At 35.8% G+C, this 72,089-nt stretch overlaps 2 protein-coding genes across 2 annotated transcripts in view; one reads left to right on the top strand and one right to left on the bottom strand.

The window, feature by feature from the left end:
• The first annotated feature begins 15,606 nt into the window (after positions 1-15,606).
• LOC134839597 (voltage-dependent calcium channel subunit alpha-2/delta-2-like) lies at positions 15,607-43,952 on the top strand. Its single transcript, XM_063855205.1, has 3 exons — positions 15,607-15,670; positions 36,802-40,043; positions 43,525-43,952. Exons 2-3 carry the CDS (start codon positions 37,265-37,267, stop codon positions 43,950-43,952), a joined length of 3,207 nt encoding a protein of 1,068 aa, XP_063711275.1. The 5' UTR covers positions 15,607-15,670; positions 36,802-37,264.
• Positions 43,953-69,788: 25,836 nt separating this feature from the next.
• LOC134856962 (uncharacterized) overlaps positions 69,789-72,089 on the bottom strand; it is a 3,689-nt gene continuing 1,388 nt past the window's right edge. The window contains exon 2 of the mRNA XM_063873273.1: positions 69,789-72,089. This exon is cut by the window's right edge and continues 328 nt beyond it. Within this exon, the coding sequence (XP_063729343.1) occupies positions 69,878-72,089 (2,212 nt within the window). The 3' untranslated portion in view covers positions 69,789-69,877.

Genomic DNA, 72,089 nt, shown 5'->3' with positions numbered 1-72,089 from the left:
ATATAGCTAGTTGTTCTGGATTCCGCAAAAAGTAAGTGGAATCCGCAAAAAATAAGCAGAAGCCGCAAATGTAAGCCGATTCTGCAAATTGTAAATGAAATCAGAATTTTGTTTATTACTGAAATTGCATATGAACAATTAAAAGCTAGAGCTGAAGTTCTTATTTATAGCAATGAAAAATTTAAAGGCAAGGACTTAACCATTGTCAGCGGAATCCACGGACAAATCTCAAAAAATTTGTTAAGTAAATCGGTGGATGTCACCTTTTATTATTTTGGAAACACAATACCGAATAAGTTCAATATTTGGAGTCATTGGCTTGAGAGTGTATGGAAACACAACAAACAGCATATAGCCAATTTAGGTCAATCCCAAATACTGATTTTGGAAGCTTAACGCCAAATAAAATCAATGTTTGTAGCAATTGGCTTGAGATTGCTTGGAAATCGTCGAATTAGGTCAGTATTTGGGATTGTATCAGTATTTGGTTTTGAGGTTCAGATCAAATTAGGTCAGTATTTGGGATGGGTATGTCAGCATTTGGGATCGAAGTTCAGTAGGTCAGTATTTGGGATCGAAGTTGAGATTGAAGTAGACAGGACTTGAGGTCGAAGTTGGATTGACAGGAATTGAGACCAAACGTTTGCTATTTCAACTCTTAGTTGATTAATGTAGTATTTGAGATTGTTTTTTCTTGCGACGAATAATTAAAAGGTAAAACTTTAAACGCTATACTACACATGTACATATATGTAAACGAAATCCGCAAACAAAGTGCGGACTCCACCAACAATTTGCGGATTCCACTTACACGTTGCGGTTTCCGCTTACAGTTGCGGAATCCGCAACAACTCAATTGAGCTATACAAATGTCTTTTAATTTGATTGTGGATTCCACAAATTGTTCTGGATTCCGCAATTACGCTCGCAGATTCCGCAAAATCGCCTTTTTTGGAGCGATTTTGAGCGGTACAGTGTTTTAGGTATTTGTTTGTGGAATCCAAAACAGCGAAGAAGATCAAGGAAAAGTAGCAAAGTTGCCGATTTTGGTATGTTGCGGAATCCGCCTACAATGCACAGAATGCACAGTTTGGCCTCGTAATCAATTTAAATGTAAAAAAAAAATAAAACATTTTTTTTTGAAATTAAGATTTTTTTTTTGTAAAAAACACCCCCCACATATTAAGTACAAAGTGATAAATTTCGCTCCTATTAACAAATCAATTATGGCACATAAGCTTCCCTGAACCAATTTGGAACGATTTCTAAGACGGATTAACTCTCCACTGACGCGTAAATAGCGCGAAAAATATCGCGCGTTAATTGTCCCAAACCGGCCAAAATGGCAATTTTTAAACCCCCATAACTTTACGAAAAATGATCACGGGTTTCAAGTTTAAGCTCAGGACAACAATAGCTGTCGCATCTAAAAAATCCTTAAAAAAGGGCTAGTTAAAAAGTCGAAACTTGTCTGATGAACAAAAAACCCACACAGAGCACAAATATTCCGTTAGTTTCGTTACGAAAGTCGGAGTGTAATAAGCAAGGTTGAAATTTACCATAATTAAAATTTCTAAGTCAGAATCAGTACGCTCAGTGACTAAAAAAATAACAAATTTCAAAACTTTTCAAGCATCAATTTTCAAGAACCAAAAAGCAAACAATTTTTTGGATACATGTACAGTCGAGGTAAAAATTTTAATTTTAAAGTTAAAGTTAGGACCGGGCAGATTAGTTAAGCTTAAGTCCGAGCAGACTGTCTTTTCAAGTTTTGGCCATAATTTACGTGGCCATTGAAATTAAGTTTGGAAATGCTGATCTCAATGCCAGTCATCCTTTGCTCTACTTTATTTGCTCTACATTACTTTTGTTCCATTTTTTAAAGAAGAAGGAACACAATTGGTTTGATCAGGCTGAGTAATTTTGTTATGAGAGAAGGTATGAACAACCTGAGCTACATAATGAAATAGAGATTCTCTCTGCGCTCGCTTTTGATAAAAACTATGGGGCATTGGAAAACTGTCTATTTAGAATACATTTTGCGCGCTTTGAAGAAAAAATCGAACATGCTCAACGCGCAACCGCAAAATACGGTGAAAAAAAATGTGCTCGAGAAAGTTCCTACTAGAGCTGAGACAAGCGAATTGATATCTTCATTTCGCTATAGACTCAAATTTTAGAATTTATCATGTTTGAAACAATCAAAACAATTTTTAAATTTGAAAAACAAGACTGCTCGTATCAGGGCGAAGCCCTGATTGTTCCGACTGCCTTTTGAGGTTTCTGGAGAGGTAATAAAAAAAATGTATTAAATTAAAATGAAAATTTTTTTTCAAAAATTTGAAATTTTTGTATGAAAAACATCCCCCCACACCCCATATAAAGTACAAAAGAATAGATTTCGCTACTTGTAACAAATCAATTATGGCATTTTTTCAACCAATTTGGAACAATTTCTTAAGACGGATTAAATCTCCGCTTACGCGTTAATAGCGCGAAATATATCGCGCGTTAATTGTCCCAAATTAGCCGAACTGGCAATCTTTAAACCCCCATAACTTTACGAAAAATGATCATAGGTGAAATATTGAGAAAAATGATCACAGATGAAATATAGTGTTTTTCCGGCTGTCTTTCGTTGCTCAAATTCGGGGCACTTCCCCCTTGTTCAGTATTCATGGTTTGGACTTCCGTGTCCACTCCCTTGGATGTTGGAACGCCGCTTCCTTCGGATGAGTTGGGTTTTTCCGCTACGCCCTCTGCATCTTTAAACACCTTTGATGCATTCAATTCCACGCCCCGATCGGATTCAACTGTTGTTTGCCCTGCGCATCGTGAAATCGTTATTGGCTCGTACTCCGAATCCGAGTCTGCCTCCTCCGCAAAATCCCGAGTTGGTGATATTTCTCGCGTTCTAATCTCGGCTGTACTCCGTGTACTTGTCCCCGCCGCCTGCTCGTTTGGTGCTCGTTTCAATTCCGCCCGACGTTTCAACGCACTCATAGCTGGGGGGTGGTAGTGTTATTTTGCTCGCAATTTTCGGCGCGTTGGGCTTGAGGCCTTTCTCAGCAACTCCACTTTTCCTAAGTACAGAGACATTTGCTAAGGTTAGAGTATGCTTAGATTCGCTAACTACTTTCTGATTTATGGGTCTATACCTTTTATTACTGTCCTTAAGTCGTTGGAACAAGAGCTCCGTCCGTTTGCTCGGCTGTTTGGACTTGCCCCCCATGGCTTGTTTCACGCCAACCATTGATGTTCCATCCGCCGCCGAAACTAGTTGCTCTTGTGCCAGTCGTCTAGGGTGGCTCATGTGTTCGACGTCATACTCAACGTCAGACCGTTCCTCCCAATCAGTTGCCATAGATTGGGGAATCTTCTGATTTCGTGGGTCAGTAGAATCTAAATAATCAGATTTTTGTTTCAACACTCTGTCCCAAATTAGATTTTGCATTGTTGGCTTTTTCGTGAGATTTCGAAGGACCGTATTTGCTTCCCTGCCGTGATGAGCTTCAAACGGCGATATTTGAGAGTAGCATTCGGAGCAAATCTCAGAGCACTCAAGGCTCGTTCTATCATTGATTCCAAATTTCCGCTATCTTTTTCTTTTGCGTAAGTTAAAACAAATATTTTCAGGCTGCCAATGGTACGTTTGACACATCCGGTAGCGTGGTGGTCATTCACGGGCGAATATATTATTTCTATTCCTTCGGAATTACAAAATGATTTAACCGCCTTCGATGTGAAACTTGATCCTTGGTCCATAAAAATTTTCCTAGGGACACCATGTTGAGATATGTATTGTTCAATAAACTTAAGGACCTTATCGCTTTTACTATTCCCGCAGATCATTGCAGAGGGCCAGCGTGAGAATCGATCAAACGCTACCAAAATATATTTACTCGATTCATTTAGATATCTAATCGGGCCCCAAAAATCTAGCTGTAGACATTCATTCGGCTCCCGTGGTTCATAGACTTTCCCAATGTCACCTTTAGCGCATAATGGTTTAAGGCTTTTACCTGCATCCGTGCATTCCTTGCACCCATCCGCAGCTGCAACTAAACTCCGGTGGAGATAGGGGAACCAGACATCCCTTGCTGCATCGAACACATCAATTTTGGTACCTTTTGAAATTACTAAGATATCATCAATGAAAGCATGCGCACACGGAAATTCAGCCAGAATAGCATCCATGACACGTTGAAATTCCGCCGGCATGGTTGTCAATCCATAGAATCCTGTCTTGAAGCGATATGTACCGGTGGAGCGGCCTCCCACCAAAGAAAAATTACAATGTTTGCTAGTATTTTCATTCAAAGGAAGTTGTCCGTATGCGTACGTGAGATCCATCGTTGTAAAAAAAACATCCCCCTGTTTACGTTCGCTGATCGTTTGCCCTACAATGTCCATTAGTTCTTCAAAATTGGGCATTTGATATTTATTTTTATGTACTTGCTTGTTCAATTCTCTGGATTCCAGTGCAAGTTTTACCGAACCATCCTTTTTCACAGTGATGAAGATAGGTGAAACAAAATATTTATCTGAACATTCTTCCAATTTTTGAATGTGACCTTGTTCCAATAGTTTGTCAATCTCCTTATCGACTTTTTCTTGTAATGTTATGGGCACTCGCCTACCCTTTTGTTGAATTGGAGTTAAATTCTTGAAGAATTCGGCCTGCACTTTATAATTACGGATACGCCCTACCCTGCAAAAAAGATGGTGAAATTGCTTACCGAAATGTTTCTGCCAATCATCCAAGTCATTGTCCGTCTCCAGAGTTCCTTCCTGTGAATGTATGCTGTTCACCCCTTTCGTCGGTGGTGCTTGTACCAACATCAGTCCTAGTGCTGGCATTAAATCCCTGCCAATAATAGACGGTCTGCACCCTCCGATGACGTTGATATCCACCGAGCTAGTCCATCCGTTGGAATGAAGCGTGACTTGCATTTTCCCCAGAAATTTCAACGGATTGTTGCCGTAGTCGCGAAACTGGTCGTCTTTCGGATCCAGCGGTTTCAAATGTACGTTAGCTGTTGCCAGGGTACGTTTCAGTTCCCCAATGGTAAAGATAGATATTGGCGAGCCACTATCAATCCAGGCTTGAGTTGCCTTACCATTGATCTTTAAGGCTAGCTTTGCCCCCGCGACTCTCAATTCTTCCTCCTCCTTCCGCCGGATTGACATAACTACGTACTCCGTTGAACTATCCGAATCCCATCCATGTGCCGGTGCCTTTGAATCAGTTACCCATCCAACGGAACTTCCGTAATTGGATGCACTCTCCTCCGGATAATCTTGTACAATCCCGCCATCGGTGCCGTCCTCATTTATCATGCCCACACGACCCCTATTCGCCGATCGACGTCCTCTACAAGTTCGCTCGTAATGCCCGGTTTTCTTGCAAAAGTTGCAGGTTGCATTTCTTGCTGGACACTTTGGAATGTGATCCGGGGTAAAACCACTCTGGTCACAATTATAGCACTTGCGATCTGCTCCTCCGCGGCCCCTTGTGCCTCATCTGCCTGATCCACGTCCACCTCTTTGAAATGTTCGGCGATAAACTCCTCTGATTGCGCGTATTGGCTCCGCTTTGATTTGTAATGACCCCTCTGGTGCTGCGGTAAGTCCCCCACTGGATACTTTATACGATTTGGCGTACTTGTCACCCCGCTCGTATGACAAAGCAATTCGGTAGACCTCATCTGGTGTCCTAGTTGAACGACATAGTTCCGTTTGAGCCTCCTTATTGGACATATTAACTATAAATACGTCACGCAACACGCGTCGTTCCAGTGCTCCCAATGAGCATCTAGCGGCTAGTCCACTCAATACGGAGTGAAACTCTTCCAACGTTTCCCCGTCACGTTGTTTTCGAGATAGTAGCTGGTACGTTTCGAACGTTTCGTTTCTTTCCTTCCTGAAAACACTCTCAAATTCATCCAAAACCCGAGGATATCGGGTAGTCGCCAGGTCCAAATGGGGTTTTCGGTTATGTAGTTCGTCCTGTCCACGTTCCCCCAAGCACAAGTAAAGGTTAGAAATTAATGTCTGCTCCGCTTCCAAACGATTTTTCCCATTCACCTCCTCTGGCAGGTCTGTAATTTGCGCCGCGGTTAGCGTCCGATCAAAATAGAATGCCGTCGGATTGAATGAGTGTTTTGCTATTACACCCCATGTAAAACGTGTAATCCAATGCTCCCACAGCATCGGTGCTTCCGTGCATTTACTCGGCCAAAATGCCGTAATTCCCAGTGGATTTTTTCCTGATCCCGCGCTTTGTCCTGCTTGCTGCGCCATGTGAAAAAAACGGTTAGCAACAATAACTCAAAACATACACAGACTTAACTAAGATTGGCAGGTACTAATCAATTGTTAGCCGCACCAAACACATGGCCAAAACCAATGGCGCCAAACAACATAATATATAGTTAAAGACTAGGAATAATATATATATATGACAATATCTTTTCAAATTTAAGCTCAAGACAACAATACCTTTTGAATGATATAAAAAAAACTCCGTCAAAAATGGCTAGTTAAAAAGTCGAAATTTGTCTGAAGAAAAAAACCCACCCCGATCACAAATATTCCGTTACTTTCGTATCGAAAGTCGGAGCAACAATAAAGAAATCAGAGCTTATAAATTTATCAAAGAGTTCTTCAGCCAAAAATTACTGAAAATAAGCAAAAAGAGCAGTCGGAACATCATAGGTTATCCCTTGATATGGCCAGTTTTAGTCAATTTTGAAGCATACGATGTCTAAAAAGGAAGGGTGACTTTTTAAGCTTCAATTAACGGTTTTAATGCTTTGTTTAATCTAGCTTATCCGCTGAACAGTCGACATTAAATTCGTTCTTCGTTCTATCGGCCTTGTCAAATTTCGGTTTTATGCGTACACATTTTCGACAGGCACCATCAAGACTGCCCGCGTCAGAGAAAAATCCTGAATATTCCGACTGTTTTTAAGGTCTATCGAGTAGAGTTTGTTTTAGAATCATAAATGAAACCTAGAAAAATGTTTGAAAGTTTTCATTTGTTGACATATTCAAAAATTATCTCCCACACGCGCACACGCGTTGTAAAACATCGCAAAATTTTAATTAGATGAAACAGGAAGCCTCAATTTATTTTGGAACGATTTCTAAGACAGATTAAACTCTGCTTACGCGTTAAAGCACAAAATGTATTGAGCAAAAAGGTGACAGGACAAAGTATCCCATACGAAAGTATCCAAAAAAATTGTCCAAAAGTAAGTTAAAGTGGTATTCTTTAAACCCCCATAACTTTACAAAAATGTGGCTGGTAGAAAAAAATATTGAAGATTGAGTTCAAGACAACAAAACAATTCTCCGAAGATATAGAAATTTCTGTCGAAAATTTCAAGTTAAAAGTCAAAAAACTCAGCTCGAAAGAAAACCATACAGTTTATTCTTAATTTTATACGAAACATCATTGTTCATATAATTGGCCAAAAATCTTAACGTTCTGTACATTGCCCTATTATGTTGGGCACAATTGTTAAGCAAGACTGCTCGTATATCAGGGCAAAGTCCTGAAATAATTTGATCAATCATCTGCTGGTGGCGCCCCGTTTTATTGAGGAATCGAATGATGGATTTTTTTTTCGTGAGCCAATCAAATATTAGTATTCAAAATTTCAATGAAATCGCAAAAGTTTCAAACCGAGCGAATGAATCCTGATCAAAAAATAAAATTGGCCGACTGCAAAAGAAGCAGTCAAATAATTTTTCAATTTTCGTTGGATCTTTGATCTATAGCGAATGCAAAAAAAAAATTTTTAAAAAGGAAAGCGGTTAAGAGGTTTTCATTTTTTTTGAACATCATCACCTCACGCGTTAAGTACGAAATAATAAGCATAGAGCATAGTTTTAAATAGCATGCCTCATTTCAATTTGAAACAATTTTTAAGACGGGCTGATTCTCCGTTACGCGTTTATAGCATAAAAAATATCGTGCGTTAATTATACCAAATTAGCAATCTTTACATTCCATTAAACTTTAGGTAGAATGATATTTGGAGAATTTTTTCAACTTTTAGCTCAGAACAACTACACTTTCTGGCTGATTTTGGCTGAAAAAACCCGAGCACAAATATTCTGTAGATTTCTTCGAAAGTTGGAACAAAAATTTATCCGATAGTCACAAACTTGTACTGTCATCAGTATTCCTTTTCGGCTAATTTTGTCTTCGCTCTAGTTCAAAAACCTTTTGGCAAAAAGGAATGTCTAACCATTCCTACAAGTTGAAACTTACCTCATGCTGTTCCTCCATCATGAGAATAGACCCTATTTCGAACAATTTTAACAACGGGATAAATAATTCACAACGAATAAACACTACGCGCATTGAAACTCAAGTTTTCAACGATCAATTACAATGGCCATAAGGCTAGTGACCAGCACACCCGATATGGCAAACCAAAACTACCGGATGGAACCAAACAATGCCCAAAATTTCTATGGATTATGCTAACTATTCCTCCTCCTTTGGTACCTTGTGAAGAATCCCCCCCCTCCCTATAAAAACACATTTCGGCAGTTTAATTGTTAAAGTTTATTTATGCTAAACTGGATTGGTGGATTGGTTTTGTATTTCTCAGAAATGTGTTCTGTCGCACATTCCTATTGGTTAACGTTATTTCAATTCGCATTATTATTGGTTGACGTTATTTCAATAAATTTCATCCAAACCTTGTTAACTATCCCCCCCCCCTATTGCAATGGGGGGAATAGTTAACATGATCCCTTTCTATAAATAATTGATTGGAATAAAACAACAAACATACTCCAAGCGTATAGTTTTCAGTGCTATTATGATAGAGTGGTCCCTTGAAAAAGCCCAGATCTCTTGAGAATAAGACATTTAGAGCTCTCAAATCGTTGAATAGTTATAATTTTGCAATTCAGAAAGTTGTTGCAGTACATTTTCAAAACAAATTTGTTTTGTCATTTCCTAAAACCTCCACCATAACCAAAATAGAGTAAAAAATTGCAAAAAGGTCAAAAATGAGCTTTGATGGCATATAATTTCACTCAAAAATGGTTGCTAAATCGTAAAACAAATATTCCGTTACTTTCGTATCGAAAGTCGGAACAACAAGTTGAAGCGAGCATATTTCTTGATAGAAACGATAAAATAATTACATTTTTTAATCTAAAAAATTTCTCGCTCAACATATTTCGCGGGATTTTTGAAGTGAATGATTCTTACGCAAATTATGTTTCAAAATATTGATTGCAATTTGCATGCGGTTTTTGTTTATCTTTTTGTTCCGACTTTCGATACGAAAGTAACGGAATATTTGTGCTCGGGGTGGGTTTTTTTTTCTTCAGACAAATTTCGACTTTTTAACTAGCCATTTTTGACGGAATTTTTTTACATCATTCGAAAGGTATTGTTGTCCTGAGCTTAAATTTGAAACGATGTTTCACCTGTGATCATTTTTTGTAAAGTTACGGGGGTTTAAAGATGGCCATTTTGGCCAATTTGGGACAATTAACGAGCGATATATTTCGCGCTATTAACGCGTAAGCGGAGAGTTAATCCGTCTTAGAAATCGTTCCGAATTGGTTACAAGATGCTTATTTAACATAATTGATTTGTTAAAAGGAGCGAAATCTATCCTTTTGTACTTAATATGGCGTGTGGGGGGATGATTTTCATTTAAAAAAATTCAAATTTTAGAGAAAAAATATTTTCATTTTGTTGCAACTTACTTAATTTTTTGCTATTACTGCTCCATAAACATTAAATGGCGGTCGGAACATTCAGGGCTTCGCCCTGATACGTGCAGTCTTGTTTGCTTATCTTTTTAGTTCTTTTTTCGAGTGACCACTCTATCATAGTAGTGCCTAGTTTTCTCACTTTCTTGGAAAGTCGGAACAATCATGCAGCATTGTACTTATCTTAGGCAGTAATAAAAGGCAGTAATCTCGCTTTATCTTTTGCGCTCTTTTGTGCTATTTTCGTGTATGCCGGCTGTTGGACCACCAATCGTCCAACCAAGAGGTGTGGAAATTGCACGTGGTGCATTTTCTGGTCCTTTTGTTACTGCTTGAGATGTAACAAGATCAATGTTGTCGGCTGGTTGATATTTAGGCTGTTTTACACTTCGACTGGTTTCAATACCACCATTACAAAAGTCCAAAGTATAAGCTAGACGAATTAGTGCTTAACAATCCTAACATGGATTTAATGGGTGGCGTCCCTCATGCTTGAATGCTTAGCGATTTTGATTGGTTGAAATTTTTCAAGCATTCGGTCCCTGAAATTTTTCAAGCATTCGGTCCATTTGCGGCGATAACCGGCTCTAATTTTCGTATAGAGTCCTATCCTCTGTTGGCAAGCTCGCAACACGTTGGCGCGACTGCGGTGGTCACTATTCTGCTGTTTAGTTTTTGTTCTTTTTGAACAGTAGAAAATTAATTTAATAATTCGTGGGCTCACACACAATTCGACCAATCAGAAATCGAGTTGAATAATTTTGGTACAAATGGGACCGATTTTTGATTTTGGTACAAATGAACGTTGGTACAAATGAGACTTCACCCATGAGAACCCTCCCCGATTTAATGGTTTCATTTTTAATGATACCTGACGCTGCAGATAATTTCGTCACGACATTCCAGGCAATATTAATTTCAGACGCTTAAGCTAAAATCAAAGGATTATTTCGATCAGAGTCAACGGTGGTATAAAAACTAGCCGAAGTAACAACCAGCCGAAAACAAGTAAGAATAATTTAAAAGTTATTTCACAATTATGAAACAGTTACGAAAGTTTTGCAAATTCATTCATATGATGTAACTCATTCATATGATTGTTTTATCGTAGATTTACTCACATCGATAACCGCAATCGTATCAACAGACATTCAACTATATCTAGCTGATTTTAGTTTTGGTGATTGTTACGAGTCTGCGTATTTATAAAATGAATGCAATGACCTTCCGTTCCAAAAACCAAGAGCCGTCAAAAATTGGTAGATTCTTGTCCATCAACCGTTTTTTTCCTATTTTCATCTGTATGATTGATTGTTAACGAATTGCAACGCGAGTTTTGCAAACGAATGGTTTTGGCTGCAATTTGTGAAATAAAATTACGCAACGAATACCGCTTGCTTGCAAGCAGGATCGCCTACATGAAAATAATCGAGCATAAGCGTTTTATTGCCGTTTTTTGTTTAATTTTTCTTCATTATTTTGTTAATCAAGAAACACAGGCTGCCTTTCGCAGAAATTAGGGATGTATTGCGACTTCCCGTGACGTTCACGCTGTGTGATTATTCCAAAGGCAATCACTGCATGCTTCCGAGCAAGAGGTAGAATCTATTGACGGTGACAAATCGAAAGAGCAGATGTCTTTTCACGTTTTTTTTTTCGTATTCCGGTGATTTGAGAAATTCCAGTTGAAACGTTCAGCTGATTTATCGTTTTTCTTTGAAATTCTAAAATTAGCTCAAACTTCTGCAAGTCAAATAAGAAAAATCGTGCTCAAAAGACTGTTCTTTTTCTTGAGTGCGGTCAGATAAGTTGTTAGATTTTTCATTCAAATTTGGTATAGATATTGAATTTATTTCTGTGTTCAGCTCTTGTTAAAAAAAGTCCGAGAAATATTCATATCAAATCGTGTTCTTTGACATTTTACTACCCTCGTCATTTTATCCGTCTGCGGATGTTAACGCCCCTCTCGGGCAGGGTTTGTTCCCGTGCCCATGAAATTCGACACTCGATCCACAGGGTCGCCACTTTGGCACTGCTTGATGGCATCCCATTTGGCCCACCAGCCGTACAAAGCACCTTCGTGGTGTCATTATAAATTAATTTTGAGGGAGAGTGCGCGACGAAAAGCGCAATATTTTGGTTTAAGCCTCCCACACACCCAAAATTGCATGAATTTTGGCTCAATTTTCCAAAGATTGCCTGCTCTTCCTTTTTTGCGTTTCTCAAGAGCTCAGTAAATGCATTTGGTCGATTTAAAAAACGGTCGACAAAACGTTTGATATTGTTTTCAAAGTTCGCGCTCCCCTCGTGAAAACACTAAATCATCCCCTGGTTTTGTTCCCGCCTTCTTTCACCTCTTATTTTTTAACAACTCTCGTGGGACCCCGCTATCTTTTAACCCGATTTTTGTTACGATATATTCACGGGGTAATGTGAAGGAACTATGGATTAGCTTGTTTGTTCGCCCAAATTTATGTGCCTCTCATATTAAAGCCCTATTGATTGGGTGAAATTTGGATTCCAAAAAAAACATCAAAAAGTTTGTTAGTGTCAAGAAAAATTGGCATGAATTTTTCCGCTTTTCAGAATAATGAAAAAATTTACTAATTAAACAAGATTAATTAGTGATTGAGCTCTCAATTAAATTCTCCTGCAACTTACACATAATTACACATAAGTTCAGCTATTATATCGTCTCAGGTCTCTCAGGGGAGGGGGAGGGGGAGGGGGAGGAGTATTGAAAGATGGAGGAATTGAAGTTAGAAGTGTTAAGCCAGGTGAGGTGACATGCTTGGGGGTACATAGGAGGAGGGTTGTTCAATTTTTTAAGGGAAGAAATTTTCAAACTGCTGATTTTAATGTTGAATGATTAAGCGGAAGGCTACTTTATGTACTCTTCTGTATTTCCCTTTTTTATGATTGTCTAATGGATGTGACTTCACTCGTGAAATACCATTAAGCTGAAAACACAATTTTGAGCACAGCTACTTTTCTTCTTTCACTTCACTCGAGCGTCTTTCTCTTCTCTAAAATCTATATGTAAATATGCTTTTGGAATCGCATCAATTATTCAAAAATCCCCTGCAAACAGTTTTTTTACCACAGTTTCATTTCATTTGAAATCTGAACGGAATCGTAAGTTATCTAATAATTTCACATTTGTCTCATTTTTGCTTACATTTTTCGTCGTCTAATTTTTTGTAACAAAAAATTCTAATTTTAAAAATTAACATTAATTTGAAAGAATAGTTTTTAACTTCTTTGCGGCATTTACAAAATTCGACAATGAGCTAAGAGCTGAGTTTGAAGGATATCAATTTTCGTTTGCCGGCAAGTCTTCCTAAAAGTCATTAAAACTCATTTATTAAATCAGGGAGACTGTTTTTATTAAATAAGAGGAAGAATATTTTCTTCTCCATTCCTGATCTCTCATTAAATGTCACTCAGATGAACCGACACATGAGAAATAACTCTGATTTAAGCCAGCGTCCCGTTGGATCTACCTGACGCTGATTTATTTATCAGAAAAAAGAACGTGAATGATTTTGTGTAACAACGGGAAAAAATTAAAGGGGACTTTTATGGAGATTGAAGAGCAAGAAAATTGGTATATCTCATGGGCACCATTGATCTGATTTTGTTTGATTGTTTGTTTATCTATCCATCAATGACGCTGCATTTGAGTGATAAATATTTCAGCTCCCAGCTGTTAGACGCACTTGCAAAAATACTTCATTCATCAATCACCCCTTTTCGTCCCTATGGTAGAGAACTAAGCAAAAGAAAACAGCAATTTAGGACTGACATTTAAAAAATCAATTTCAGTATCGTAAAAACTTTATAGACCTGATGGCATCAAATTTAGATATTTTATTTTGAGTCGTTTTTGATACTGGTGGTACGAGATGTTTAAATTTCGACACATACTGCATACTTTCATACAGGGGCGATGAATTTAATTCCCTGTACAGATATTGAAATTGAAATGCATGAGAGATAGGAGCGGAAGTCGACATGTAGAATAAAACAATAGCTTTTTTGTGGTTCAGTGGTAAGTTAATTGACGTACTCAAAAATTTGCCCGTTCTGTTTTTAGATAGTTTTATACTTTTGATTGTAATACTGTAACATTTATTCAAAAAACGACCTTCTTTTATTTTAATTAGCATTCTGGGTAGAGGCATTATTTATTCGCAGCCGTAAGTACGTTCTTTGAAAATTAATAAGCATTTCAATGAGTAAGTCCCTAAAAAGGTTTTCATAAACTATGCATAGACTATACCAAATTATTCACACAGTCCGTACATTTGCAGGTGTCAGTTTTTGATTTCAAAAAATAAATTAAAATTACTCGTATCGGCACGATAAGCCCTCAATATGCCGACCGCTTTTAAGGAAACTTTTTAAGATGATCATATGAATAGTAATCAATTCAAACAAAAAGAAAAAAATTTCCAAATGTTTTTGGTTTTACAATCCGCATTTATTTGCCGTTTATGCTAGGTGTAGAAAAAAGGGGGAAAACTTGCGCCTTTATTTAAAAAAAGTGGCCAAGCCAGCAAGTTTCAAGCCCCCCATGCAAAAAACGATCGCAGATGAAATATTCTTTCAGATTATTTCAGACTATATAAATAAAACTTAAAAAAAATTTTAAGTTAAAGAATCTGAAAAATCCCCAACAAGAATTTCCTTACTTTGGTCAAAAGTCGGAACAAACAATTTTTGAAATGACAAGTTTACTTTCATCTGTCGGTTCAGAAGCATATTCACTGTGGGTTGAAAACTGTTGATAGCGGGTTCAACAAAAAGTGGTTGATAACAGGTGCAAAGTCTTCCGGTACGGGCGGGTTTTGCCTTCTTGCAACATTTCATAAATAAGTCTGTCACATTTCAAAGTCCGTTCAAAAATATTCGGAGAATGAACAGAACTTTAGGTTTTTATTCATATTTTTCAACCATTTCACGGATAATCACTTCCATTCAAATTTCCGCTCAGAATCATCGGCCGACTTTCTGATTTTGCAGTTTTCAACGTGTAAATTGTCTTTTTGAGAACTTCTTCGAAAAACATTATTTTTTCTTTTGATGCTATGCTGGGTAGAATTTGAGGTAGAATATGGGTTTATTTTCTTGTTTTTTTTTTCATGTTTTTGCTTTTTTGCTGCTAACTATGACTGTTTTGCTGCCAACACTCTTTTTCCAATTTTGTTTCTCATTTGCTTAAGCGTCTTTACTTTACACGCAAGAGGTATAATAGAAAATCATTAAAATGTTCGGAAAACTCTATGGGCCGTAGATCTATCTAACGTTTTTCCCCCAATGAGCTGTTTTTCAAAAATAACTAGGACTGGAATGTATCAGATTTTTAATCAAAACTATTCGTGAATAGAAACGTAGTAACAGGAAAGTATTACATCGGATAAACCTATCTTGAAAAAAAAGCGCGCAGAGATGGGTAATTTTTCTGATTTTCAATTTTATTTTGTTGTTAATTTTATAAAAATTACTTTCATTGGCTTTCTGTCTAATACTTGTACGATATTTAACTTTTTTAGACTTTTTGTGATTGTGGTTATAAGTTTGTTTCTGCGTATTTCCCCACGTTCCAGGTTGAGTTATTTTATTGAGTGAAGCTATTCTTTTTCTACACAAGTTCGGTTTGCTTTGCTCCTATAACTTTTTAGTAATACCACTATTGCAACCTAAACAAGTCAAGCTTTGATAATAATGAAGCTAGAGGTGCATTGAGAGCGCGTCCCGTGTCCCTCTCAAACTATTCATTGCAATGGCAGGGGATCGAACGCGTGATTCGACGATCTATGAGAGAACGCCTTACCACTATGTTAAATGTCTCTTTATGTCATCAACTGCAGCCAAACTTCTCAAAAATCGGTTGGTGTTTGATGCTGACTGTATTCAAGTACGTACTATTATTTTTTCTAAGAAACTCTTAAAAAATTTTGATCTTATTTTTCGTGTTGGCATTCTAAAAGAAAAAGCTAATTTGAGCTTTTTCTCAATTGAAAAAAGAACATTTACAAAAATTTTTTTTTCAGTTTTTTTAATTAAAAACAAATCTAAAAGAATTATAGCTGCTCATGGTTACTGGGCATACAACCAAATTACCTAACATAAAAGCGAAAACAATTATACAGTTTCATTTAATTGCTGGCTTATCTCATTCCTTGCAAAAGATTTTTTTTAGCTGTTTTTTGTCAAAAAATTTCCTGAACGCAAATTATAAGTCGAATTTTTGCTACAAGTTTCCATCTATAAAAGTAAAAAAAGAAAATCCATCCCTTTAAACCATTGATTCTAATTGAGCTTGGTTAAAATTTCAATAGTTCAGCGTTCAATAGTTATCCTAAAAAACTTGAACCAATAGAGAATTTAGACGTTTAAATTACTATGACATGAAAGAGATAGTTTTTCTCAATTGAAAAAAAAAACACTGAAAATTACTGCTTGGATTGTTTTTTTTTGCTATGCAAATTTCCGAACTTCTAATTAAGGGTTTTTGACATTTTTTAAACTGTTTTCAATGTATTCTAAAATATCTTTATGTGTGATCGTTTGGTATAAAGATAAGATGCAATTATTCTGCAAAAATTCACGCTCTATATGTTGGATTAAAATTTTTTGCAAATTAACATTCTGCCCGGGTTGACCAAAAATGCTAGTCATACAATTTTCTTATATAGAAAACGCTAGTCATAGAATTTTCAGAAAATAGCATGAAAGGTCTATGATTAGTGATATATCATAAATGGAAATTGTATGACTAGTCTTTTCTCATAAACAAAGAAAATGTTTTTTTTGTTTTGAATTAAATTCTTCAAACGTTTGGAATGTGTTCGTGACAAATGTCAAAAACAGAGTCACCAAATCTTTGTTCGTCTTGCATTTACAATGATTTAGAAACAACCTGAATTGTATAAGAGTTTTTTTTTACACAAATCAAACAGTGAAATTATCATACTTTTAAATGTTGGCAAAAAAAATTCAAAGATGATTATTCTCAAAATTCGAAATTCTAATATATCAGACATTGATAGCAGTTTTTAGCGTTTTTTGAAAAAAGGTATCCGGGGAAAGGAAAAAGTCTCATTTTTTGTGTATCCAGGACTACGTTAAGCACACAAAAAAAAAATTTGCATGCAAAAATAATTTCAAAGAAGTTTGTTTGAGTACAAAATTCGACTCGCGTTTAAAAAAAATTTTGGGGCAATTTCAAAAATTACTACATATGGAAGTTATATGATCCGCTTTTTTACAAAAAAAATTTCTTTTTTATTTAGTTCAATACACCGATTTTACGACAAAACAAGAAAAAACTCTCTGAAAATTTGATGAACACATTTTAGCAAAATGTGTGAAATTTGTATGATTTTTTTTTCATATACTTAGTTTATGGAATTGTATGACTAGCATTTTTGGTCTGTAGAGGTTAACTCGTATGAATTGAATTAAGGCCAGCAGTTTGGTCTTTTTAATACGAAAAAGACGCTATTTCCAGCTCTTTTTCACAATGGCGTGTGGAAAATGAAAAAAAAAACAAGAAATTTCATTACTATTTTCGTAAATACTTTTTTTATTTTTCTGGAGCAGTGTTTTGTCTTCAGCTTCAAAGGGCAGTAGCAACGTTCAAAGTCTTGCTCTGATATACGAGCAGCTTTTTCAAGACGTACAATATGTTTATTTCGTTTGATTTGCAACGCGTTGCTTCAACCCAGTGATAGTGTTAATAACAGTTTTGAGGGGTTCAACTTTTTAGAAATTTCATATCAGAAAACAATAGACAATATACAACGTTCAATCAAACATTTGATGGTAGTGTTTATTACAAATCACTGGGATACTATAGGCAAAAAAGTTTCAAGGATTTTTCTACAACTTCAGTTAATGAGAACACTAGAATTTTTTTTTTTTCGAAACATTTTCTGAAACAATTGATAGAAATCATCATCAGCTTTAAATGGAACCAAGACTGCTCGTATCAGGGCGAAGCCCTGATTGTTGCGACTGCCCATTAAGGTTTATGGAGCAGTAATATCATTAGAAAATTAAAAGTGATAAAACAAAATGAAAATTTTTTTTTCAAAATTTTTTTATTTTTTTAAATAAAAAATCATCCCCCACACGCCATATAAAGTACAAAAGGATAGATTTTGCTACTTGTAACAAATCAATTATGGCAAATAAGCTTCGTTAAAACAATTTGGAATGATTTTTAAGACGGATTAAATCTCCGCTTACGCGTTAATAGCGCGAAATATATCGCGCGTTAATTGTCCCAAATTGTCCAAAATGGCAATCTTTAAACCCCCATAACTTTACGAAAAGTGATCACAGGTGAAATATCTTTTCAAATTTGAGCTCAAGACAACAATATCTTTCGAAAGATAAAAAAAATTCCGTCAAAAATGGCTAGTTAAGTAGTCGAAATTTGTCTGAAGAAAAAAAACCCACCCCGAGCACAAATATTCCGTTACATTCGTATCGAAAGTCGGAACAAAAAGTAACACAAACACACTGAAACTTTTATTTCTTTTCGTCATGTGCATGTTGTTGTTCCGACTTTCGATACGAAAGTAACAGAATGTTTGTGCTCGGGGTGGGTTTTTTTTCTTCAGACAAAGTTCGACTTATTAACTAGCCATTTTTGACGGAATCTTTTTATATCATTCGAAAGGTATTGTCGTCCTGAGCTCAAATTTGAAAACATATTTCACCTATGACCACTTTTCGTAAAGTTATGGGGGTTTAGAGATTGCCATTTTGGACAATTTGGGACAATTAACGCGCGATATATTTCGCGCTATTAACGCGTAAGCGGAGATTTAATCCGTCTTAAAAATCATTCCAAATTGGTTTAACGAAGCTTATATGCCATAATTGATTTTTTAAAAGTAGCGAAATCTATCCTTTTGTACTTTATATGGCGTTTGGGGGGATGATTTTCATAAAAAATTTTAAATTTTAGAAAAAAAAATTTTTTCATTTTGTTTCATTTCATTGAATTTTTTAATGTTATTACTGCCCCATAAACCTCAAAGGGCAGTCGGGAAACTCAGGGCTTCGCCCTGATACGAGCAGTCTTGTTTCGCTATAGACTCAAATTTTAGAATTTATCATGTTTGAAACAATCAAAACAATTTTTAAATTTGAACCAGACTGCTCGTATCAGGGCGAACCCCTAAATGTTCCGACTGCCTTTTAAGGATTAGGGAGCAGCAGTAATAACATAAAAAAATGAAATGAAATGAAATAAAATGAATTTTTTTTTCAAAAATGTTTAATTTTTTTAAATAAAAAATCATCCCCCACACGCCATATAAAGTACAAAAGGATAGATTTCGCTACTTGTAACAAATCAATTATGGCAAATAAGCTTCGTTAAACCAATTTGGAATGATTTTTAAGACGGATTAAATCTCCGCTTACGCGTTAATAGCGCGAAATATATCACGCGTTAATTGTCCCAAATTGTCCAAAATGGCAATCTTTAAACCCCCATAACTTTACGAAAAGTGATCACAAGTGAAATATTTTTTCAAATTTGAGCTCAAGACAACAATATCTTTCGAAAGATAAAAAAAATTCCGTCAAAAATGGCTAGTTAAGTAGTCGAAATTTGTCTGAAGAAAAAAACCCACCCCGAGCACAAATATTCCGTTACATTCGTATCGAAAGTCGGAACAAAAAATAACGCAAACACAATGAAACTTTTGTTTCTTTTCGTCATGTGCATGTTGTTGTTCCGACTTTTCGATACGAAAGTAACGGATTGTTTGTGCTCGGGATGGGTTTTGTTTTCTTCAGACAAAGTTCGAGTTTTTAACTAGCCATTTTTGACGGAATCTTTTTATATCATTCGAAAGGTATTGTCGTCCTGAGCTCAAATTTGAAAAAATATTTCACCTGTGATCACTTGTCGAAAAGTTATGGGGGTTTAGAGATTGCCATTTTGTACAATTTGGGACAATTAACGCGCGATATATTTCGCGCTATCAACGCGTAAGCGGAGATTTAATCCGTCTTAAAAATCATTCGAAATTGGTTTAACGAAGCTTATATGCCATAATTGATTTTTTACAAGTAGCGAAATCTATCCTTTTGTACTTTATATGGCGTGTGGGGGGATGATTTTCATAAAAAATTTTAAATTTTAGAAAAAATTTTTTTTTCATTTTGTTTTATTTCATTGAATTTTTTAGTGTTATTACTGCTCCATAAACCTCAAAGGGCAGTCGGGAAACTCAGGGCTTCGCCCTGATACGAGCAGTCTTGTTTCGCTATAGACTCAAATTTTAGAATTTATCATGTTTGAAACAATCAAAACAATTTTTAAATTTGAACCAGACTGCTCGTATTAGGGCGAAGCCCTGAATGTTCCGACTGCCTTTTAAGGATTATGCAGCAGCAGTAATAACATAAAAAAATTAATTGAAATGAAATAAAATAAAAAATTTTTTTTCAAAAATTTTTAATTTTTTTTAAATAAAAAATCATCCCCCACACGCCATATAAATTACAAAAGGATAGATTTCGCTACTTGTAACAAATCAATTATGGCAAATAAGCTTCGTTAAACCAATTTGGAATTTTTTTTATGACGGATTAAATCTCCGCTTACTTGTTAATAGCGCGAAATATATCGCGCGTTTATTGTCCCAAATTGTCCAAAATGGCAATCTTTAAACCCCCATAACTTTACGAAAAGTGATCACAAGTGAAATATTTTTTCAAATTTGAGCTCAAGACAACAATATCTTTCGAAAGATAAAAAAAATTCCGTCAAAAATGGCTAGTTAAGTAGTCGAAATTTGTCTGAAGAAAAAAACCCACCCCGAGCACAAATATTCCGTTACATTCGTATCGAAAGTCGGAACAAAAAATAACGCAAACACAATAAAACTTTTGTTTCTTTTCGTCATGTGCATGTTGTTGTTCCGACTTTTCGATACGAAAGTAACGGATTGTTTGTGCTCGGGATGGGTTTTGTTTTCTTCAGACAAAGTTCGAGTTTTTAACTAGCCATTTTTGACGGAATCTTTTTATATCATTCGAAAGTTATTGTCGTCCTGAGCTCAAATTTGAAAAAATATTTCACCTGTGATCACTTGTCGAAAAGTTATGGGGGTTTAGAGATTGCCATTTTGTACAATTTGGGACAATTAACGCGCGATATATTTCGCGCTATCAACGCGTAAGCGGAGATTTAATCCGTCTTAAAAATCATTCGAAATTGGTTTAACGAAGCTTATATGCCATAATTGATTTTTTACAAGTAGCGAAATCTATCCTTTTGTACTTTATATGGCGTGTGGGGGGATGATTTTCATAAAAAATTTTAAATTTTAGAAAAAAAAAATTTTTCATTTTGTTTTATTTCATTGAATTTTTTAGTGTTATTACTGCTCCATAAACCTCAAAGGGCAGTCGGGAAACTCAGCGCTTCGCCCTGATACGAGCAGTCTTGTTTCGCTATAGACTCAAATTTTAGAATTTATCATGTTTGAAACAATCAAAACAATTTTTAAATTTGAACCAGACTGCTCGTATTAGGGCGAAGCCCTGAATGTTCCGACTGCCTTTTAAGGATTATGCAGCAGCAGTAATAACATAAAAAAATTAATTGAAATGAAATAAAATAAAAATTTTTTTTTCAAAAATTTTTAATTTTTTTAAAATAAAAAATCATCCCCCACACGCCATATAAATTACAAAAGGATAGATTTCGCTACTTGTAACAAATCAATTATGGCAAATAAGCTTCGTTAAACCAATTTGGAATTTTTTTTATGACGGATTAAATCTCCGCTTACTTGTTAATAGCGCGAAATATATCGCGCGTTTATTGTCCCAAATTGTCCAAAATGGCAATCTTTAAACCCCCATAACTTTACGAAAAGTGATCACAGGTGAAATATCTTTTCAAATTTGAGCTCAAGACAACAATATCTTTCGAAAGATAAAAAAAATTCCGTCAAAAATGGCTAGTTAAGTAGTCGAAATTTGTCTGAAGAAAAAAAACCCACCCCGAGCACAAATATTCCGTTACATTCGTATCGAAAGTCGGAACAAAAAGTAACGCAAACACACTGAAACTTTTGTTTCTTTTCGTCATGTGCATGTTGTTGTTCCGACTTTCGATACGAAAATAACGGATTGTTTGTGCTCGGGGTGGGTTTTTTTTTCTTCAGACAAAGTTCGACTTTTTAACTAGCCATTTTTGACGGAATCTTTTTATATCATTCGAAAGGTATTGTCGTCCTGAGCTCAAATTTGAAAAAATATTTCACCTGTGATCACTTTTCGGAAAGTTATGGGGGTTTAGAGATTGCCATTTTGGACAATTTGGGACAATTAACGCGCGATATATTTTGCGCTATTAACGCGTAAGCGGAGATTTAATCCGTCTTAAAAGTCATTCCAAATTGGTTTAACGAAGCTTATTTGCCATAATTGATTTTTTACAAGTAGCGAAATCTATCCTTTTGTACTTTATAAAAAATTTCAAATTTTCGAATTTTTTTTTTTTCATTTTGTTTGATTTCATTGAATTTTTTTAAGTGTTATTACTGCTCCATAAACCTTAAAAGGCAGTCGGAACATTCAGGGCTTCGCCCTGATTCGAGCAGTCTTGTTTAGTGTTTAGGCTTCTAATTAATGCAGAAATCATTTCAGTTGCCATGATTTGGATATCCTTTTGTTTTTGTTTTGTAGAGAAAGCTCATATGAGGTCAAATATTGTATTCTAACATGCAAGTATTGCCACGCAAATCCCAACAGTTGCCTTCAAATGTCAAAATAGTTTCCCTATCAAGAAAAAAAAACTTTTCTGAACAAGTTTGGTTCCAATTCTAATTAAGAGCTGGGCATAGTAATTTCAATAGGACAATGAGAGACAAAATTTTTGTTCTAATTGCCTATAGACTTTAGGGTTGGTCGGCCTATCGAGGTGGTTTTTTGTGTAATTTTCGACACAGCGTTTTTTTTATAAATGAAGCTGTAATTTGATGAAGTTTCAAAAATGCAAATACACTAAAAGGTTGTATTGAATAGTTTTAAGAATGAAGTGTTTTGTAAAATTAATTGGTGATTTTGGTGATTTGAATTCTATGCGCATGCGTTGCGCAGAAGATACAACCAGCTTTTGATTGATCAAAATAAGTGATAGCGAAGTTTCAACTGACTTTAAGGATAAAAAATTAGAACCTGCAAATTAATTGCAGGTTCTAATTTTTGTTCTGACTTTCGATACGAAAGTAACGGAATATTTGTGCTCGGGGTGGGTTTTTTTTTCTTCAGACAAATTTCGACTTTTTAACTAGCCATTTTTCGACGGAATTTTTTTTATATCATTCGAAAGCCATTGTTGTCTTGAACTTAAATTTGAAAAGACCTTTCACTTGTGATCACTTTTCGTAAAGTTATGAGGGTTTAAAGATTGCCATTTTGACCAATTTGGGACAATTAACGCGCGATATAATTCGCGCTATTAACGCGTAAGCGGAGATTTAATCCGTCTTATAAATCGTTCCAAATTGGTTGAACGAAGCTTTTTTTGCCATAATTGATTTGTTACAAGGAACGAAATCTATCTTTTTGTACTTTAATGGCGTGTGGGGTGATGATTTTCATAAAAAAATTTCAAATTTTGGAAAAGAAAACTTTCATTTTGTTTTATTTCATTTGATTTTTTATGTTATTACTGCTGCTCCATAAACCTTAAAAGGCTGTCGGAACATTCAGGGCTTCGCCCTGATACGAGCAGTCTTGTTTATCCTTAAAGTCAGTTGAAACTTCGCTATCACTTATTTTGATCAATCAAAAGCTGGTTGTATCTTCTGCGCAACGCATGCGCATAGAATTCAAATAACCACAATCAGTGTGTGGAAATAAATGGGGAGGGACCTTGTTTTTGGAAGTGTTTCAGTTTTTTTTACTGGAAGCTGATGCTTCATATGAAAGCAATTTTTTAAACTGGAAGCTGATGCTTCATATGAAAGTTGTTTTAATGTTTTAATTATAATAAATAAAAAAACTGGTTTTATTTTTTTTTAAATTTAAGTCCAAATTTCTTGATTAAAGCAAGCGGGTAAAACAAGCGAGCGCAGAAGGTAGCGTGTTTTATAAAGCAATGAGAAGGAAGTTTTTTGCTCAAAAACCTATTTCTTATAACTCAAGTTATTAAAAAAATAAACGATTTCAAAAATTAAAAAATCAAAAATTCCTAAGAACAGGAGCGGATCTAGGTTTTTCTCGGAGGGGAGAGCGGATTTTCTCATTTTGTAGGTCAACCAAACTGATTTTCCGAGCATTCCCAGAAAACTCTAAAAGCATTCATGACCAAAATTTTCGCACCACAGCCAAATAGTTGAAAACAAACAGGTCAAAATTACCGTTTTGGGCATTTTTTGGAAAATGTTGACAAAAAATTAAGTTTTTTCGGCGCGCGCTCTGCTTCAAAATTAGTACATGTTGGCGTCGAAAATTTTAGGGTTGGTCGGCCCAAACTGGATGTCATAAAACATTGACGTCAAAAATTTTAGGGTTGTTCGGCCCAAACTGGATGTCATAAAATAATATCAAAGGAGGGACCCTTTGGTTGGAGAGAGGGTAAAATCCCTGAGGAAAAGTGTCCTCCTAAATCCGCTCCTGTTTAAGAATGTAATTTGGTAATTAGTTTAAAACAGTTTTTTATAGAAAACTTCAGCTTTGTTATGATTTTTCCGCAAAAACTTGTCATGAATTTTGAATCATTAACTGTTTCAAGTTGATGCCGATATTAAATTCTTCAATCCTAATTTAGGCCATCAACGCACGCTCAAAAAAGAAAACAAGGAAAGGAAAAAAGGCTCGCGTTAATAAGAACTATGTGAGAATCTTCTGTGCTTCTTATATAGGATTCTGCAATTGCTGTACTCAGCTCAGATTCGTTTTTTGGCAGTTTTTTTAATGAGTATATCAATGAGTTTTCTTAGTTGTTGTTTCTCATAGCAAGCGTCTAAATACAAACTGATTTTTAAAAAATGCAAGCCCACTAAGTATTTTCTCTGTATAAATTGTTTAGACTGCTATAATTAGAGTCATCTAAGCAAAAGAAAGTTTTTGTTGATTTGAGCATCGATAATAAGATCTGCTACAAAAGAAAGTTTTTGTTGAATTGAGCATTGATAATAAGATCTGCTACAATAATTATGACGACCCAAGAATGTAAGAAAGGACTTTTTTTGAAGCTTTTTCTCCCACAAATTGCAATCCGAAGACATTATATCAAAAATTTGAGTGATATGACTTTTTGAAATTTTTCAGTAATGATTCAAGCTGCAACGAAAACTTCTTTAAAAAATTGATTTGATCTGAATCGCTGAAAAAAGCTTGAAAATTTTAAAATGTTGCGTTTGAAAGTTGATTTTATAGTGCCCAATTCTGAAGTTTGAAGCTCAAATCTTGGCTTTTTGAAAGCTATTGATTAGATAACGTTAAAAAAAATTCCTTCAAAAAAACGTTTGGGAGAAATTCGAAACTGAAAAACAAGTGTTAGTGTTTCAAAACCATATATCAATATCACCTTGATTACGCCAAAAAAACATTCAACTCAAACCATAGTTGGAGTGCAAAAGTTAATGCAAAAAAATTAGTTAAAACGACAAAATGGATGCCCGTTATCAATTACAATTCACGGTTCTCGGCTTAAATGTTTATATGAAAGTTACGAGAGAACAAAAAAATCAATTTTCAATAGAGTTGATTGAATTCAACAGTATTTTGATGATATCTGGGAAGATTTAGCTTACATGCGAAATATTCAGAACAGTAATTGATTTGAAGCTAATCAGAAGTGTTGATCTTTTTTTCTCCAACCCGACTATTTTGCTTCAGTACTGAAACTTAATTAATTTCTCAAAAATTGAAAAAACTAAAAGACAAAGTGCCAAAGCTTTTTTTTCATAAAAAAGGTAGCCTACGAAGATTGAACAATTTTTAAATTAATAAAACTTGCTTTCATCAAACAGCAAATTATCGAAGAAACGTTCTCCAGATTAAGCATTTTCATTGCTAAAAAATTTGGATATAGGAAAAACCGTTTTTGTAATCACGCTAATGTTACAGCAATTAAAAATGTGCGAAAATCCAACAATTCCATAAACAAAAAAGGCTTGTTTTTTAAGTTTACAAAAAAACCGTTCCTGATAAAAAAATTTTTTCTTCTGAAAAATTATCGAAGAAACGTTTTTCAGTTTAAGCATTTTCTTTACTAAAAAATTTGGATATAGAAAAAACTTTTTTTTAAATCACCCTAATGTAACAGCAATTGAAAGTATGCGAAAACGCAAAGGTTCCATAAACAGAAAAAATGCATTTTTGTGCACATGGTACAATCTAACACAATCATACCTAATATTTAACTTCGAATGAAAACAATTCAAATGTTTTAAAAAGGTTGTGGTGTTCAACAACACTCATTTTTCTCAATTTTTAAGCTTCAGCTATTTCTACTATACTTCAAAGACTATCCTTAAGTTTCAAAAAAGATCAGATGTATCTTTTTTTGGATGAAACAGTCTTACTTAAACTTAAAAAAAATCACAATGGAAGAGTTTAACAAATGAGTGGAAAACGAAAACTTCAGGTGCAAAGCCAACCAATAACATATAATACAAAGAAAGTAGGTAACTAATATTGGACGAAAAAATTGCTCTAGGAGGAAAAAAAATGAACGACGTTGGTAAATTAGAACAATTGGGTGTCTTAATTGTTGAAAACGCGACTCAATCAATAAGTAAATTCCGATGAGTAAAATCTTAACCTCACAAAGTTATAGCTAAGAGTGACGATAGAGGTCAACCAAGGGTGACTGACAATACCAAGGCCAGCACTTACCAATAGACTAATTAGCACCATATTTGACAGCTGATTGACGGATAGAACTTAGACTTTCATGAACTGAATTAGCACTGTACGACACTCCCCCTTCAATAATGAAAACTTTAAATGACTGAAAAATACTGTATGCTGTTGATTGTAAAGTTAATGAAAAATGACGAAATTACTGACTGATGATTTTTAAAGGTTAATGAACTAGCGTAATATAACATCGGTTTTAACAACTAAAGGATCACCAAGCGTTGATGAAACTTTTTGAGTTTCTGGTCAATGCTGGTCAACCCTCTCCCTGGGCTCAAGATAATTTTTTTTTGGATTATTTCCCCTCCGCTTGGTCATGTTTTGCTGTAATGCAATCGATCATTACGCCGCCCATTTTAGTGACTGCTGTTTTTTTCGTCCGCTTTTCCGCGACGCCGTGTCCCTCCGACTATCCTTTTGGCTGCTGTTTGAAGGCAGTCTTGCTTTCCGTGGTGCTCTTTTCTTCTTATGCGTGGGTGCAGGTTTTTTCTGTTCCCGTAGAGTTTGTATATCGGTTTCGCCGCTATAGTGCGGGGATCGTGTCCTCATCGCTTCCCGTGTCTGGTACTGTGATATTAGCTTTGTCGCTCAGTCTCGATTCTAATTGTGCTTGTTCGCTTGTTGCCGTTAGTTCTGTCGAAGTGTTTTGTGGCTGTGAAAGGTCCCGCTTGAGTGACCACTGTTGTGGGTTTCTTTACCGATATGATTGGTAAGTGGTCGCTTTCCTCCGACTCCGACCCGCTGTTTTCAAGTCATCGTCCGATTTGTCTCCGATGTTGTTGTTTCCCGACGTTGATTTTCCCCTTGGCTCGCTTCTTCTCTTTTTTCGGGGTCGGTGGCGGTGGCTTTTTCTTTATTGCCACACCCGATTCCCTAAGCACAATCCCGTTGTTTAGCGTTAACGTATGCGCACTCTGTGATTTTATTTTAGAATGGATTTGTCTATACGTTTTTAAGTCTTTACTTCCGGTTCGACGGTACAAGGTATCCGAGGGTCCAGGTTGTTTAGGCTGTTCCGCCGCTTTAATGATGGATGGTTCGTCATCCTGGTTTTCGGCCTGCTCATCTGTTAATTTACGCGCATGGCTGCTTAATGTCGTACGTCAGGTCAGACCTTACCCCCCAGTTCGTCTGAATAGGGTGCGGCATGTCCCTCACACTCGGATCAGCTTCATCTAAACAAGCATTCTTTGTTTTTAGAGCTCGATACCAATCCAGGATCTGAAGAGAATATTTTTCGTAAGATTTCTTAGCACTGTATTTGCCTCTCGACCGTGATGTGCCTCGAATGGCTAAATTTTAAGCGTTGCATTCTTCGAGAATCTAAGGGCACCAAGGGCTCGTTCGATCATTTTTTCCAATAGTTCGGGGTGTTTTTCCTGTGCAAACGTCAAGATCGAATTCTTAAGACTACCAATGGTGCGCTCAACGCATTCGGTTGCCCAATGGTCATTTACCGGTGATTTTGTTATTTCGATTCCCTCCCCATTGCAGAAAATTTGGACTTCATTCGACATGAAACTTGTTCCTTGGTCCAAGTGGATCTTCCGGGGTACGCCGTGGTTTAAATATATGTTGTTCAAAACGTCATGATCTTATCTGACCGGTTGTTTCCACAAACTATAGCTGATGGCCACCGTGAAAAACGATCAACTGCCACTAACACATATTTTTGAGACTCGTTTAATTAGTTAATAGGGCCCCAGAAATCCAGCTGGACCGATTCGTTCGGTTCTTTTGGTTCAGAAATGTTTCCCAGTTGGTTTTTGCTTAAAAGGGGTCTCAAGTTCTTACCGGCGGCAGTACATTCTGGACAATTTTCTGCAATTGAGGCGATTGAACGGTAAAAATAGGGGTACCAGAGGTCTTTGGCGGCGTCAAACTTGTTTGAATTTCCTTTATGAAATGCGTGAATCCTGTTATTGATAGCGGTTTGGAGGTTCATCGGTATAACCAGCTTGTCGTCCATCCACACAACATTTTCCTTCACGTAGAAATTGTTGACGAATCGGGAGTAGTAGCGGTTCATGGCTAAAATTTTTTCAAGAATTTTGGGGTCCCTTGTTATAAATAACTCTCTAATTGCACTAAGTTGAGGATAGGAAACATAATTTGACTCGATGAATTGTAAATTAAATAACTCAGGAAGTGAAGTGATCTTGCTAACTATCTTGTAACCGCGGGGTACAATTGACATACACACTGTATTCGGATCCACCGGTGGGTTTGCTTCGCCTTTAAACGCTGATGGTAACGATAAAGTAGTATTTGTTTTAATTGATCTAGTTTCTTTTGTAATGGCTTCTAAATGTAAACTTGATGATAATTCTTCTATTTCGTTCGTGCTACTGTCTAAACTTAAATGTTGTTTTAAAATTTTTTCCCATTTTTTCATACTTCGGTTTATTTCGATGTGAGTGTTTGAATCTGAATTTAGATTTAAACGACTTTCTTCCAATTGAGTAATAGCACTGTCTAAATTCTCGCGTATACTGCAGAGCCGTTGGTTTGATCCATGTGTTTGATTTTGTTTGGTTAATTTTCGTTCGCATGATTTTACACCCTCTACTGGCTGAAAGCGTGACGAAATTTTCAATCTTTTTATAGATTGCTGATTATGTGCTTTGATCTTCTGTCTCTTGGATGTACGATTGTATATTTCGGGTCCACTGGATGCGTTACTTTGAACAAACCCGAGATTAGTACGTATTGAATTTATCTTTGCAACTGTGAACATGTTATCGCACGTACTAGTTGGTGTCGCTTCTTTACTTGAAGTTCGTGATAAGTAGTCCGCTAGCCCTATTTTCACCCCTGGTTTATGTTTCACGTTAAAATCGAATGGAATGAGTCGATCCAACCAAGGCGTTAACCGGTTAAACTTGGTCTTATTTTTCTTATTATTGCTGTTTAAGAGGGAAATTAACGCTTTATGGTCTGTTACTACCAAAAATTTCTTTCCGGTTTGCAATTTCGGAAATACTCAGCCCCCCCCCCCCACACTACTGCCAACATTTCTAATTCATTCGTCGAATATTTTTTCTCCGCGTCGTTCACATATCTTGAGGCAAATGAAATCGGTCTCCACCCCTTCGGTCCCAATTGCTCGAGTACCGCTCGTAATGCCGTTATGGCTCGCGTCGCACACAATTCGTATATCTTTGTGAATGTCGAAATGTCGCAATTCCACAATATTGGAAACTTGTTTCTTTAAATTTTCAAATGCGCATTGACATTCCGGCGTCCAAATGTAATAATTGCTTTTACTTAATAGCGGCCGTAATGGCGAAGAAGATTCGGCCAACGCTGGCAAATACTTGTGGAGACTGTGTATTGACGCCATAAACGACTTCAATTGCGTTCGGATCCGCGGCAGTTTCAGCGCTTCTATTGGTTCCGTTTTCCGCATTAATGGTGTATTTCCTGTTGGTGTTATTTTGTGGCCTAGCCGCTCACATTCACGTTGAGCGAATTTCCATTTCGTTAGTTTTAACGACATATTCTCCTTATCCAGTTTTTTCAGGATTTTCTCTACCGTTGCTATGTGATCGAGCTCGGTTCCCTTGGTTACTACCAAAATGTCGTCAATGACCGCATGCGCTTGCAAAAATTCGGACAGGATACAATCCATTGCGCGCTGGAATTCGGCCGGCATCGTGGTAAGACCGATGAAACAGTGTTGCTTAAACTGTAAAAAAATCACAATGAAAGAGTTTAACAAATGAGTGGAAAATGAAAACTTCAGGTGCAAAGCCAACCAATAACATATAATACAGAGAAATAGGTACCTAATATTGGACGAAAAATTGCTCTAGGAGAAAAAAAAATAACGACGAATAAAAAATAAAAATAAAAGTAACTAAGAATAATTGGGTGTCTCAATAAACAAGGATCTGTCTATTCATCATCGATTTAATGGCTGAAAGTATCCAGCAAACAAAGTTTTCTTTTCCCGAAAATTTATCCTTTAGTTTTACAACGATCACGCAAAGCTGGTTATTTCATAATATTTATGAGCATACAGCTATTCCTCAAAAAATATTTCACAAAGAGTCTTAATTTTGTTAAAACCGGTATAAAACCAGTAAAAAGGGGTTTTAAGGTTTTTATGTTATTGATTTCTCAGGATCTCCTTCTATAAGTTTTATGGCTTGTGCGCGATCCTTGTGAGTTAAAATTTGTAAATAAAGCTTTTTTAACTAAATAACTTGTTTCATTTCAATAGTTCAGCTCCATTGCTTGCTCAGAATAACAGGTGAAACCGAAAGATGTGAGGTTGCATAGGGTGTCCTTACCACAAATGCTGCTTAAAAGCAGAAAAGGAGCAAGTCAATTTATTTTCCCACCGGGAACAACTTTTTTGACTTGTTTTCAGGAAGATCTGATCAAGGTAGTGGTAATGTCAAGATTTGTATTGAAAAACGTATAGTAAATACTGCCCCAAAAATTTCTTTTGTGTGTTAGCTTGTTTTGTCCAAAAACGCATGGTTGCAAGTATTATTTTGCAAAAAAAAGTTCAAACACAAATGTTGCTCAAAAAACTTTACCTCTCAAGATGAAGCAAAGTTATTGACATCACCCACATTCACATTATAGTATTTTTTGAAGTGGATGAATGCAAAATACTAATGTTGTAACAACAGGAATAATCCTGAAATTGAAAGCCATTTCAATTCGCTTTTCACTGAGCTTGAGTCTGATTAGCACAACTATTCCGGTCAGATTCTTTCGACAATGAAACAAAACTTTTGAATTTTTTTGTTGAAATCCGAATAATACCGATTTATAATACCGATTTGACATATGCGAGCTTTTTTGAGGTACACCTTTTGAAAACCACGCTGCGTTTCAGTTCTTTTCATGTCGTTGTCGGAACAAAAACAACAATAGCCAGTGGAGGATGTCCAAGTAGCACATAACGTACCAACCACAGTTATGTTTTCAATAAAAACACACTATGATTATCGACTGATTTTTTCCAAATTGGAGAACTTTTTTGATACTTTTACGACCTGCAACGAAGCTTGCTGTATGTTTTCGTAGTACCAATGACTTCGCGCACAAAAAGAGCGCGCACGAAGCATTTGTTCAGTCCTGTCCACCTCCTGATCAGAACAAAAACAACCCAAAATTCTTCTTATTGGAATTAACGGAACTCTTGCTTTTTATGCAAATTCTGGGTTGAAAAGCCAAAATCATAATTTTTTTTATAAACTGCTTGAGCAAATTGGGATCTTAGGCATTAATAAACAGTAGCATTTGTCTCTCCATCACGATAGCACAGCTTAAACTGCAGATCTACTTTGCAACCCCCCTTCCCCTACGGTATCTACTAAAGAACTTCCACCCCTCTAAACAAAACAGTAAATTAGCACCAGAGAGCTTTCTATTGATAATCTTCACCTTTTTTGAAAAAGGGATGGGGGTATTGTTAAGTAGATCCTAAACGGCTTCTAAATATAAAAAGATGCTATAGAGACAGGTTGAAAGAATGTAACCCAGAAGGTTTAAAAACTTTAACTGGACGATTATTGGGTTCAAATTGTAGAATTTGTATTTTTTGATACTGATAGGCGGGCCAATGCTTTTAACTCGGAGGCCGGCCATTTAACTCGCTCGGCGTTGAATATCTTTTAAATTAAGAAGCTGATGACGTTTTCTGTTTTATGACCGCTGTCATTTCCATCCTTGACGCAAACAAAGGATTTTTTAGCGCTTCATAAGCATTCAGTGCTATACTCGCAAACCATGAAATTTACCAATCCCAGTTTACCTGAAACAGTCTTCTTGGTGCTACAATAAGTCAAGCTGTTTTATGTGAATAAATAGTCTCAATCTAATCTTAATCTTAATCTTAAGCTGTTTTTTTTGTGGCTAAAGTTACTCAATTTTCCAATCTACACCAAATTGCAGAAGCTAATCAAAATTCAGAATTTTCGACTGTTCAATTACAAAGCTGAAAGTAACGCCAAGATAACTTTCATTCTAAATTTAAGGACAAAATGCCTCGAAAAAGGTTTTTGCTTGGCAATTCATTCATTCAACATTTTCATACTTAAGTAATCTGTTTCATTGAAAATCTAGTTAGTGGAGGATCAGTAACTTAACAAATGAAAAGACTAGTGTTATAGCTTTTTCTGTTTCCACAATAGACTGTTTTGTCTATCGTATTTCAAACTTGAAGCATTTGACAGCCGAATAGAGTCCTCTCTCTATATATTTCTAATCGAGAATTAAAAAAGTGAATTATTTATCCTAATTTTAGATTGAACAAAAAAATTACAAGTTATTAGTTTGAATATTATGACTATTGTTATTATGATTATGATTATTGTTCCGGCCATTTATAACATGTGGAAAAACTTTATGTGTACTATTTTTTTCTTTACAAAAAAACATCGGAATGGGTCGAGTAATATGTCATTTTGAAGCCCTTTCAGTCACGATTTGAACAAAATAAAAAACTGTGTCCCAGTCAGAGGCGGATCTAGGATTTTCTCGAGGGGGGCGGATTTTCAAAAAATTTTCCAAAATTTTGACGACTTTTTTTTAAGGTCGACCAAATTGATTTTTCGAGCTCTCCCAAAGCACTGTTTTGCCCCTATTTTGGCAAAATTTTCTGCGCCGCAGGCCGCAGGGGGTCGAATCCCTGAAGGGGCGGCGTCCGCCCCCCCCCCTAAATCCGCCCCTGGTCCCAGTATCGAGAAAAACAATATTAAATTAAATGATTACTACTCGAGTGAATAAAGCGAGAGAACATGTTTAAATTAGCTAGATTATGCTTAGTCCAGTTAATTTTTGTAAATCTTCTGGGTTACAGCCTCAATCTCAATCTTAGCCACGATGAGCTGCTTCGTGTCCATAGCCTTCAGTTACTATTTCCCGATGGAGCTAGTCAGGTTATTTATTTTAAATTATAATGAACTATATGATCGCTTAAAAAGACCAACTACAGAGCTGCTATGAAATTTTTTCAACGACATTGCTGATGTTAGATGTAATTACTTTTCAAAATTACTTGATTGAGTTGTTTTGTTTTGTTTTTCAGGGGTGCAAAAACTTTGTACCTTTCTTATAGATAATGGTTTTCGGTGAGTTTGGTCATCTCCAGGTTATTTGGTGATTTGGAAATGAGCATGAATTAAAACCTAAAACTTTTTGTTCAGACCATTGAAAATGGGGAGGAATTTTGTATTCCGGTGTTTTGATCGTTTTCTTTTAGTTTTTTTTGTTTTCTGCGCAAAATCAAACACCACAAATAATCATCGGAATAATTCGAGTGATATATCAGATTAAAGCCTTTTCCCACATCGAACAAAATTTTAATTTTTTGAAAAATTTTCTCGGTGTTGAGAAAAAACAGTTTGAAAACTTTTGATTTTTGGTCAACTTTCGAGTTTCGAGCTATTGAGGTGAGCGTGCAGGCTTTCAAAGCTTATTTAAGAGTAATTTTTAAGCCCTGTTAAAACTTAGTTTTTTTTTATTGGAGTTTTTAAGCGCCATTTTGGGAATCGAAAACTTCAGAACTAAATATTTTTATTTTTTTTTTCAGTTTTTGTTAAAATTTTTCTTCAAAAACTGCTCTCAATTAGCCTATTTGACTATGAGTGTCGAATACGCTAAATTTCAATTTTTTATTTCAGGTCTTTTATCACACTACACCCACACAAAAAAAAAACAATAAAATTTTGAAGAAAAAAAATTGTATTATTTTCAAGACTATGGTCGGAACATTTTCTGTGCTATTTGCACCGTAACCGGCTATCTTTGTTTTGATTATTATATAATTAGCTTCATTGCCATCAAAATGATGATGAAATTTAAAGCAAATTTGATGAATTTTAATTATTTTTTTGGCTTCTTTAGATCTAGACAAAACAAAATGACTCTTGTCTGTCACAAATAACTCTAAAGAAAAACAAGACTGCTCGTATCAGGGCGAAACCCTGAATGTTCCGACTGCCTTTTAAGGTTTGTTGAGCAGCAGTAATACATAAAAAAAATTAAATGAAATAAAATAAAATGAATTTTTTTTTTTTAATTTGAAATTTTTTCATGAAAATCATCCCCCAAACGCCATATAAAGTACAAAAGTTTAGATTTGGTTCTTTGTAACAAATCAATTATGGCAAATAAGCTTCGTTCAACCAATTTGGAACGATTTATAAAACGTGGAACGATATTAAATAGAAATTTGGAACGATATTAAATCTCCGCTTAAGCGTTAATAGCGCGAATTATATTGCGCGTTAATTGTCCCAAATTGGTCAAAATGGCCAAAATGGCGATCTTTAAACCCTCATAACTTTACGAAAAATAATCACAGGTGAAATATCTTTTCAAATTTGAGCTCAGGACAACAATACCTTTCGAATGATATAAACAAATTCCGTCAAAAATGGCTAGTTAAATAGTCGAAATTTGTCTGAAGAAAAAAAAACCCACCCTGAGCAGCACAAATATTCCGTTACTTTCGTATCGAAAGTCGGAACAAAAAATATGTTTTTCAAAAATAGACAATGAATATTAATATAACACCGCAATAATCAATACGGGCATCTTGAAAGTTTTATAAGCAAAAAGAGCAGCCATTTGCTGTGTAAATAGCAGGGATTTCTCCGATCAAATTTATACGAAAAAAATAACTCAAAATTCTCTTTAATGTGAACGGATAAAACTAGAGATTGTAAAATGTTTTTAGAACAGATTAACTAAATTTTAAGCTAAAAATGAAAAGGTAACTGAAACTCTTCAATATTCAGGCCAGCTTTTTGAAACGATGTCGTTTTTTTCAACATGTTTTACCGGATTCTGCAACGGTTTTGAGTACAGTACAGTCATTTGTCAAACAATTTTTTGTTTTAACAGGATGCGCTTTTCATAGTTAGTCAATCATTAATTCATCAATGAGTTGTTCTTTTAATTGAAACTAATTATAAGCAGCACAAAATTTTGACTCTGTGAACTCAAAGTTGCGAGGCTCAAACTGTGATGCATCGGGGAACAGTCAAACTTTGTAAAGCTTTCCTACTTAGCTGTTTTGATGATTAGTTTCAATCATGCGCGCAGAAATTTTCAGATAAAATCATTCCCTAGTTGACGCAGTCATTAGTATTTTTCAACTTTTTTATTCGTTGTGTTCATTTTCTTTTTGATCCACTGCAGAAATGAAACTTATCGTTCACAGAAACAATTTTATCTGATTTTTTGATGCCAGACAAGATTTTTTCAACTGATTTTTTTTTTTGGTTTTCCGCATTATATGGATGAACAATAAACATACTTCGCTAGCGAAAATACGATTTGTCACGCCAGATTTAAAAAAAGCAACCAAAATTTGATCATCCAGATTTTGATCTGGTAAAGTTCTTTTCATCGACCATGAATCTTCAGTAGTTGCAGAGAAAATGTCAAAAACACAAGACAACATTGTTCGCTAATTGGCTTGGCTGAAAAAAATACCGGTAAAAACTAACTGATATTTTGTTCTCTGGTCTTCATGGAAAAAGGTTCCATAGTCTAATTTGATTTCCATTCCAAATTTTTATAGTGGCGATGAAAACTTTAGGAATGACGCTTTTCGCAATTTCAGAACAACTCATCTTCTAGCAAATTGCAATTGCCATAAGCTGTTCATCTTTTTGAAAATTCTCGAAAAATGCAAATTACTTTCTTTGAATCTTTGAATTATATTTACTTCCTTTTGTCTGCAGGTTTTGAATAACCTTTACGAGTGACTTGATCTATTTTTACCTACTTTCAGTTATTATTCCCCTGTTTTCTCTCTTTTATCTAGTGTTCATGGACTAGTTACATTCTATTATTTAGTTGCAATATTTTTCGCTCTCTTTTAGTGATATTTTTTGTCTTAGATGAACAGCCTCTTTTGTCACAACAGCCTTGTTTTTTGCCCAAAAAGTGAGCTTTAAACATAAAATTACAATAAAAAATATACTGGCTTTCCTCCAGCTCGAATGATTCTTGAGTGTTTCCGAAACGAAATCCATCATTAATCAGAACCATGAACATACTTAACTTGCCCGCTCAACTTAACAATAATTTTTATTTTAACATTTGAATAATTTCAGTATTTCAAAAGTGTGCACCAATGCTAAATTATTTGAATTGTTTAAGAATTGAAAGCTGGACCAGGAGCTGTTTTCTGCATTTATGACATTATGTGGAATGAACTTGGGTACTGTTTTACTTTCATCTCTGCTGTTATTGTCGATGGAGTGAGAGCTCCTTACCAATATGGAGGACAATATTTGTGCTGATTTATCCGCGCGTATAGATTGCCAACCGGTCATATTGTTTTCTATTTAATAATTAATAATTCTTATAAATACTCTTGTGGCTCGCCTCCGCTTCAGGCTTCTGTTTTCTGAGCTGAGCTGCTAGCCGGGGATTATTTTTCGGCGCCGTCTTCCGATAGATCTGATATGTTCAATCGTCACCTGCCTCTCTAATGCCTTCCTATTGTGTATCGACAGGTATTCTCAATGATTATTTCCCCAATAACACCATCCACTAAATTGACCCAAGTATTTTGGTAGACTTCCTCAAAAATAATTTCCGCCACAATCTCGCCCCCCAAATGTCGCTCCTTGTAATTTTTCCCAACGTGCGCTTGTTCAATATTCATTATTTATTTAAAGTTGTTCCATTAGTTTTTGTGTGTTCATTTTTTTCAAAGTCGATTATTTGCTCCAATTTGGCCAATTCCGGTGTAGTTACGAATCTCGTTTCTGATTCAGCTGAAAGTATTTCATCAGTTTTGACCGAAACACTTCTCAAAAAGGACTGGAACATGTTGGATAGAATTCTTCGTGATTCTGAACATTGGGCAAATGCTAAATGGGTTCCGCAATACGAGAAAGAATCAAATGACGAGTACAGCAATGTAATTCTTGAGTCGGCCGCTCGTCTCACCGAGTATTTGCAGTCATTTGCCGACTCGGTACAAGAATCGGCTGAACGAATAGAAAATCACGCGAAAGACTTCGTTTTCGACTCATCTTCGAACGCACCTGAGTTGAGAGATTTAAACGTGAGCTCTTTAATTGATTATAACTCGAAATTACATAATCGGATTACGACAGATTATACGTCGTTTCATTTACCAGTTGAAATTTACGAGGGCTCTGATAGAATTAGGGAAGATCTAGCTTGGTCGAGGGGGTTGAGAGATATTTTCAATTTTACTCACGAAAGCAACAACAACACTTATTGGTCGTACTTCGGCACTCCTCTCGGCTTGCTTCGGGTGTACCCTGGAACGCCCCTGGATCTGCCGACTCTCTATGACGTCAGACTTGACCATTGGTACATTCAGAGTTCAACTCCCCCGAAGCATATGCTGATTGCTATAGACGCATCGGGTAGTGTTTATGGGTTAGTTCTCGAACTCATGAAAAATACAGCATCACAGCTGTTAGACACTTTAAATGATAACGACTTTGTAAGCATAATTGGCTTTCACGATATGCCTTTTCAGCTCAAGACATGTATTAGTGACAATCTTAACGAGTCCTATAGCAAGCCTTCGGACAATTTTTTACGCGCCACAGACAGAAATAAACTAGCTTTAAAACAATTAATGCAGAAAAGTCTAGTCGCCGAAAACATTGCTAATTTCCAAAGTATGTTTTCATACAGCTACTCGTTGTTCGAAAATTTAACGGAAGAAGAGGCGGTAGTTCCCCCATGCAGTAAAATTTTGATGGTAATAACAGATGGCGGCGATGGCGAAGCAAAAGACGCTTTTTCCAAAGTCAGCCAGCAGGCTTCAGAATCAGTCCGGATCTTCACTTACGTTGAAGGCTCTTCAGTTTATGCGGACGATAGTCTGTCCTGGATTGCATGTCGTAACAAAGGATTCTTCCATAAAGTACCTACAAACGAAGCTGTAAGAATGCAAGCTATGGAGTATTTACAGGTACTAAGCCGACCAATGGCTCTAAACTATCATCAAAAACTCTTTTTCTCCGCTCCTGAGATCCAGTACTGGAATCGGAATCTAGGTCACGCCTTAGCAGCCACATTCCCCGTTTACCGGCACCTTTACTCCGATCACCACGAAAAGCGTCTGCCGCATTTCCTGGGCGTTGTCGGACTAGACATTCCTCTGTTTGAAATAGGTCAGCGCATTCCAATTGCCGGTTTCAGTCATGATTCGGTTGTGCTTATGATTAACGCAAAGAGTCACATAGTTTACCATTCCTCTTTTTTCTTACTTAGTGAGTTAAAAATACCATATACCCCTTCCGTAGACGTTTCTGAGCTCCTTCATCTGAACAATTTCGACTTCGAGGAGCTAAAACGAAAGATGCTGAGCTTGAAAATTGGAACAGTAGCTCGGGAAAAACGTATTAATGCAACTATTCATATTGAACGATACGCTTATAATTTCATATGTGATTTACTCTACTCAAGAATAAGCGTTAGTGGCTCGGTTTTTGTAATAATGGTTCTCATTCCCTCATCAGCGCGAGGAACTGTCGCCAATAACATCATTAACTGGGAAGGTGACGCATTATGTGGCAAAATGTGCCAGGACATTTTACAAAACCCTGAACCTTCAAAATCAAGTGTAACATTTCGAAAGCAACTTGAGTGTGTGGCTACAAACTCATGTGGGAAAGTTTTTGTAGCCCCTTTGCCTTATTGTCCTAAGCTACAAAAGTTCACTTCGAATAACACTTCTGAAATGATTGAAGGACTTAAACTTTTATTCAGAAACGATAAAAGTTCAACTGAATGCTTAGTTCACGACGACCAAAAATACCATTATGGAAAGTCTTTGCTACAAGAGGTGAAGTTAGCTTTAGAAGACATGATTCCTGCCTTCTGGCGGTTCAAGTTAACCCCTTATGACCTCGATGAATTTCTTATAACTTCAAGCGGAATATCAATTATTTTCAACAACAGCGTAGATCCTTTGTGGTGGCAAATGTCGAGAAACCCTTTGAACTCGCCTTTGTTTAAAAAACATCTCGCCTTGTCAAGATTGTTACCATCAGGATCTGATGCCTTCATGTTCACCGTCAGTTATCAGTATGACCCCAAAGATACCTTCTCGGGAATCGAACCCCTACCCGATTGCTTTGGAGTCAGCGGAGTTGCCTCTATTAGTGCGAATCCGTACCCAGTCGTGACCAAATTAGTTACTCGCTCAATCGATCCGAACAAAGTCCGCGAATCCAAGGTTCCTCTTGGTGTTTTAGGCAAAATTATCGACACAAGTTTCTTTGGTGAATTGTTTAATAACACCTCAAATGGAGCTTTGTGCAGTACAGACCAAAGCGGTTTTCTCTGTTATTTGGTGGATGACGGAGGATTTATCATTGCATCAACTGCTAACACATCTTTAACAGGTGAAAATACTTCGTGATATCTTAAACAAAAAAAAATTATCAGGCTTGTTTTAGTCTTGGCAAGACACCTCATAAAGAGATTTAGGTTTGCAACAAAAACACTCTCGTCTTATTTGAATTGTTAAAATATAATTCGCGCTTCATAGAATTCAATAAAAAATTTCGATTGCAACTGTAGCGAGGCAATGAATGTGATGAAAATAACTCTTTCCAAATTTGTCTGCATGTTTGCTCACAGCGATTTTTGTCTGTGGTATGAAAGGTTGGCATGTTTTAGACAGTAAGCTTCAAGAACTATTGGAATACAAATTTACCTTAAAAAACTGTTTTCTGTAAGTTTTTTTCTCAAAGCGTTCAATGTTTCGAGTAATTCAAACAGAAGTGGCTTATGTTCCGACCGAATCGACCAAAAACAAATTGTGTTTGATAATGTTTCATTCCAGCGTTCTGTTTTTGGACTGCCTTGACCTAAACTGGTTATGTTTGGACCCCACTCGACAGAAGGTAAAATGGTTTCGGCTGCGTATGATACAATGATACAAGCGTGGTATCTTTCGATCGATTTGACACAAATGATTACAAAATTGAACGAGTCAAATAAAAAGATGGTTTGCTTAATTGTTTTTTGGAAATGTTACTAAATTTTCCTATATTTTTTGATAGGATTTTGAAGGCTATTTTGAAGTCAGCTGCAAGTTCTCGGAAGTGAAGAGGTTCGGATTCTAACGCGTCCCATTTTGTATGCTTCCTATAGCGAAAATACTTATGTACGAAACAAAATATTACCTGTTCATGTGCTAGGTAACTGTAGCATCTATTCAGGCGTTTGATAGTGTCTTACTTTTTCCTTCTTTCAGTAAGTTCAATCAATCTGACATTGAAGCTTTTGAACTTAAGCATACGAATTCAAAGTCTCATCCAAAGTCTTAACGTGGCTCATCGTTTTTTTGTTCTTTGTCAAACAGATGGTTTATTCATCCCATTATAAGGGTTTTTTGAGCTTTGAACCTCTCTGAGTCTTCCATGATATTGCCATTGCACAGGATTGTATTCTGCGCCGCCTTGGCACGAAATAGGGATTGTGCTTCTAAGGTAAACACCGAACACTAGAGAGGATTCTAGAATAATGTTGAAGCATTCTTTCACATTGTCAACGTGGATGATTTCAAATCAATTGAGCACTTCTTCTTGCTGAGAACTCGATTTTTTTCTCTCGATCCGCGATGCTTATAAGAATTGGAAACGCATTTTAGCAGTTTTCAAGAGATACGTTTTCAGTTTTTTTTCTATGCATAAAAACTTGATTTAAAAACATTTAGTTTTTTGATAGGTGCAAAATATAATTTGTATCTTAGCTCTTTGCTGAATTCGTGTTTCCTCATTCCAAATGCGAACCGACAACCGACAAACAGCGTTCTGGACTAAACTGTGTTTCGAGATCCTGTTCAGTTATCGTTTTTTTTTGTGTTTCTGTTTTGCCTGGCTTGATCTTCAGTTTCAGCTGATGGAACTTTGTATTTAGTTTCGCTACAATTGTATTACTTTCGATGTTTTTGTTGAATCTTTCGCTTTTCGGTCTATTGATACATCTATCAAGTTGTCAGCAGCGTAGATTTGGTAAGAAAGACCAAGAGATTTGAGATAATCGCCAACCTTTGTCAACTACATAATGAAAATGATTGGACCAAGAGTTGACCCTTGTGGGAATCCGTACTTTATTTCCATTTTTCGCAAGATTTCGTTATTGACCTGTACTGTTTGTTTTCGGCTACTAGCTTAGGACATTAACCAGTTGTTAGACACTTCTTGTGTAATGAACCGCCTTTGTAGTGTATCACTCAAACCTTTTCATTCTCTGGTATCGAAAGCTGCTGATAAGTCAAATCCAAGCACAATCACTGAAGTGTTTTCGTGAAGTTAACCTAAAATTTCAATCGTTTTCAACAAGCAGGTTTCTGTGAAACGTTTAGTTCTAAAAGCGAATTGGTTGGTATCTAGAAGCTTATTACATTCTAGAAAAACAGTCAATTGAGAGTTCACAACTCTTTCAATAATCTTGGATACTCTTACTTTTTTTGCAACTGGTCTGTAATTGTAATTAAACATTTTCCTTTCCGTTTAAAGTTGCTTTTTTCCAATCAATCTTCTTTTTTAAAGCTCTTATTTTTTCAATATATTTATTTGGTTCGAAAATGTGTTCCAGTATAGGTTGAACCATAATTTGACATTTGTTTGACTTTGTGTCGATAAAGTTTCTGATCGATTTTTTGTTGGACCTTGTGTTCGACAATCACTCGAAACAGTGTTCGACAATGTTTCGTTCATGTTTTCGACTTTGTTTGGAAGTTAATGCGACCGCCCTCACCTTCAATTCTAGTTGCTAAAATTTTTCAAAGGGTCTCCCTCAAAGTTGTTCTAAGGGAGCCTTCGGCGACAACAAAACTCAATTTGAGGGGTGACTTTTTGGAGAATTCTCAGAGAGCTCGGAAAATCAAATTGCCCTCCCCCTTCTTCTGCGCATGCAGCTGATCAAAACATATGTCGGATATCTCAACCCGGATTTGGCTGAGAGGTGGGCGGATGTATAATTTAACAGAACTTTATTACGAGGCCAAACTGTGCATTTTGTGCATTGTAAACGGAGTCCGCAACATTGCTACTTTTCTTTGATCGTCTTTGCTGTTTTGAATTCCACAAACAAATTGCTCTAAAAATAGGCGAATTTGCGGAATCCGCAACTGTATTTGCTGAATCCAGAACAGTTTGTGGAATTCACAAACAAACAATAAGACATGAGTATAGTTACATTGAGCGGTTGCTGAATCCGCAACTGTACGCGTAACCCGCAAATTGTAAGAGGAATCCACAAATTGTAGTGTAGTCCACAAATTGTAAATGGAATCCGCATTTTGTTTGCAAATTCCACTTACATTTGCGGATTCCACATAAATTTTGCGGATTCCACTTACATTTAGCGAAATAATTTTCAAATTGCGGAATTCAGATCAACTAGTTATATTTGCTTGTTGCGGAATCTGCAACAAAACAAATATGCCGACAAAATTTACGTTACATGTATTTGTACGCGGATTCCACGAAACTTTTGTAAGTGGAATCCACTTACATTTTGGAACATGTTTAAAGACTTGTCTCTGGAATCCAGGAACATACAGACACAAAATTGTGCGCCTATCCAGTGCACAGTTTGGCCTCGTAATGTTCTTTTCCACGCGTGTTTGTAGTATTAAAGAAAAATTTGTGTTTAGGAAGAAACGCTTTTAAATTGAAGTGAACCATCTACATCTTCACCCAATTTCACAGTGGGCCTATAAAAAGTTGAGCCTTAGACTGAATTCTCCTCCTTCTTGCCATGCGGGCCTTGTTAAAAAAATCTGTTTATGGGAAATTAATCTGATATAACAATAAACAATCATTTAATTTTTGGTAAGATAGCCAATAAAAAAAACTTATTTAATTTCAGGGCGGTCCCTGTTTGCAGTCGAGCAGTGTGTGATGCAAAAACTGGTGCAAAAGGGCGTTTTCAGTCAGACCCTGTTCGAAAACCATCTCTGCACGTGCCCTAGTAGAATATTCGACCTCAAAGAATCTTCATCAACTAAAATCCGCTCATTTTTTAATTTCTCGTCTCATGTCGTGGGACTTCTTTCTGAGTTGATCTGCTCGGTTTTTATCGTCAACTTCAATCAGATTTTTGCCTTATTTACTTCTTCCATGTGTGCTATTTTATCATTTCCTGTCAATGCTTTGTACCTCTTTTGGGCTAACTTTTTCAATGTGCACCTCACCCATGCCCAAGACTACGACCACCCGCATGGATATCCTACATCGTGTACTATTCTGGAACACAAGGAAAGTTCTTTTTTTGTCGTACTGGTAGCAGTTGAATAGCTACTAATTATAAATAATGTGTTTAAGCTACGGTAGTCAGTTAAGGCTATTTTTCAAAAAATATTTTCCTGCCAAGAGAGCCGCCGGTAAATCATTTTCGTCGATGTAAGAAAATGGTTGAAAAATTCTTGAAAGATTCTTGAACATCAGATCCACTCCTTAATATAACACAGGCAGCCGACTGCTATGCAACTAGTAAAGATTGTTCGCAGCCCAGTAATCTAAAAACTTATGGAAAAAACATAAATTGAAAACTTACAAAACAATTTTTTTAAATATTTTTCCTTTTAATTTTTTTTTCATTTTTTAAAAGTTAAAATTCAAAGTAATACTTAATTGGATCTGAATTCCTTATGCATGCAATGTGTATTCAAGTTCACATCAGAGTCCTTGTTCTAAATGGTTTTTCCTGAACAAAATGATGCTGACGCAAAGCGCGGAAATGACACTCTAAAAGGTGTGACTTGCTAATTGCTAATTAAAACTAATTGCTATAATTACAGAGCTTGACTTGCTAATTGCAACAAAACATGTTTTTCGCAAAGATTGTTCACTTTTTGTTGATATACTTTTGAAAAACCTTCAAACAACAACAAAAACTATCAAATAATAATAGGAAACTCTTTTAAGATGAGAACAGAATATTTTTAAAATCACAAACAAAATGTTTCGGAAAAAAACTTTGCGTTTGCTAAAGTATAAGCGCTTCTGCGAGCTCAACAGCGATGTTGAAGATAAATTGATGCCAGCGAAAAAAAAAATTTAAAATTATTCTCATCTTGTCAATTCCCAATAAGGAGTTTAATTGACCACATGTTTTAAGTCAAAAAAGAAAATTGAGCATTGAAGTTGAATTGAGAATGTTTAACCCAGACCTTATGTGATAAATATTCAAGATGGAAGAAAAGTACCTGAACAACCAACATCCAGAAACTATGAGCAAAATTTCAGCCGGGAACTTTGAAAAACCATATTTTGATCGAACAGGTCAAAGCATAACTCAAAAACTTTAGACCTGGATGTAAGCTGATTTTTTTGAGAATAAATTGTATCAAAAATTATTTAATATATTATCAAAAATATGCTTTTAAATTCAAAAAATGAGAAGTAATCCCATCTGAGAAATAAAAACAGAACTTTCCTCAAATTAGTTCACAGCCGGCCGACTTTTCTTCAAGCGATCAAGCGCTGACACGCCCCCCTTTTCGGACCGCATCAAGACATGCTCGGACTTGACATCGGGACAAGTATACAACTGCTCGGCAGACGGCGCCTCCCGATGGTACTATGTCACGTGGGTGCCGGAGACTAATCTGCAGCTATTAGTTGTTTCCGAGCCCGTCAGTGCAGATTGGTGCGTTCAAGGACTTGTCATCCCAAATGCAAAGTTGGTATAATCACATTTTCGGTCATAAAAACTATTTGTTCACACTGGTTAAGTTTCAAGTTGAGACCATTTGTCCTCGAGGAAAAAGCAACAACATACGAGCTGTTCAGCTCTGTACTTAGAACCGATTTTGAGACCTTCTCTAGAACAAAATTCAACTTTTTTGTTACTTTTTTGGGCTGAGAATTGTTATCTTTCCCTCCAGCAACGACCTCAGATCATGGTGAGCATCGAACCACCAACTTTTCGACTGAGAATCCGGGAGACCTTGGGAGAATATAGCCCTGGGTGCCACTGTCATAATTGATTTTTAGAGGTCTTCGACCTAACTAAATAAATTGAGCAGAATATACTTTCTTTCTGGAGACAAGTCAAATGGTATGATATTTTCCTGTTCATCCAGCGCTAGCTCTTACCAATGCAGATTTCAAGGTTATCAAGTTCAAAAAAATCGTTCAGAATTTTGTCAGGAGATAGATCATCATTAGCTTATTTAAAAAAAACATATTTAGTCATTGAACATATTTTATGTGAAACAGAAACTATAGCATAACAGCGAATCGTCCTTAGTGAAGTTAAAATGTAATGGCTAATTTATGGCTTGCTTAGGTCGCAAACCTACCTTACCAACATACTCAATCTAACTTTCAGCTTTCTAGTTCAATTTCAGATTTTCATCCTTAAGCATGCAGTTTCTATTTGAAGTTATTGATTAAATTGAGATCAAATAAAAAGCGTGTCAAAATGTAACCGAAGGCGTTGACTGTCGTTTTGGACAGACAGGAGGGGAAACACAATTGCTTTCATCAGATGCGGCCCAAAATACCTTCCGTATTCATCCTATTTAATTTTGGGCTATTGTACCCGTTGTCATCCCAATCAGACTTAAACACAGATTTTTTCAATTCACCAGTTTTAAATGAGAACAAAAGTGCAAAATTGATGAGCCAAAGAAGTGGTTATCAAACTTTTTAAGTTGTGTACATACGTGTGTTGCGGCTTTATAACTGGTCTGTCTATGAGAACTACGTCTATACCTTGATATTCTATAAGTGATTCTAACAAAGTTACGAAATATTTCTGCTCGTGTGGGTTTTTTCCTGCAGATAATACTTAACTTTTTAACTAGTTGTTTTTGATGGCATTTTCTTACCATGCGAAAGATATTGTCTCCCTGGTCTCTTGAAAGGTATCTTGAAAGGCAGTTGAAATATTCGGACTTTCTCTGATGTTCGCCGCGGGCTATTACAATCAAACGCCTCTTACTTTATTCTGAAAGCATGGAGCTTCATAACGTCAGAGCTTCCAGAAGAAAGAAGCCAAAAAATAAATTGTTGCTCATCAGAAATGCTGCACTCAATGACCGCAATTTCTTACGCTTTTATTTAATCATAAAACGTTTTTTTTGCCTCATTTCTAATTTTTATCAATTCAAAACAGATCTTGCCCTGTTCAATAACTTTATAAAAAGTTTGGGTTAAAATGTTCAATCTGAATTTTAGAATAATTGACCAGTATCGAAACGCTTAGCTCCAATCGTAAGAAATTTTTCATGCTATAGTTTCCGCTTAAAAACGAGGATCCATGTAAGATAATCATAAAGTAATTTGAGATTTTTCCTGGTTCTTTGCTTACACTCAATCGAAGGTAGCTCGCCAATAGGACTTAAATCATGCCGCATGGAATTTAAAAGAATAAGTTGCACAGTTTTTCAAAACAAGAAGACTGCTCGTATTAGGACACAGCCCTAAAAACTACTAACCCTAATAACTGGAAGTTTTTCTCTCGAGTGTAGTCTATATAATGAAATTTTGTGCTCGTTTTGATTATTTGTGCTCGGGTGGTTTTATTTTCTTCAGACAAATTTCGATTTTTTAACTAGCCATTTTTGACAGAATTTTTTTTTATCATTCAAAAGGTATTGTTGTACTTAGCTTGAATTTGAAAGATTATTCACCTGTGATTATTTTTTGTTAAGGTTTGGGGGTTTAAATAAAGCCGTTTTTGGCAATTTGGGACAATTAACGCTCGATATTTTTGGCACAATTAATGCGTAAACGGAGATTTAATCCGTCGTAGAAATCGTTCCAAATTGGTTGAAGAAAGCTTGCTTGCCATTATTGATTTGTTACTAGGAACTAAATCTACCACTTTGTACTTTATATTGCGTGCAGGGATGATTTTCACAAAAAAAACTTCAAATTTAAAACCTACAATTCTTTTTTATTTTATTACATTTAATTTTATCATTGCTGCTCCATAGACCTTAAAAAACATTCAAGGTTTTGCCTTGATACGAGCAGTCTTGTTGTTCCGACTTTCGATACGAAAGTAACGGAAGATTTGTGCTCGGGGTGGGTTTTTTTTCTTCAGACAAATTTCGACTTTTTAACATGCTATTTTTGACGGAACTTTTCCATATCATTCAAAAGGTATTGTTGTCCTGAGCTTAAATTTGAAAAGATATTTCACCTGTGAGTATTTTTCGTAAAGTTATGAGGGTTTAAAAGTTGCCATTTTGGCCATTTTGACCAATTTGGGACAATTAACGCGCGATATAATTCGCGCTATTAACGCGTAAGCGGAGATTTAATCCGTCTTAGAAATCGTTCCAAATTGGTTGAAAGAAGCATATTTGCCATAATTGATTTGATACAAGGAGCGAGATCTCTTGTTTTGTACTTTATATGGCGTGTGGGGGGATGATTTTCATCATAGAAAAATTATCAAATTTTAGAAAAAAGTTTTTTTTTCATTTTATTTTATTTCATTTAATTTTTTTATGTTGTTTATGTTATTACTGCTCCATAAACGTTAAAAGGCAGTCAAAACTTTCAGGGATTCGCCCTGATACGAGCAGTCTTGTTTTACTTATTTTAACTTGTGCAAATTACTCGATTTGAAGGTTTTTACACTGAAAGAAAGCTGGAAATTTCTCACGCAATAGTTTTCTCAAATTGGCCAGCTGGTCACATTTCAAATCCTTGCAGCCCTTGAAAATTTTTGTAACATACAGCCCAGAGCATCAATTATTGTCAGATGGCTGAACGATGGTCGTACCCAACTTCGTACCCAATTAAAACTTCTAATCACGATAGAAAGTTTATATAGATAATCTTACTATTTTTCTGTGTTTTCTGTACAGAAAATATTTACTTCTCATCTAACTTCATTCAAATATATACCATTTCTGGAAAGATTAACCAAAAATTAGTAGTTCACTGCTCAACCGCAACGAGATAAGCATGTTTCGAGTATACAAAAGCCGTAGAAATACAAAGCAAAAATGCAAATTAGCACTTGTTTTTCAGACTTTCGAAAAAAGTGCGGAATATCTAGGTTTTTGCTTTACTCTTTCAACATAAGGTTAGTTTTTTTTTGAAATATTTAGTTTTATTTTACTCTGGAAAAGTGGATTTTGCAGGCTTCATTTAGCAAAAGACAAAAAATTCAAAAAAAATCAGAAAAGTTTTTGTTTATAAAAAAAAAAATTTTTTAAAAAGCTTTTTTTTGCTTTTTTTGCTTGTTGTCAATGTTGCAAGGACCAATGTTGTGGACTATGTCGAATTCACTAACATTCCACGCTAATTTGAGCAAAGAAAAAAAAATCAACAAAAAATATATTTTGTTGATTTTTAACTAAGTTTGTAACATTTTTTTCAGCTAAATGGGGATAGCAAAAAACAATTTTTATCACTTTTTGAACAATTAAAGCGTTTTGGATTTTTCTTTACGCGTAGCGCAAGCGGAAACCTAATCCAGCGCAGAAACCCTTTCAAGTTGAATTGACGAAAACTAAATGTGTCAATAAACGCTGACCAGATGAGAATACGATTTTTTTAAACTGAAGGCTAGAAAAAACTTTCTACTTGATGTCCGCGGAGGAAGGATTTATCAAAAAAAACTCAAAAAAATTAAATTTGCAATTTTTTAGTACCTTTTAAAACTGGTTTTGTCAAAGCTTTATATAAACAAGAAAGCGTAACGCTTTTTAATCGTTTTTATCTGAGGCTGTATGAATATCCGATACTCGGCAATGAACTATTCAACTATAGCTACAAAATTAAATAATTTTCTCTACAACCAACGATAAAATTTCTGTTTTTCTATCTTCTCTTAACAATTTTATAAAATATACGGAAAACTTCTGCTGCGCTTCAGACAATATCCTCGCAAAGAGTATGACATCTGTGACCAGCCCAACTACCACCGCGAACCTCCCAGCACCAACTGCCCCGCCCATAGCCCGATGGAAGAGAACGTGTACAAACAATGCGGCTCAGCCACTACCCTCCGCCTCCAAACACCACACAAGACAATCGCGCTTCTTCTATTGCTCATGACTGCTCAGATATTTTAGCGATAAAGATCAATTATTCGGCAATTTACGACAGCGATATTTTCAAAATTACATTCATCAATTTTCAAGTGTTTTCTTAAATAAAAATTGATAACCAGTTTTTGAAATTCAAACTATATGAATTTTTTGTAATGAAATTTGTTTGTATTTTTTTTTTCAGGAAAAAGTTATAAAAGAGGTTCACGATCATTTTTATGGCATTACTTTGAGTTCTTTTTGAATATACTTCAATTCATAACAAAGGCAAATTACGTCTTCAACAAAAACGCAAATGGCTCGAACTATTTTCTCTACTTGCCTCAAAAGTCGATATGAAACGGAACAGAAGAAATACCAAATGGCCATTTTTTTTTTCAAAAATATTTGTCTTACATAAAGATTATTGAAATTTAAAGAGCTGTGTGGCTTAATGCTCTTTTTCTTATTGAGACTCAAAAATCAATTCTTTTCTCTGTTTCGTACACTTTGCTGAGACTTTTCCACTGAGTGATGGATACATTTGGAGCCTCAATTCAATGCCTGTGATTTGGCTTACGATAAAATTTCCGACGGACTCGACTAAAACTGAAGACTTTTTATCAATCAAAACACACTGATTCTATTTTTTTTTATTTTACAACAGTGAAAAAACTGTGAAAACTAAACGCATTTAAAAAAGAATATTGATACAAATTTTTAAAGAGTTTTCTTCCAAACTAAACTAAAATTAAATTAATTTGGAGGAAAAATATTAAAAATTTTGTTTTAATTACCTGCTTTAAATACGCTAGATAACCTCCTTTAAAAATAGTTTTTTTTAAAGCAAGTTCCTTAAAGATATGATTTGGTGGGACAAAACGATCACGCGAAGAGCGTTTGTGTAGCAAGGAAACAATACCAGTAACAAGTGGTAACATGTAAATACTAAATCAAATCAACAAAAAAGAAAAAATAATTCTGTTTAACCGCTTAAGAAGATGAAGTTAATTACAACATACAAAAAGTTATGTGAACACAACATACAAAACATATCAAGCTAATTTACTCTTCTCATGAAAATTTCGACAATAGCACAAAATTATGTTTTAACAGCTAGAGTTGCAAAACTAGACAAATTATTTGACTAGTTTTCGACGAGTTTTTGAAAACCTTAATTTGAAATATAAAAAATAATTTGAAATACATAAATTGTAACAAAAAACTGAAATTTTTAACAATACGAAAACTGAAAAATTATTGTTCAAATAATTTTTTAACTTTTTCATTAACTTTATTTGTATTCGAATCTGAATTCAAAATTTTTTGTGATTGTAGTTAGATTGGATCTGCGTAGTGTTTTTTGGCGCTCCGAATGAACTTGTCTGAAAAATTTTCTGAGTATATTATCTTGCAAGATCTTGCAGGGTCTCCTCCATCTTGCATAATCTGGCAAGATAACCCTAATTTGCAAGAATTTTGCAAGATTTTGCAAAATAACTCGCCTCAATCGACTAGGATTACGATTAAAAAATTATTCTTGCATTTAGACTGTTTTCAACCAAAACAAAATCAGCTGTGTTTTGATTAATAAATGATCTCCATGGCCACCCAAGGGTCTCTCCTTTGCTAATAAATTACGGCTTGCCTTTTGGCTAACTAGCCTCAAATTTTTCTGAAGTCGCTTTTAGCGCTCGTAAATACCAATTTTCATTAGATATCTCGCAAAAAAACGACATATAACCTGTTTTTTCTGTATCAAAACAGTCGCCTGAGATACGAAAAATTTGTTAAAACATGTTCTTTTAAGTGCTCTAGAAAAACAATCGTAAGAACAATTTTTAAAACCCAAAAAAGACGACCTGGAAAAATAATTCAACTGTATTGCAATGAAGAAAAATTCTTTTTGGCCGAGTAAAACACAATTTTTGTATTCTGCCAGTCTTTGAAAACAAAAAGTCAACAGATTCCTAGGAAAACTACAATAATCGTATTTATTCGGACATTTCAGTAGCCGAAAGCTGAAAAAAATGATCAAGAGTGCGAAAAACTATTTTCGATACAATGTGTTGCTGGGACCCAAGAAAAGACAAGGCTGATGAAACTATGGAGCAATAGCAAAAGATATTGAGAGAATTTTGAGCAATTGTTTTTGGAATCAGCAAAACAAACATACTACTCTCCTAAATTAGCATCATATACTTTCAAAAAAAGCTATTTTTCTTCCGAGTTTGTTCTAAAACTCAAACAAAACCTAATATAAAACAACTGGAACGTTAAAAAGAAGCTTATTAATTCCAAAAACGATTTGATTACGGATTAAAAATTTTTTTAAAAATCGGCAATCTTTATGTTGGCACACATGAACACTCCATATATGATCTTACGATTTCTAAAATGTCTAAACAACATATATTTTGTAAGTATTTGTAGATTGTGTCTTTTCTTGCATTTGCTCCAAATTTCAATTAGGCTGGATTTGAATATCTGTTTAAACATTTTTAAATTCACATAATGGGAACTTACTATCAATTTTCTTTGGTATTGAAATTAAAACACCCGTTTTTCTGCAGTAGTTAGTAAAAATTTTACCGAATCATACATTGATTTTCGTGTTGAACAAGCTCAATGAGTGTTGCTTAAAACTTCGAATTCATTTTTCTGCAATCATTTGAAATCTAGAAAAAAAATATGAGAAAAAAGTAGCTGGGACTTTAAAAATTTTATAGTGAAATTTGTTTACGTTCAAGTTCAGGCAGACTAAAGACTCAATTTTTGTTGCACCAAACAAATGAATCTATTTGGGAGGCTTAACGTTATGCCAGAAACTTGCGATAAAAGGACACAGCGTAAAAACTCGTACACTCTCAAAGATGAGTATCAACTCATTCAGATGAATAAGCGGAATCAATTTAGTCAATTTAATGTTTGATTTTATCAGCGGATAAATTCATAGTTCTGCCAAAAAATCTTTAACCTAAAATTTCCGTCTTGAGGTGATCAAATGACGTATTTACCGTATTGGTCGAACGATGTCGTCTTTCGACTCTGCGGGTCGAAAGATGTCGTCTCCGCGTCTGCGAGTCGAGCGATATCCTGTGACGACCTTGGTCAATTTTGGTATATTTTGATCAATTTTTTTTTATTTTTACTTTGATCGTTTTTGGTGAAATTTTTTGAGTAAGCTGAATTTGGTCAACCACGCCAAATATCGTCAACTCCAGTCTATTTTTAACAACCCTGGTTAACTCTGGTCAATTTCGGCCCAATTTCATTGCCATTAGTCAACTTAGGCCAACCATGCTTAAGTCTTGTCGACCCTTGTATGTCTAGTGAACCTCGGTATCGACTCTGGTTGGTTTGTAAATCAACCTTGGCCGACTCATGTATCGACCCTGGTCGACTCATGCAACGACCCTGTTCGACTTACCTATCGACTTTGATCGAGCTTAAGTTTTTGTCGACCTATGGAACTTGGCTCGATGATCGTAAATCGGTGGTTACACAAATTTGACTGCCTCAACCCAGAGACCAGTTAAATGCGGCAGTCTCAGCATTTGGGGCTTCGCTCTGGTACAAGAGCAGTCTTGTTATTATTTTTCAGACTTGTTCTGCGTGTTCTTTGATGATGTAAACGCATGGTAAATTGTTTTGAAAATCAATCAATTCTTGTGGAAGATAATAAAATATTCTAATAGTCTAGATAGTTATGTACACTATATGTACAATTACTTAAAAGAAAAAAAGAAATAAAATGAAGTGAGAATTAAAACGTTTGTTCTAAAACTAACACATACTAACAATGATCGACCAATGGTCGAATCATGCGAAGTGTTAACTGGTATCTAATCAATACCGAAGTTCAGAAACATAAAAAGAAAACACAACAGAAGAATCAACAGCTTTAGATTTTTGTTCAACTGTGAGATTCGGCTGATCAAAAATGCTATGCTAAGGCGACCAATTTTGGCTTCAACTTGTTTTTGCCGCTTGATACAAATAGTTTAAAAAACACCCTACGAAAATGTTAATGCCGCGGGGTGAAATGTTCAACTCATGATTTGAACGAAACGGTAAAAATGTGTCCAACTTTCGGAGGGTCGAACGAAGTCGAATCTCGGGAAAAAAAGGTGTAATCATGAGTCGAACAAGGTCAATAGAATTCAAAAGTGTCAAATCATGGGTCAAATAGGGCGGAATAATGATTCGAACAGGGTCGATTCATTAGTCAAGTAGGGTCAAATTGTGCTCATATAAGGTCGAATCATGCGTGGAACGGGATGAATCATGGGCCCGAAAGGGTCGAATCATGGATCCAACAAGATCCAATCGTGGGTTCAAAAGGGTAGAATCATTGGTCTTACGGTCTTAGCATATGCAAATTTTTACATTAGCAGCGAACACCCTTAATTTTTACGCTAGTAGCATTCTTTGGTCAAAGGTTGCAATTTATGTTATGACCGACTCGGTCAAAAATTGGTATATTTAAACCATCTTGATTCAGGCTTGGTATATTTTGACCATCTGGACCCAAGTTTGATATTTTCAGAAAAAAAAAACTATGGAAAAACACTTCGACTAAGTTTGATCGAAGAAAACATTTCTATTTTTTTTCGATCAAGGAAAAACAGCTCATTCGAATTCGACCAAGAAATTTTTTCAACCGAAAGAAATTTGACTGAGGAAAAAGTTTCGACCGTGTTTAACCGACAAAAATCATTAGGACCGAGCTCGACCAAAAAAAGCATTTCGACTTTGTTCGATCGAGAAAGAACAACTCAATCGAGTTTGAGTCAACCAAAAGAAGTTCGACCGAAGACAAACATTTAGTTTGTGTTTGACCGAGTTGAATTATTTAACCTAAACTAAATTTATAATTTAAGTTGTTCGGGTAATATTTTGTGTCAATTTTTGACCAGATCGAAAGCATAACAGTTACTGGAATGGGAATGTGTCATAGCGAAAACTTAATTTTAAAAATAATTTGCTCATTAAAGTCGTTTTTGGTCCTAATTTTGCGACAAAACTGTTTAACTAGCAAACAATATTTATGAAAAGTTTCTGAAGTTTTTATTTACTACAGCGGGAGCTCATGCATCTCAAATTTTTGAAAGAAACCCCTTGAAACTTTAGTTTTGAGGCAAACAACTCTCCTGGATGACTGTTGGGAAACTCAGTATTTTGGTAGGGCGATTTCCCATTGAGCCAAAAAATTTTCGCTCAAACTTCTTAACAAAAACTTCTAAAAACGTTTAAGAAACTTCCACAGCGTTATGTTTTAACTTCATGTCTCAACTTTGAGTTCCACAATAGGGCCTACTCGACTTTGGATTTTTGGTCGAGCCCGTCGTGTGGTCGACTCTACTCGGTCGAAATTTATACCGCAAACCTCCACCCGGCCCGGGTTTTTACTGTACCCCCAATAGTACCTAGCACCAATAACGACCCCTATACTAATATGTTAATCAGCGGTTAAGCGTATGCGCATCTTCACGTTAGTAGCGTTTGCTCACAAAGTAGCCCCTCTTCAACAGGCGGCTGGAAGTAGTGACAAAACGATCCGATTTATTGACATCAATTGCGCTTTGAAAAACTGGTGTTCTGTAACGCTCAAAATATGCATGAATCATATTGAGCAGCTTTTTTTTAGCCGCACATATATTGTATCAATAAAAAACACAGCAATAAAATCTATAGTAGAGAAAATTGTTGAGTATTTTTTAAAACATTTTTTAAAACGCAATATAATAGAAACTCGCCACGCCATATTTGCGTGTGCAGACAAGCTAAAACGTATTCATGCCATTTAAACTGCGTGATCTTAACTTAACCACACGGAGCTTGAGAGCTATAGTGCTAAAACGCGTTTTGTTATTTTCTAGACAACCAATTCTGTTGGCCTAGTCAACATTCAACTTCGCAATTTTAACTGCAATTATCCTGTTTAGGGAATTGGATTTTTCTCACGAAAAAAATCTTCTTTTACTAAAATTGATTATTGTTCTAAGGTAGCCAAGATTAGCCCTGTATTCCAAAGAAATCGGAGCAACAAAATTCTCTTTGTTTTGTTCACTTATACGTTATTTTTTAACAGAAACCATTGATTCGTACTTTCATTGTAGCACTTTATACTAGAATAACAAACATAAATATCAGGCAGCTAGTTCATAGTAAAAGTTCTTGAGTTATTTATCGGAGTGTTCCTAGCAAAAATGGATACAGCATTTATTGTTAAGATTGCTGGTTTGGGCTGGTCGGTCGTGACTCTGCTCTTCACTCTCCTAATGCACATGAGGGACTGGTTTAGTGTGCCCAAGGGTCTCCGATGGCCCATTTTCAGCCTCTGGTACGTCTGTTTCGGCGCCAATGCGGATAAGTGCTCGGACCCGATCACAGAATATCAGCATGACATCATCCCCGCGCTTTACAAGGCTCGCATACTTGCCCTCGTCGCCGGCATTTGTGTCACTATGCTTGTCATTCTCTGCATCGGAGCGGTTCTAAACTCCCCCAAAATTGCAAATGCGGGTCCGATATTCCCGTTTCTGGCGGCTGTGGCCTTTATCTGCTTGATCATCGCTTGTCCGTACATTGAAGGCGGAGTGAGGTTGCAAGTGGCGCGTAAAGTGACCATCCCGGGACAGCCGAGAACCGATACGGTGACTGGAAATGCGGGGATTTGTGCTTGGATCGCGGTGTTGTGTAACCTCGCAAACATTGGGGCCATGAGCGCCATGTTTGCATTGGGAAGTGGCCACGGAAAAAAAGGATCGGAAATTTGAAGAGCCTTTCGGAATACAGCGGACCAAAAAACTCATGTCTTCCATTTGCGACCAGTTAAAGAGTCTTATTTGACGTAACGGATCACCAATTTGATACTAGTTTGTAATATGTTAAAACTTCCCTGGCGAAATTGAAATATTTTTTTATTTGTTATTTACCCTCAGATTTTCAACAGCCTAGTTAAATTAGTTATTGAACAGCAAGAGCAAGATTATGAGAGCTAATACTCAAAATTCTTACAGCAACCTGACGCTGTTTTAAAAATGTTGAAAAACCTGAGCGAAATTTCTAAGCTTTATTGTGTGATATTTTGTATGATGAAACACGAATCCACCATAGATGTTAGAGCTTGGGAAAGTTAATTGGGAGATGAAGGTCAATTACCTTAAGTTCATGCCAATTAATTGAATTGATTGGACCAAGTGAGCAATTCCCCTCTCCTAAATTTAGGGTGGAGATTGTTCACTTGGTAAAAGTAATTCAATAGTACATTCAGGCCTTACGGCTCGATTTCACCATTTAGTTTCAGGGGAGGTTGTTCTTTTGGTCTATTGAGGAGAGTAATTGATCACATGGACCAATCAATTTCTCTAGCTTGTTTTTACGACTTTCGAAAAAATTAACTAATATATATATATATATGCAAATAATAGGTTTCAACAATATGAAATTATACCCGATGACAAAATCGTCTTCCAGAATTCAAATTCAAAAAACAATTTACCTGATTATTACTAGTCTCATACTAGTCAATTAGTCAATGCACAGTCAATTCATTTTATCACGTTCCTATTTGACGGTCTGAAGTGTATGACGACACTTCATAAAAAGATACCATCTAAACTGCCTACTACTTTTTTGCGCTTGTATTTTAAAAGAAGTAATTTGTTGGAGTTTGTTCAGTCAGATATAATCATATGTCATTTTTGATTTTTCTGGAGTCTAAGTTTTCTAATCTGAATTAGTTTTTCTCCCGACCATTGAAAATCGGGAGGAGTTTTGTATTCGGGTGTTTTTTTTAAATTCTTTTTTTTTTCTTTTTCACAATTAATCATCGAACTGGGTTGAGTGATATATATTAATAAAGCTTGACAGTCATGATTCGAACCATATTATAGATTTTCGAGAAAAACCGGTTTGAAGTTTTGATTTTTCGTCTAGCTAATAAAGTTTGCGAGCATTCTTATTTTAATTACTTAAAAGCTAGCTTACTATAGTTTATTTGTAAACGTACAGTTTTAGTTTTTCTTGAGTAACGGTAGTGTATTTTGAGTATTCTAGTGCTTTTTTTGGAATCAATTTTTTTTTTAAAAATAATAAAAAAAACTGCAAATCTTAAAAAAAATTCGTTTGTTTTTCAAAAAAGTTCTGCAAAAATTCTGCTTCATTTTGTGTACTTTACTATGAATATCGAATATACGTAATCTCCAGTTCGTTAATCAGCTCCTTTTATCAGGCTACGCCGAAAAAAAACGACAATTTGAAAAAACGTTGTTGTATTTTTTAAGACTATGGTCGGAATATCTGTGCTACTTGCACAGTAACCGGCTATCCTTCTTAAATAGCAGGACTTTTTTCAAGGTCACAAGAGATGAGCTGAGATTAGATTGTTGTCTCATAGAGTGGTGTCAGATTGAACTAATCGTCTGTGAGTCAAGCTCTGTTTTTTCAGCCGGAACCCTAAATAGCATTGAAGAGACACTAAAGCTGAAACGCATTTCACATTGGGGTATGATAATAAAATCGGTCCCTCAATTTACAAGGTAGAATCAAATCTCATAATTTTTTAATTTCTCGTTAGAATATGTTTCAATTAGTTGTTTTCTGTTATGTTGACCAACATTTGTCAAAAGAACGATTGGCCGAGTAATAACTATTTAAAAGCTTCTGTTTTTAGTTTTGACTGCATGTTTTAACTTCTGGTAACTATGGGGTAATTCTAAGATAAGTAAACCAAAACTGATCACATCAGGTAAAACTTTAAAAAGTCTGTTCCGTATGCACTTAAAAAGCAAGGAAAAAAGTTTAACAGAAAAACTGACAAAATTAAAAAAAAATAGAAAAGTTTCTCAGAGTAGTTTAAAATAATTCCCCCACACGCTATGTAAAGTACAGATTTTTGGTTTTTTGCATTTTTGCAAAACAAATGACATAGCATTGTAGTACTTTTTCTATCCGTTGTAATTTGGCTTTTTAATTGAGTGTTTTTCACAGAATTTTTTTTATACCATCTGAAAGATTTCTTTGGCTGGAGCTTAAATGTAGAAAAACAATTTGTTTGTGAATATTTTTTGGAACATTTTTGGGTTAAAGAAAGTATACGAGACGCTAAATCTATCCCTTTCTACTTAACTTTGCAGGTAGTTTGATTAGAGGACGAAAAAAATCTTAATTTTTTTTCAAAAATTATATAAATGTTCAGCCGATTATATCAATGGGTGCAGTTAAAACGTATAAGTTGTTCTAAACAGCTTTCCTCTAAACACAACGAGACAACTTCTGAGACGGGTTGAGTCGCCGCTCACGCATTATAACGAAATTAGTTGTCCCGATAGAGACAAGATGGCCATTTTTCGAACCCCCATTGATTTAGAAGAAAAATCAATACATTTCAGAAGGTATGAACACTCATTCAAATGTGGCTAGATGAAAAAACTAAAAAATTTCTGAAAAAAAAACACGCTGAGCCCAAATACTTTAGCTAATATTCAAGCCAAAACTGAAAAAACTTTACAGCAACTTGACGACATTGAAATATTTTTTATGTATTTGTTACCCTCAGATTTTCTACAGCGTAGTTCAAATAGTATTTGGACAGCAACAGAAAAATTATGAGAACTATTACTGAAAAATCTTACAACAAATACAACAAAATGAAGTTCTGTTTGAAAAAGCTTGAAAAATCTAAATGAAAACTGTAAAAGTTATTGTGTATTACTCTGAATGATGCAGACTTGTTAACGGGCCGCCATAATTGAGGCCCGGCCCGGCCCGATATAATTAAAGTCGAGCCCGTTGGCGGCCCGATAAACAGGGAATTTAGTAAAAAACAAATTTTTTCAAAACAATTTTAATTAATTGTTTTACTTATTTATAAAGACTTATTTACAAATGCAAAGATTTCGTGCTTCGTGTCACGTCGAATTTGTTTCTGCAGTGAATCGGCAGTGAACGTAGTAGTCATGTCGTTTAGCACACTGCAAGCTGTACAGTGCGCACTGAAATATAACATTGATTAGTCAATAAAAGTAAGGCCCGTTGGGGCCCGTTGACAAAAGTGAAAACCCCTGCCCGGCCCGGCCCGTTGAGGCCCACGGGCGGCCCAGCCCGTTGACAAGTATGGAATGATGAAACACGAATCCACCATACATCGTAGAACTTGGAAAAGTGAATTCGGAGATGAAAATCAGTTACCTCAAAATTATGTCAACTATTTGAATCGATTGGACCAAGTGAGCGATTCCCCTCCCCAAATTTTAGGGTGTAGATTTTTCACTCGGTAAAAGTATTGCAGTTAGTCAGGATCGATTATATCGTTTAATTTCACGGGAAGTTATTCACTTGGTCTATTAGGCAGAGGCATTGTTTACGTCGACTAATCAGTTTTTCCAGCTTGTTTTCATGGCTTTCGCAAGAAATTATCTGAAAATATACGCGAAGTAATTGATTTCAGCAAAAAAAATTATACCCGATGACAATATCGTCTTCCAGAATTGAAATTCACAAAACATTTCAATTGATTTAATTTGGTAAACATTTAGGGCTTTGTAAAATGCAGCTTTTTTCTTAATCCTAGACTAATTTATCGCGCTTTTGAGAAATTATCTATGATGCAGAAAACCTAAAACGTGGGGAATTATCACACACTCAAATTTGTTCAAGCCGGTTGACTAGTCTTAGCCATTTCAGTTTTTTGTTGACAGTCTAAGGCCTGGTTTCTTTGAAAACTAGCCTTGAACTCTTAGAGCGATCCAAGAAGTCTCGGGCTATCCCTGCAAGACGTTGAACAGGGTTTTCCTAAAGCTAGGCCTCGCTCCAGAGATGGCTCCAGTGATGGAAATCCATGGATAGAAAGACCCGAACAATTTCAGCATTGTATAATTCTGCACATAAGGTTATTTAGTTAATTACATCTTTTAAAGTCATTTGCAAAACTTTGAGATGACAGTTTCTTTTAGATTAGCCGTTTGCTAAATTGAGATTGCTGCGAAAACGATAGAATGATCAAATTATTTGCAAAACTGTTTGATCAGCAGGCACATTTTAAAAAAAACTCTATAAGTGAGCAAAAAATTGCGATTTCAAAATAGCGTTTCCGTTTTCTCTAGTATATATTTTCCTCAAGTTTACCATTTTTCGTACCATTTGATAAGATCCTTTAAACGACAGAATTAATGGTTCAAAATGAATAGAAAAACACTCAAAATTGATTTTTTTGAACTTAATTGTTGAAAAATGATTAATTAAAAGAAGTTAATCCATTTTATTGAAAAATGAACAAAGCAAAATGAACAAAGCATATTTAAAACAGTGCTGATTTAAATTAACCGGACAAAACGCGTTAAACTTGAAACTTAAAACCCGTTAATCTCAAATTAGGTTGAGTTTAGGTGAAAACTTATAAGGACAAAACTTGCTTAAAATTTTAGCAGAATTAAAATGGTGTAATTTGTTTTGCGAAATTCGGGCCCGAAATTTTACCTCAAAAATGGGTCATTTTGGCTTTTCTTAGTTAATCAAAAGTTACGCCAAAATAACCCAGTTGATCTAAAACATAATTTTTTCAAAGTGAGCCCCTTTGTAGCCCAACAAACTTTATCAAGGGTATAATTTAAATCAGCACTGTTTGTACATATGTACAATTGCATATTTACAATTCAAAATTGCAAACAAATCTGATTAAGAGATTTTTTTGCAATTTTGAAAACTTCTGTGAGTTTTTTTGCTATCCAACACCTCTTTCATTTACATTTTATATGCCAACGGAGCCTCATACAAGTCAATACACAGCCAATTTATTTTATCAAATTCCTCTTTGATCGTCTGAAGTCTATTACGATATTTCATAAAAATATATAGCCGAAAAAGCCCACTAGCTTTGCGCTTGTACTGCAAAAAATAATTTGTTGGAAAATAACCAGTCAGATATAATCAGATGCTCTAATTTTTTGTAAATCTAAATTCCTAGTCTGAATTACTTTTTGTTCCAACCATTGAAAATATGGAGGAGCTTTGTATTCGGATGTGTTTTTTAATTTTTTCTTTTTTCTTCTTTTTGTGTTCCACGCAAAATCAGGTACCACAAATAGTCATCGGACTGGGTTGAGTGATGTATAATAATAAAGCATGACAGTCGTGATTCGAACCATGTTTTGGAACTTCGAAATAAAACGGTTTGATATATTTGATTTTTTGTCCAATGAATAAAGCGAGCAAGCAGTCTCATCAAAATTGCTTGAAAACCAGCTCACAATAGCGCTTTTTCAAACGTACAAACTTAGTTTTGCTTCGAGTAACGGTAGTTTACTTCTGGCGCTTTTTGGAATCAAAATTTTAAAAATTGAAAGAAACTGCAAAACTTGAAAAAAAATTTAAATTTCTTTTCGACTTTTGTTTGTTTTTCAAGTAATTTGTCTACAAAATCTACAAAAATTTTTTTTAAGACCATGGTCGGAACGTCTGTGCTGCTTGCACAGTAACCGGCTATACTTGTTAAATATCAGGTTTTTTCTCGAGACCTGAAAAACGCAGGAGATGAGATGAGATTCTATTGTTGTCTCATGGAGTAGTGTCAGGTTGAACAAACCGTCTGTGCGTCAAGCTCTCTTCCTTCGGCCGGATTTTTTAAAGTCCTACTCGTCTTTACTGAAACTCCGACATAATGCAAATGATCATTTCTCTCGCGATTTCTCTTTTTTTTTGAAAAGTTTTTTTTGAGAGCAAGAGAAAACAATAGCTAACCCTAATTAGCATAACCTTAATCAGCAAGAGATAGTAAAGCTGAAACGCATTTCACATTGGAAAATGTTGATAAAACCAGTACCTTATTTTACAACTGAGAACACAAACTCATAATTTTTCTTAATTTCTCATTAAAATATGTTTCAATGAGTTGATTTCCGTTATTTGGAACAACTTTTATCAAAAGAACGATTGGCCTCATACCTAGTCCAACAAAGTGAGCGAACGTCTAAAATTAGTTTTTTTTTTTTTAAAAAAACTGGCGTTTTACATTAAATCTTGGCAATTTTCGTCTAGCAAACAAAATAAGTTTTTTTTTTACAAATGTTTAGAGCTTATTGATAGGTCGGCAAGTTAATAAAAAATAATACTAAGAAGATAAGAAAACAATGGTCATTAACGTATCTATTTCACGTTTTGATCTCTCTTTTTTGAAAAGACACTAATATCTATGATTCTCATCTAGAGGTAAATTTCATCTAATAACATTTCCCACATGTTCCCCGCTTCTTCCAAGAGGGTGAGAATGCAATCATAGGCTTAAATATATATGATAAATAAAATAACATGAAACTAAAAATACGTTAAAATTAATTCGGGACATGAGTTCATTATGAAATCTATTTGAATCATTAAACTGTTTTTGGCTTCAAAAACGTTCAGTTCGTAATTCCGTTTTCAATACTCTACTCAGTTTTTTTTCTCTACTGATTGCCTTCTTCAGTATTCTTGTTTTTCTGTGTCTCGCTCTCTTCTTTTTTCTCTCTCGTCATGTCTGTTGTGGTATCAGTCATAATTGATGTCTTTGTCCTATCTTCATCTACATTTGTAGAAGGCTCTTTACTTAAACTCGTCCTAAAGCTTTATGTCAAGTTGGTTTCATTTTGGTTTTTCTGCGTGTATTGAGGAGATGCGTACATCATGACGTCTAACAGTACGTCGTCCTTCGTGGCTTCAATCAAACAATCTGCATGCTGGTTTTCTAAGCGAATGAACAACTCAACTATAATCTCAAAATAAATTAAGCTTGGGCCTTATCTTTTCGGCTGGACTTGCTCTTGGATGCTTTTTACTTAAAAGAGTACACGGCTCTTCTCACAATGAGACTGTCTGTGAGAACGCGCATAATTCGTGAATGTCTGTGAGAGGTCGATGTAGTCAGTTAAAGCGTTTCAAAACATCATTTCGTCAATAGTGTGATTTGTGGCGCGGATTTTTACTTCGTATATGTTTTTTCTTTTTTGTTCCGATGATTGTTTTACCTGGCCAATGGAATACGTCCACTGACGCTGAATTTTTTCGACATATTGTTTCGACTTGAACCAATGTTTCTCTTTCTGTATAGCTGGCGCCTGAGTACAATTATATTTCTAAGAGACCTGTCATTGGTATCAGCATAATTTATTGCTGTTGTCTCCTTGCTTGATAGTTCTTCACTGTTAGGTTTAGTTTCCGTAGAAAACCTATCTGTGTTCTGGTGTTAAGTGATGACAGACAGTCGTTGGGTTTTATAGCCATGTCGGGTCTAGATAGTGTGGTTGCCCATTTTAGTTGTCCAATTAGACTTGTTTATCTCAACATTTCTCATCTCAAACTATCATTACCCATCTCATCATTGCCGACAATTCCTTGTATTTCACTAATTTCTCCACTTTCGCTTTCTGTTCGTAAAAGAGTCATTTGTCCTTATTGGCTTCTTTCTTGTTCTGTCCCTGTGCTGGTTTTCGTTCCCAAAAATTCAATTTTTGTTTTTTAACGGGCCCTGTGTTTCATACTAGCAGTGTCCTCCTTACCTTGGCATGAAACTACGCAGTTCCTGCAAACATCAAATCGCCTACGTGTAGCGAGAGCAATCCTTTGTTTTTGCTTTTTGGCCTTGTCGGTCAGTTGCATTGGATAGGCAAGGGGTTACAATGCATTTGCTGATTACCACCTTGTCGAGTTTTGTAATGAATTACCAGTCTAGGAAATACCAGTCTAGGAAATACCAGTCTGGAAAAAACCAGTCTAGGTTGAATACCAGTCTACTGCTGCATCTGTTAGTCCAAAGGCAGTCGCATTCAATTTCCTTATTGATGATTCCGCTTCTCTTGGTGGGGAAAAATAAACTGGTCGAAAAATGTTGTCCGACTGCAGGAAAAAGTTACTGACGCCCACAGAGCAAGGGGTTCACTTCTTGTGTGCTATGATAGCAGCGGCAACAACAATGCTGATTTGAAGATCGTTGGCGCGTAATTGTCTAAAGAATTGTTCTCTTTCTTGTCCATATCGCCTTTGATAGTCAGTCTGATCTGTGGTTGCCTAGCACCATCCTGTGGCAATCTTCCATGTATCAACCCATCTACACTTGAGAGTTTTTTGCCCGTTGTTGGTTGTTTCGCTGGTTGGTTTTTTTATTACTCCATATAATTTCCACTCTTGTAGTTGCTCATGTCTTGTGGTTTAAAATTTTCCAGCGTTTATCGAGTTCCTTTTCCGTAGCCAGCTGGGTGGCAACTACTAACAGCGGGATCCCCGAGGGAATAGTTTCGCTTTTTCTGCATAGCCTAGAATTTTTATTTTTTTAGGTCTTGAACAGTGGTTATCTAAAATTTTTCATGTCTCACCTGATCATCTTCGCATATAATCTCAATGTCAGTGTTATATCCTCCATATCGTTTCTCCTCTTCACCTCTTTTAGTATTTCTGTTTTATCTGTATACTAGTCCTCCAGTATACGAACTAACTACATGGTCTTTTGGTCTTGCTTCTTTTGTTGCTGCTTTTGTCTCTGTGCGTCTTGATTTAGTCTCTGGCCGGTAAATACTCTTCGAGTTTTTTTCTAACTGCTTCTGGTACCCATTCTGCATCCATCTCGGTTGTTTCAGATTGGTCTGTGCTGACTATATCTTGATCAAGTTTAGCCATGTGGGTCGTTTTTGCTGATCTTTCTGGGCTACGTCTTGTGTTGTGCTGTTCTGTCTTCTCTTTCGGCTGTTTGCTGTCATTTCTCTCTGCTCTGCGTTGTCATCATTGTCTGCAGTTTGATCTCTCACTCTCGCATGTTGTAGTACCGGAAGAAAGGCAACTCCTCTATTGTCATCTGTTTTGCTCGCTGCTCGTCGTTAATATTTTTTAAATCTTCTTTCCTTACAATCCACTACTTGCATTCTTTCTATCAGTCTTTGTTTTTCATTAAACTGGTAAGTCTGGTACAGTTGGATGTATTTGTTTCCGTTCTTTTTTCACAATTTTTTCGGTAGAAGTTACAATGTTTTTATAACTTTTCAAATCAACAACATTAATTTTTTTTTTCGTTTTTCACAATCGTTTTTGTTTCTACTAAATCTTCAACTTGATTCGGTTTATATTTATATGGACACTTATTCCTTGTTTTGTTTTGTCCTCAATGACAGTTGTTTTTCAGGTTGTTTTTATTACGCCATGTATTACATCATTACCTCACATCGGAAATTTCCTCTATAATATAATTCATTCTGCTTACATCACTCAATTGACATTGAAAAAATTGAGTACACTCCTTTTTCCAGTTCTGGGGAATGTTGTCTAAGGACTGTTGTTGACTGAGGTTCCAATTCCAATTGTGTAGGACAGTAAATATAAGATAATATGTTCCGTTTTTGATGGGTTATCTCTTGAAGACGTATGTTTAATGACTTATTGCATATGTGACATTAGTAAAAGGTGCATGTGTAAGTTTTTTTTCCATGCTTGATCATGACATTTGCTCCGTCGCAAATAACTACTTTTGCGGGGCCCAACCACATGTTTTCTCATAAATTTTTCTTTTGTAACATATGACATCACCTTATTGAACTTTCTGAAAATTAATTTTTATTTTTTCTTTTTCCACTTTTCCTCGTTTTCAGCTTTAACTTCAGGCTTCTCTAACAGAATGTTTTGTATTTTGATGTTTTTTAACTCAACAACGTCTTGTGTTCTTGAATTGTCTTAAATTGTTTTGGAAATTTTTCTTGATCCTGTATAGTGATTGCAAGTGGGTTACTCAAAACCATCCCTAGACGCACATTTTACGTCTTGCTTTATTTTTTTGGTCTTGATGGCATTTGCCAATAAAACTTCATTCTTTTTCATCAAAATGTGGTCATTTTTACTTGATGCTTTTGAGTTTTTCGTTATGTTTTTCTACTACCAATTTTAAAAAAATGTGAATATCCTGCTGTTGTATTGATTTTGCATCCAAAAGTTGAAATCATTACTAATATGAGATCATTAGTATACCTTCACCCTAAGTCATCTTGGGATTATCTCGGCGGAATTACCGCATTCATAACATCTTTTTATTCTTCTGACGGAAGTAATGATGCTACATTCAGTCTTGAGAACTCATCCACTATGTGTAAGATGTGTAATTTTTGCTCTTGTTTTAGACTTTTTTTTGTCGGTCAGACGCTCAGGTTAAAGTCTTTACGCCTGTGAATTTGTTGCTCCTGTTTACTCTATGATAGTTTTCACAAAAACTACTCATTATTACAACTTTCTGAACTGTTCAACCAATCCAGATAGATTTTCCTTGACTAGTGAGTTATCAAAAAGTGTTTCAATTTTCCATGAGAAGAACGTGTAGATAATCTGATATGCCGGTCCGTGATTTTCCGTGTCCCGTTTCTTCTCCAGAGATTGAAAAAGACAAATCTTACCTTTTTAAATGTTCCATCCAATGACTATCACTGAGCCTAGTTTCTCTAGAGCTCGACTGTCAATAAGACATGAGAGAACATCATCTCTGATAAATAATTGGAAGGTGAGAAAATTGTCACAATCAGTTACTGGTAAGTCTATAAAAGATATGGCTTTGATTGGATCTTCTCTAGCGAAATTGAAACTTTGCTTACTTCATGTTTTCGGTTTTCTAATTCCCTGCATTGAATGGGAGCAAGTGGTTTTTCATCTCTGTGAGGCATCTTCTAAATATCACTGTTTTTGCAGCCCTTGGGTCGATTATGAATCTGAGAATTTTAGAATTTCTATCGTATCAGTCATTTTTGTGGTCTTTTTTCCAGAAAATTGAAGTCCATTAACAAACAGGGTGATTTGTTGTACTGTTGTTGTGCTTCTTTTCTCTCTCAGGTTTTGTTGATATCAAGGCTCTTTGATAAGCTTTTTTTCAGCTTTTTTTCTTTGAAAATAATCTAAGCTAATGCTATAGATTCTAAGAAAAAAAAATGTCAGTTTTATTAACCTTTCACGTTATGATCTCTCTCCCTCTCTTTTCTGTAGACATTATTTTGTCTATGGTTCTGTATTGAAGGTCACGGTCGTCTAATAATTTTTCTCACACTTATACATTTCTTAAATTTTGTTGAGCTACGTTAGAGGAACACTTTGAGAGAAAAATGGCAGTGATTGACTCAGTTGTTTGGGCGTGTTTTTGAATGACTAAAACGCCAAAAATATCTCCTCTACTGAATCTGAAACTCTCGTCACTATCTCGCTTTTAGTTGCGTAATTGCCTCCATTGAAAGGGATCGAATGATTTTTCAGTATCTGTATGGCATCTTTTTAATATCAGTGTTTTTGCTGCTTCTGAGTCGATTATAAATTTTAATTTCTATCGTACCATACTTTTTCTATGTTTTTTTTCTTCTAAAAGTTGAAGTTCATTCTCATACCCACAAGTTAAAATTTTGGTCTTGTTTCTTTTCTATCGTCTCTGGGCTCATGTTATTGATCATTTGATAAGGTTTTGATAAATCTTGACTTCTGCTCTTTTTCATATTCTTCAGAGTTATAATTGGTTTGTTGATATCTACTTTCGTTTGCATTATTTTGTTGGTCCTTCATGTGTCAGCTAAAGGATTGATTGTTGCAGCCCTCCAATTTCTTCTTCACTGCTTGGACTATCTGCATTCTATGTCGAAGTGTCTCTCTATTCCACGACCGTTGCTTTTAAAGGTACTCCTGTTGATTCTTACTCTTCCTCCTTGACTTTTCTCAGATCCCCTATTGTAGTAAACACCGCCAGCAGATTTTTCACTTGGCCTTGAGTCGTCTCATCGTATGTTCTAAAATAGTCGGGTCACTTTGTTCAACTCCAGAGTTCTTCTTGACTACACTTTCTATGTTCATCTTTGCAGTTTCGTCTAGATTGGAGCATGTCAATATTGCCACACAGTATATGGCGTTCGGGATCACCATTCCCAGTTTCCACATTTCTTTTCCATATTTCTTCATCTTTTTGATGTTTCGGTCCCAGTATACATCTTCACGTTTTTCACATATTCTCCTTTTTTGACAACACAGTCACATTTTTGTAAATGGTTTGAAAGCATGTATGTTATTCATCCAGTACTCGTATGATATTGTCTACCTCTTCACTATCATGTGTCAAATCTTCGGTCATAGACTCTGCTATCTCATTTTACTTCTGGGTTCTAGATTCGGTTCATTATGTTATGTGATGCTTGAATCTGTACGCATACTCTCCAATACTCATTATTTCTTTTCCATCGGACATAATCATCTAGGGAAATCGTTTTTAGCAGCGGGACTTGCATGTCTTTCCCGTTATTTACTCTTTGTACACTGATGGGTGCAGAACACTGTTAATGTGGTATTTCCATAATGTGGTTTTGTTGGATAAATACTGAAGGTATCTTGTCATTTCTTCAACCTGTGCGTTTATTGTGTCAATTTGGGTTCTTTGATTTGGCCCATTGTTTCATTCACTATTGCGTTCTCTGTGTCATCCACTATCTCATAGCTGATAGAGCTCTTTTTGCACACACTCACTTGAGGGTTCGATCTTTGTTATCTTGTAACTATGATTGATGAGCCCCCTGCTACTCTATTGCAATTGTACTGCTCTTTAATGTCTTATAGTACCTCGTAGGTGTCGGGTTCAGGTGTTTCTTTTTTTTGGATCATACTTTCTCGATGGCATTATTCTTCTTTGCTATCTTTGTTCCAATTTCGTTTTACTGTTGGTGGCCAGTCTACTTGTTGCTTAGCATAACTCATGCCTGCTACCATGATAGGTCGATAAAATCCTCTAAGCTAATGCTATGAATTCTAACACAAAAAGACTACTTGTCAGTCACCTTTTAGTTTCACGTTGTTATCTCTCTCTCTCTCTCTCTCTCTTGATCTTTCTATAGATATTGTTTTGTCTATGATTCTCTTTTAGAGAGCCTCACGTTGGTTGAAATTTGGCAGTAAATGACTCAGCTGTTTGGGAAAAAATCAAAATTGATCCATTTATTTTAGGGGTAAGGTTTTTGGCCTGAATTTTTCAAAGCAAATTTCACCATATTATTTCTGTTGGTAGTCTAAGCATGTTTTGTCCTCATCTTTTTCATCTAAAATCAGTTTTGTGCGGTTCGCCCGGATACTTTAAATCATCACTGTAACTTTTGAAAAATGAGACCAATAAGTAGATATATCTAATAAATTGTGTGAGAGCTTCTTTCAGATACCATTGTTACAAAAATTAGATTTTTTAGTTTCAATTCTGGAGCATCAATCCAGACTGAGTTCGAGCTGGTTTTGATCGGCAGAGTTTTCAGGTTGTCTGATATGGTTGATTTTGGCTTCTTTGAATAAGCCCAGGAACTCATTTAGCTCCTCGTGCTCAGTGTTTTTGTTTGAAACCACCATAATATGACAAAACGCCCGCGCTCTTGAAATTACATTATAAACAGATCTCAACATTTTAGTATCCATGTTTGAAAACACTAGATATATAAAACAGGCTGTAAACTCGGTAGAGTAGATGCTCTGTTCCCAAGCATTGACGATGACAGAAAAATGTCGGTTAAGGAGGCTGTTGATTTCTTGTGCCACTTGCCTCAGAAAAGAGTCATCCGGAACGATGATAAAAAATTTAGATGAGAGATTTGTTGTTTTAGGGAAATGACGATGCATTTTTTTGATGTAAAGTTGCAACACTTCCGTTAACTGTTCAGTATTGTTTACCGGAGATTTAAAGTGAATAACGTCAATTTCAGTTTGTGGTCCATGTATCAAATGTCCGTGGCTAGGATGATGCGACAATTCAGGCGGATGTTCCGCAAAGTAGCGCTGAAGGGCATCCTTTTGTTTAACAGCCTTGGACAGATTAGTCAGGTTTGAAACTATATTCCAAGTGCTGCGATAGTTATGGGTAAGTGATACGAGATCGAAATCTTCAATTGATGTCCAGCTATGTGGAGTTTGCTCAAGTGGCAGATGACATTGGTTGAAGTCAACTGCAATACATGCGCACTTCAAGGACATAAAGTCAATGTCGGAAGCATGCGCATCGTCTACATAAATGACCACTTCTCCCCTCTGAATTGCATGAAGCGTTTTTGAGTTCTTTAACTGCGTGTTACAATGAATAACAGCGACTCTACTTTGCCACAAGTTTGGGTCAAAATCAACTTCAGATAGATCCACACAACTTAACTTAAGTCTAGCGAAAAATTTCTTGTATTCGACTAACTTAAGCTGATTAAAAACAAGAAGAAGCATTTTCAAGTCACTGCTTGTCAAAGCTTGATGCAAAAACCGAGCTATTAACATCAGGCTTTTCCCAGAGCCCGCACATCCAGTGATGATCAAGTTTTTCGATTGATTCTCGAAAGCTTCCTTCTGGTTTTTGGTTATAAATTTGATGCCTAGAATGTCGTGGAAAACATTGATCCCGTTTACGTCCGCAGAATCCATGTCGCTTGTTCTCGCAACATTAGGAGAGAGTTGTCTGTTCTTGCTTGTGAAAGTGATTTCACTATCTTTCAACAGTTTGTCTGTTTTGAGCAAGTCCACCTTAAAGCCAATCGATGATCCGTCAAAAGTTTTATCTTTGGTAGCCCATAATGTCCATAACACATATTTCACCTTTTCAAAGTGTCCTTGGACATCAACTGATTTCGCATGTGGATTTTCCAAGGCATTTCGATTCCACCAGTCGGCAAAATTATCGAAATCGCAGTCAAATATGCACCGCACATTTTCTTGTTCTGTCACAAACTCAGCAGTATTTAGCCTGTTATTATTGCGCGGGAAGGCAACAAAACGGAATACTTTGAATGAGTTTGATTGTAGAGCGGTGGTCGTATGCGCGGACGAATCAGAGCAGCCGCTGTCGAGTGTCTCGTTTTTAATAGTCGCATGCGCAATTCCTTCGATGACTTGGATGAGCTTATCTAGCTGCTTTGATGCGGATTTCACGAAATTTTTCATGGATGCTATCGATGCCTCCTTTTCCGCATTTTTGACTTCAATCAGTGCAAAGTAGTTTGGTCCCAGCACAACAAAATCATTTTCTCCTTCATCCGAATGCAGTCCTTTTTTACAGTTAGGCTGTTGCTTTCTGTTTGAGCATTCTCTCACTTGGTGATTAGCGTCAAACATCCTGTACTGGTAATGAGAGTACTTCAAACCGTGAATCACGCTCACGTTTTCACCCCTTACATTCTCAAGGGCTCGGTACACTTTCACCTCGGCCTCATAGTCTTGTTGTTTTTGCAAATCAGTCTTTACTTGCGGTGTAACGTCCGTTTGGTCAGTGATTTCGTAAAGGTCGATGTATTGTTGATTGGGACAAGTCGGGAACATCTGAGCAAAACAGCCATCGCCTACAGAAAACGTTTCAAACAACTCTTTGCCGTTTTGAAAATAGTCGATGCTGTTCTGCAACTCTTTTTTGCTTTGGAGGCGCCTGATACTTCTATACTTTGTCCAAAGAGAA

This window comes from Symsagittifera roscoffensis, chromosome 1 (assembly GCF_963678635.1).
Source record: "Symsagittifera roscoffensis chromosome 1, txSymRosc1.1, whole genome shotgun sequence".
Taxonomy (NCBI): domain Eukaryota; kingdom Metazoa; phylum Xenacoelomorpha; order Acoela; family Convolutidae; genus Symsagittifera; species Symsagittifera roscoffensis.
This window is presented reverse-complemented; position numbering and strand designations above follow the sequence as displayed.

Coding starts and splice junctions, on each gene's coding strand:
- LOC134839597 (XM_063855205.1), top strand. CDS start 37,265: ATGTCGCTCCTTGTAATTTTTCCCAACGTGCGCTTGTTCAATATTCAT. Junction 40,044..43,524: donor TGCTAACACATCTTTAACAG/GTGAAAATACTT, acceptor ATTTAATTTCAG/GGCGGTCCCTGTTTGCAGTC.